This window comes from Loxodonta africana, chromosome 4 (genome assembly GCF_030014295.1).
Source record: "Loxodonta africana isolate mLoxAfr1 chromosome 4, mLoxAfr1.hap2, whole genome shotgun sequence".
Classification (NCBI taxonomy): Eukaryota; Metazoa; Chordata; class Mammalia; order Proboscidea; family Elephantidae; genus Loxodonta; species Loxodonta africana.
Window position 1 is genome coordinate 80,577,277 of NC_087345.1, and position 71,446 is coordinate 80,648,722.

Below are 71,446 nucleotides of genomic sequence, written 5' to 3' on the forward strand. Positions count from 1 at the left end.
GGAATGTGGGCCCAGGGAGGCCAAATCTTGTGATTTTATGTGAAATATTGTGATTTTTAAATGTCAGCAGCTAATTTAAAATATATATTTCTTAATATTCTGTAACCCAAGCAAAACAATTTTATTACTAGTTTGCAATTCCTGGGGTGGAGAAATACTTAGGAGGTTCAAATAACAGGACCTATTGAATTATAAAATGAAGGAGTAGGGAAAAGAAAGATGACTTGATTATCTAGAGAAAATGGAACTTAACAAGAGAAGATGACCAAAGGCGGACTTGGAGGAATGCCTATATTTTAAGTGCAAACAGAGGAATAAGAATCGGTTCTTAAGAACACCTTGAAAACTCTTCAAACATAAATTTGCGTTAGTAAATACTCCACTTGCAAGGTACAATAATAGCCTCAGATATATTGGGTTCGACCTGGAGCAAAGGAGAATGAAGAACACCAAAGACACAAGGTAATTACGAGCCCAAGAGACAGAAAGGGCCACATAAATCAGAGACTACATCAGCCTGAGATCAGAAGAACTAGATGGTGCCCCGCTACAACCAATGACTGCCCTGACAGGGAACACAACAGAGAACCCCTGATGGAGCAGGAGAGCAGTGGGATGCAGACCTCAAATTCTCATAAAAAGACCAGACTTAATGGTCTGACTGAGACTAGAAGGACCCCAGAGGTCATGGTCCCCAGACCTTGTGTTAACCCAAGACTGGAACCATTCCCAAAGCCAACTCTTCAGACAGGGATTGGGCTGGACTATAAAATAGAAAATGATTCTGGTGAGGAGTGAGCTTCTTGGATTAAATAGACACATGAAACTATGTGGGCAGCTCCTGTCTGGAGGAGAAATGAGAAGCCAGAGGGGGACAGAAGCTGGCTGAATAAACACGGAAATACAGGGTGGAGAGAAGGAGTGTGCTGTGTCATTAGGGGGAGAGCGACTAGGAGTATATAACAAGGTGTATATAAATTTTTATATGAGAGACTGACTTGATTTGTAAACTTTCACTTAAAGCATAATTTTATATATATATATATGGTTCATTTTTCAATGTAAATATTAAGCAAATGAAACATGATAAAGAATCATGACTATCCTTCAAATGACAAAACCAGTCTTTTAAGCCCTGCTTTTAACATACATGTGTGTATGTAAATACATATATATATACACATATACATCTATATATAGATATATGGAGCCCTGATGATGCAGTGGTTAAGAGTTTGGCTGCTAACCTAAAGGTCAGCAGTTCAAATCCACCAGCCACTCCTTGGAAATCCTATGGGGCAGTTCTGCCCTGTCCTATAGGGTTACTATGAGTCAGAATCAACTCAACAGCAATGGGTTGGGGGGGGGGTGTTTTTGTTGTTCTGTACTGTTGAGTTGATTCTGACTCACAGCAACCCTGTAAGACAGGGTCAAACTTCCCCATAGGGTTTCCAAGGCCGTAATAATTACAGAAGCAGACTGCCAGATCTTTCTCCTGTGGTGCGTCTGGTGGGGTTGAAACTACTAGTCTTTCGGATAGCAGCTGAATGCTTAACCACTGTACCGTCAGGACCCCTTACATATATATACACATAAAAAGACATACATAAAAACCTTAGCATCTTCACGCCTAAGTAAATGACAAGGAAAAAATACTTCTTCATACCTCTGTCCCCCACACGCTCCTTCACCCACTGGGTGGCTGCAGTAATGCTCTCTGTCTGGGTGACATCCAGGATCACCGTCTCCAGCCTGTCTGAGGTCTGGCTCCTCAGCTGCGTGGCCCCCTGCTCGGTCAGACACGCAGCCAGCACCCTCAAGCCTCGCAGGTCCAGCTGCCTGGCCAGCAGATTCCCGAAGCCTGAGTCACAGCCCGTGATAAAAACATATTTGTCTCGGAGGTGGCTTACCACCTGCCGCTCCCGGTACCAGCGCAGAAGGTAGTACAGGCTCACGAGGCCCACCAGGTAGAGCCACATGGTGAGGGTCCCTCCTTTCCCTTTGATAGAAAGAGAACAGTTTTCACTTTAACCCTTCCTTTTTTCTTCAACCAATATCTATTATTTACTATGTGCCAGGTATTGCATTAAATCCTGGAGACTCTGTATTGACCTAATACTTGCTCCTATCCTCACGAAGCCACAGTGTAGAAAGGAGAGTCAAGCAGGTAACCAAACAAATGCATTGCAGTGTGACAGGTGCCATAACAGAAGTACACACACAGACTAATGAGGCAGGCAGCAAAGAAGGATGACACACTGACTGGCAAAGTTAGGGACCGCTTCACAGAAACAGTGATTGTGGAACCACGTACCCCTTACTGGACAAGAAAAAAAAATTAAGCCAGTTGTCATTGGGTCGATTTCCAACTCATGGTGACCCCACATGTTTCAGAATAGAACTGTGCTCCATAGTGTTTTCAATGGCTGTGATCTTTCAGAAGTAGATCACCAAGTCTTTCATCCAAGGTGCCTCTGGGTGGATTTGAACCTCCAATCTTTTTGTTAGTAGCCAAGTACTTAACCATCTGCATTACCCAGGGACTACTTTCATATACTGCCATGCATTATATTTGATTGTGCACCTTTCTCATATCCCCTATTACTATTATTGCTACTACTAATAATAATAAACCAAAAACCAAACCCATTGCCATCAAGTGAAAAAAAAAAGCGGGACCATAATTTGAAGTGTTAATAAAATCCAGACAAGGCTTGTTTTTTGTTTTTATGTGGTAAATTGTATCTGGTGTTAGACTAAGTGAAGAAACCAATAGAAAAGGGGAGGTTAAAGCTGGGTGGTGGTAGCTTGCAGTGGCAATCAAGGAAATAAGGTCTTGGAGCAGACTTGGGCAGCTTGGATAGAAAGCAAGAGCTGGAGTAATTTAGGAAAGATTTGTATAGAAAGAGGAACATGCTAGGAGACAAAAATGCATCAGTGGATTCTAACTCATAGCGGCCCTATGTCACTACTACTACTAAAATAATAATAATAATAAAATAGCTACCATTTATTAAGTGCCCCCTGCTGGCACAGTAGTTAAGCATTCTGTTGCTAACCAAAAGGTCTGCAGTTCGAATCCACTAGCTGCTCCTTGGCAACCCTGTGGGGCGGTTCTACTCTATCCTATAGAGTCACTGTGAGTCGGAACTAACTCGACAGCAATGGGTATGTTGCTGTCATTTTACTTCATTCAATCTTTATAACAATCCTAAAAAGTTGAGACGGTATTATGAGTCATTTAGAGGTTAGGTAAATTCCCAAGGTCATTAAGCAACTAGATAGCAGAGCTGAGATTTGCAGTCCAGGGCTGTTTGTCTCCCAAGTCCATGCTGTCCCCGGTGTGCCAGGCTACTTCTGAGACTGGAAACTGCATGAGGGCAAACACTCCTGTCTGTGCTGACTATAGACATGGCCGTCCTTGAAATGCGTGACAAAAAAGGCACCAAGCAAAAACCCAGAAGCGATGGAAACCTATTCCTTCACCCCCTGAAATAATTCTCCTTCCCAGGCAAGAGTCTTAGAGCACTGCAGAAGCTATACCAAGTGGGTAAGAAGGCTCTGCTGACCTTCCACTTTCTGAGGGATGTCCATTCTGATGGGGAAATCTCCAAAAGCCACACTGACACACCCACCAACCCCGTGCCCTTCCCTCACACAGGCAGAATCTCTTCCACTGAATTAGACTTGAAGGTTTTATCCTAAGTCTTTAAGACAAATTGATAAAAGAAAAAGAGGAAATTTACTTCTGCATTTGCTATAAAACTTCCTAAGAACACTGTGTAGCTGTACAACGTCTAAGATCTCACACGATAAATCCTGTCAGGTACTTAGTACCAGGAAAGATTTTGTCTTTTCTAAGTAAATAGTATTTGCTGTTGTTGTTAGTTGCTGTCCAGTCAGTTTCCACTCATGGCAACCCCATGGGTTCACAGTAGAACTGCTTCATATTGGGTTTTCAACACTGCCTTTTGGAAGCAGATCGCCAGGCACTTCTGAGGCACCTCTGGGTGGGTTCGAACCACCAACCTTTTGGCTAGTAGTCAAGTGCTTAACCATTTGCGCCACCTAAGGACTCTTCATTATTTTTAAATTATCTACTTTTTCATATTGTCTTAGATGTTCAAGGCAAAATTTAACAATCAGTACTTCTATCAACCCTTACGAACAGCATTTTTTCTTCTCTCTTCCTTTTCATTGTTTTGATTTTCTATTTCTTTTTGTATTTCTATTTGCATTTTAAAAACCTTATTGTAATGTGTCTTTTACTTTAGATGGCCTCAAACTTTTTTTAAAGAAGCTACATGTGTCCATTTTTTCAAAATCTATCCTGAAGTACAACACTGTCAGTGATAAGATAATATTCATACACTTATAAGGAAGGCCAGTTAATATGACTATTGTTCAGATTTATGCACCAACCACTAAGGCTAAAGATGAAGAAATTGAAGATTTTTACCAACTTCTGCAGTCTGAAATTGATCAAACATGCAATCAAGAGGCATTGATAATTACTGGTGACTGGAATATGAAAGTTGGAAACAAAGAAGAAGGATCGGTAGTTGGAAAATATGGCCTTGGTGATAGAAACAATGCCAGAGATCACATGATAGATTTTTGCAAGACCACCAACTTCTCCATTGCAAATGCCTTTTTTCAACAACATAAGCGGCAACTATACACGTGGACCTCGCCAGGTGGAATACACAGGAATCAAAACAACTACATCTGTGGAAAGAGATGATGGAAAAGCTCAATATCATTAGTCAGAACAAGGCCAGGGGCTGACTGGGAACAGACCATCAATTGCTCATATGCAAGTTCAAGCTGAGGCTGAAGAAAATTAGAACAAGCCCACGAGAGCCAAAACACAACTTTGAGTATATACCACCTAAATTTAGAGACCACCTCAAGGATATATTTGATGTGTTGAGCATTAACAACTGAAGACAAGACGAGTTAAGGAATGACAAGAACATCATACATGAAGAAAGCAAGAGGTCGATAAAAAGACAGGAAAGAAAGAAAAGACCAAAACGGTTGTCCGAAGAGACTCTAAAACTTGCTCTTGAATACTGAGCAGCTAAAGCAAACAGAAGAAATGATGAAGTAAAAGAGATGAACAGAAGATTTCAAAGGACAGCTTGAGAAGACAAAGCGTCATAATGACATGTGTAAAGACTTGGAATTAGAAAACCAGAAGAGAAGAACATGCTCAGGATTTCTCAAGGTGAAAGAACTGAAAAAAAATTCAAGTCTTGAGTTGCAATACTGAAGGATCCTACAAGGAAAATATTAAACAGTGCAGGAAGCATCAAAAGAAGGCAAAAGGAATATACAGAATCACTATACCGAAAAGAACTGGTCGACATTCAACCATTTCAGGAGGTAACATATGCTCAGGAATCAATGGTACTGAAGGAAGAGATCCAAGCTGCACTGAAGGCATTGGTGAAAAACAAGGCACTGTAAGTGCCACTCATCTATGCCAAGACATTAGGAAGACAGCTACCTGGCCAACTGACTGGAAGAGATCTGTATTTATGCCTAACCCAAAGAAAAGTAATACAACCAAATGTGGAAACTATGAAACAATATCATTAATATCACACCCAAGTAAAATTTTGCTGCAGGTCATTCAAAAGTGTCTGCAGCAGTATATGGACGGGGAACTGCCAGAAATTCAGGCCGGATTCAGAAGAGGATGTGGAACCAGGGATATCATTGCTGATGTCAGATGGATCCTGAGAATAACAGAACGATGTTTACCTGTGTTTTGTTGACTATGCAAAGCCATTCGACTGTGTGGATCATAAAAAATTATGGATAACATTGTGAAGAATGTGAATTCCAGAACAATTAATTGTGCTCATGAGGAACCTGTACATAGATCAAGAGGCAGATAGTCAAACAGAGCAAGAGGATTCTGCATGGTTTGGAGTCAGGAAAGGTGTGCAGCAGGGTTGTATCCTTTCACCACACTTACACAATCTGTGTGTTAAGCAAATAATCCAAGAAGGTAGAAAATGATTGCGAGAATTGCACAGAAACAGGCAGTGTTTCCTTCTGTTGTACACAGGGTTGCTATGAGTCGGAACCAACTCGATGGCACCTAACAACAGCAACAACATGTGTCCATGAATAAAACTTGGTTGACAGATTCTCCAATCTCAGCCTTATTTCTAAAGCTGCCACCCTCTGCCAACTGGAAAAAAGTTAGCAAATACTAGGGCAGCTGATGCCTAGTGCTTGCATTGTTTTCAATCGCTGCTCATTTCAGGCCAGTATGTGAGACTCCACGAAAAGAAAGAAAAATATTACCTGACAAAGCCTTGTTTTGGAAAATGGTTTTCCTACGTTGGATTTCAAATTCCTCTGGAATTTTGCTTCCGTCCTCCACAGATCAGTAATGTAACAAGCGGGAAGGAATATATGGACCACTAAAATCCTTTTTATTGGACATGGGGTTAAAAAAAATAAAAAATTAACCAGTCCCACTGCAAAGAGCTGGCTCACAGTGAGAGACGGGAATGGGGCAATGACCCAGGCTAGACAACAGAGCTTCAGCAACACAATTCTCATGGCCTAATTAAAGAAGGTCCCTTTTGCACAACAACCCAGGGGCAAGGACTAGAAGGCAGGAGGGGGCAGGAAAGCTGGTACTAGGGAACCCAAGGTCGAGAAGAGAGAGCACTGACATGTCGTGGGATTGTTAGCCAATGTCATAAAACGATATGTGTACTCACTGTTTAATGAGAAACTAGTTTGTTCTGTAAACCTTCATCTAAAGTACAATTAAAAAAAAAAAAAAAAAAAAAAGGCCCCTTTTGCTTACACAAGCTATCAGTATTAACCTTGAAAGAGCTGGTCTTTCCCCTTGTCAGGAATTCACAATTTGACGAACATACCCACGGAGTTCTATTTCTAAGCGTAAAATCACACCCAATTTCTAACTAATAAAAAAAGCCATTGCAGTCGAGTCAATTCCAACTCATAACAACCCTAGAGAACAGAGTAGAACTGCCCCACAGGGTTTCCAAGGCTGTAATCTTTATGGAAGCAGACTGCCACATCTTTCTCCTGGTGGGTTCCAACTGTAGGACTTTCAGTTGGTTAGCAGCCAAGTGTTTAACCACCGTGCCACCAGTGCTCCTTTTCTAACCAATAGTTTTCCTAAACTCCAAGGGGGTGAAGATAATAGGCCAGAAAAAAAACACAGTGATGCAACAATGGTGACAAAATTTCTCTCAGACTTTTATTATAAACCAGGATCACTTGGCAAAGTTGAGGGATCTTTAAAAAAAATAAAAACTGTACTCAAGACCTCTCTCCAAACATACCTCACCTCTTCCCTCCAACACACACACACACACACACGCCTCATTTGCTCAGATAGGGTCCAGTCCTGGAGATGTGAGAGGACTTTGTGGCATCCCTACTGGGTAACTCCCTCTCTGCACTGCTTTTACAACACCCCCCTCTTGTGGCAAGAGTCCAGGCTGCCAGTTCTCACCAGTGTCCTTAGTATAAAATATTAATTTGCTCAGCCTGAAAATCAGGTCTATTGTTGCCAAACAGCAAAGCAGAAAGAAAAAAGCTGCCCTGGTCAGTCAGAGTTTCCTGGGCCCTTCAGCCCCATCCGCTGAATTTAAGTTGGGATACTAAAATCCAAAGCCCCTGGGGAAAGGGCAAGCTGATCTCAGCTGAGCCCACTTCTACGGCTGCCAAGGTGAGACACTGTTGTTGTGTCTGTCCAATTCCAGACTCATAGTGACCCTACAGAACAGAATAGAACTGCCCCATAGGGTTTCCCAGGCTAAATTTTCGCAGGGACGAATCATCAGGTCTTTTCTAAGTCGGAGTCACCGGCTCTTATACAAACTGCCTTGACCTTTTGGTTAGCAGCCGAGCCTTTTAACCATTGCACCACCAGGGCTCCTTCAAGATGAAATAGGCTGATGTAAACAGGGGCTCTCAGACCTGGTGCTATGGGCCTTCCTCCCAAAACAGCTGCAGTGGCTTCCTATCTTGGGGCCTGCAGTCGGGATGATTTTATAATACAGAAACCCAAACCAGTTGCCATGGAATCATTTCTGATTCGTGGAGATCTCATGTGCGTCAGAGTGGAGTTTTCGATGGCTGATTTGTCAGGAGTAGATCACCAGGCCCTTCTTCTGAGGCACATCTGGGTAGACTAGAACCCCTAAATTTTGGTTAGCAGCTGAGTACATTAATTCTTTCCACCTTACTGGAATATAATTCACATACCATAACATTCAACCCTTTATAGTGCGTAATTAGTGGTTTTTAGTATATTCACAGTTGTGCAATGATCACCACTATCTGGTTTCCGAACATTTTTATCAGCCCTTCCCCAATAAGCCCTGTATCTATTAGCAGTTACTCCCCATTCTCCCTCCTCTTAGCCCCTGGCAACCACTAATCTACTTTCTGTCTCTATGGATTCTGGACATTTCATATAAATGAAATCATATATGTGGCCTTTTGTGTCTGGCTTCTTATACTTAGCGTGCTTTTAAGGTTCATTCAGGTTGTAGCATGTATCAGCATTTCATTCCTTTTTATGGCTGAATGATATCCCATTGTATGGATACAACATTTTGTTTACTCATTCATCAGCTGGAGGACATGTGGGATATTCACACTTTCTGGTTATTATGAATAATGTTGCCATGAATATTTAGGTACAGTTTTTTGTGAACACCTATGTTTTCAATTCTCTTGGGTACATATCTAGGAATGCAGCTGCTGGGTCAATATGCTAACTCTAACATTTTGAGGAACTGCCAGGCAGTTTTCCAAAGTGGCTACACCACTTTACAATCCATTTGAAATCCGTTTTACAATCAATTTTACAATCTGAGTTCCAATTTCTCCACATCTTCGTCAACACTTATTACTGTCTTTTGTTTTAGCCATTCTAGTGGTGGTGAACTGATATCTCATTGTGGTTTTTTATTTGCATTTCCCTAATGACTAGTAAAAGAGTCCTGGTGCTGCAATGGATAAGCACATGGCTGCTGATGGAGAGGTTGGTGGTGGAACCCACCAAGCAGCTCTACAGGAGAAAGACCTGGTGATCTGCTTCTATAAAGATTATAGCCAAGAAAATTCTAGGAGGCAATTCTACTCTGTGACTTGGTATCGATACCAGTCAGAATCAACTTGATGACACCTGTAGGGTAAGGCTATTCAGCTATATGCATCCTCTCCTAATGGAATCAGCTTTGCTCTTCCCTGAAGCATGGTGGGGATGAATTTGGGATGGACCTGGATTTGGGCTAAGGTACAAGGCCAGGAGTGGTATGACTGGGCCAGCAGCCAAGGCCAACGAATGCCTTGGCAACAGGAAGGAAAACATCTGGGCCTGGACGTGAAATCCCCGGGGACACCAACTGCCCAAAGATGTGGGAGAAAAACAATGAGCCTTGGTCCCAGCTGGAATGGTATATAAGCTTGTGTCTCTTGCTAGATGGTTGCAGAGCACTAAACTGGTCCAGCCAACGCCCTGGGCCATGGTCCTATAAGTAAGCTTCCCGAATAAACCACACACGTGTCATGATAGCTGGTTCCAGAGTCCTTCTTCAGTCCCTTGGAGATGCCACTGACCTTGGGTTCAGGTGCCACTGGATTGTTACCCAACAATTGGCGAGCCATCCAGGAGACAGATGAAACCTCCAGGAGCACCGGACATATGGCGGGGAGAGGAACCTTGCCGGGGTGAATCCCGGGATGTCCCCTGTCCTCCATGGGTGGCGGGAGGGTCGCAGCTATCTTAGATAGCAAGAGCCCACCTTATGAGTACAGGGATGCCCCGAAAGCACCTAAGGGCATTGAAAATACGTTGTGTCAGCTGGAGGCCCCAAAGCGAAAGCCAGATTGCCATGCTGAGGCAGCTAGTGTGCGGTAGCTTCTACTGGCAACATTGACAGGAGCGTCCAATGTGGAGCCAGCCGCTAGGGCCCTAATCAGACAGCTGGAAGCAGAGCTGCAACTGGAGGATTTGCCTGCAGCATATTCGTCCTCCACTGAAACGTTAGTGTCCCGTTTGCAGAAGCAAGAGGCATCTTTGGGGGAAATCACAGGGTAGCCACCAACCTTTATGTGCGGAGGTCTGGCCCATACGCTTTTCTGTGGGAGAAATCCCAAGTTGGCCAGCGAAGCCCATCTAGCTCAATCAGTAGAGCATAGGACTGGAGCTAGCTGGAGTGGCTAAACAGGTCCTGGCACTGAGAACACCCTGTAACACCCACTGCAAAGCAAGAGTTAAAACATCAGGGAAAAAAAAAGGAGTAAAAACCCCTTCAAGATAGCTTGTGTTGAGCGACCTTGAAGAGACCTCAGAATTCTCTGATAGCTGCCCCGGCCAAGATAACTGAACAGCAACCTAGCTGCAGCTTCAATGGTAAGGGGAAAACCAAAAGAGGGGGACCCACCTCCAGGTTACCAGGCAACTGGGCTGGACGCATGCTTGTACTCAGTGTGGTGGAGGTGTGGCCCCACAAATGAGTGAGGGCTCTGCCAACTATTCCCAGATCTTTCAGAAATAATTAAGATTGAGGATTAAGTCTAATTTCTCTGTCACCAGCAAGGACCATAGGCCTTGTGTTACAATTAAAGTCCAGCAAGGTTTTAAGATATACTTTCAGTCTCAGGTCACTATCATTGAGACACTTGCCCCAGTCTGACTATGGATAAGACCCTTGGGCCCCTACAAATCCTTACTGTATGTACTGATGATGTTGATGTATTAATGCACGCCTTTGTAAACTTTTGCCTGCAAGTTAGGGCCGTTTTTAGAGGGGCAAACAGAAACTGTGGCATGGGCCATAGTTAACAGCCTGGCCATTCAATCTGGCCACTGACAACCCTCAGACTGACAGATAAGGCAATCCCCTATAGAAATGAGACATCTGGACAAAATAATAATAATAAAATCAGTTCTCTCCTGATAAGCTTTTGTTACTTGTGTGGATAGTCATCAGAAGAGTCCCTAGGCTGAGAGGGGAAAATAGCCAATGAGCAGGCCAGTCTTAACCAGCTGACTACACAGGCTGAAGCATTGTCTGCTCCAGAGCAAAGAGATGTGCAATCAACCACCTTGTGGATTTAAGAGAGGACTGTCCATGGAGATTCACACACCATCCTAGGTTGGGCCTACATGCATGGACTGCCACTGTCATCAGAAAATGCTGGATAGCACAGGAAAGCCGACCTGCCTACGAGACCCTGGCCAAGGCTAAAACCTGTGCAGCGACAGATTCCTGAGCCAACAGGACACGGTGTTCTCAGCAAGTAAACTGTATCGGGCCTTTTTATCCTATACAGAGGCTTCCACTGGATCTTGAATGAACTCTTCACACTCTTTATCACCCCAAGACATAGGTGCAATTGAGCGCTTCAATGGACAGGTTTAAATGGCTGATGGGAGGGGACAAGACAACCCCAGCCTGAACCATGCATCTCAGACAAGCAAGTCTGGGGTCTCAATGCAGCAGTTCCCTGCAAGGGCATTTCTTATTTGTGCCAGTTTGATCAAACTGTCTATTCTATAAATGTGTTTCTTTGGTGTACAAATTGTTCCTGACAAAAGATCTGGGTTCCACAAAGGCACTGACCAGAGACCATGAGAGGAGGCCAAGCCTAAGGCTCCCCCCGCTGAGGGGTGAGAGTCTCCCTCACCCCTCGACTAGAGGTGTGGCCAAGGTGCTCCACAGGTGCAGGAAGCCCTCCGCTGGGTGACAGGGGACTGGAGGCCACACATTGAAATGATCATACACTGGACCCCCACTAACAAACGTGTTTTGGCATTGGTGGACACCTGAACAGAATGCACCCTGATGTATGATAACCCAAATAGATTTAAAGGGCCACTAACAGCTATTGATGGTTATGAGAGTGGGGCCATCAGGGTGCGCCAAATCAAACTAGTGCTGCAGATTGGAAGACTACCCCCCAAAGGCCTACCAAGTAGACATAGCCCCGATTTTGGAATACATTCTGGGCAGAGATATCTTGTTGGGGCTGGACCTGCAGACCTCCAGTGAGTTCCACCTGCAAGTCAAAGCCATAGAAACTGTAGTACAAGGTAATGCTAAATGGTCCCCTGTGCAGTTGCACTTCCTAGCTCGGGTCATGGCCCTAATGCAGTACCGCCTCCCTGGCAGGCACCAAGAAATCACTGAGGCTGTGCAGGAGCTACACCCAGTAGAAATTCTGAGACCACCCAAGAGCCCCTTCAATAGTCCTGTCTGGCCAATGCACCAGCCAAACGGCTCCTGGAGAATGATGGTAGACTACTGGGAATTGAATAAGGTGACTCTCCTTTGTTTGCAGCTGTACCCAACATTGCACAGATGATGGGGCAAATGGGGGAGGCATTGGGCACTTACCACTTGGCTGATGCTTTCTTTAGCATCCCTCTACACTCAGCCAGCCAGAATCAGTTTGCCTTCAGTTGGGAGGTGAGGAAGTAGACTTTCACCGTGCTCTCACAAGGGTACCTGCGTAGCCCCACCATATGCCATGGCATGGTTGCCACTGACCTCAAGCAGTGGATTCCCCCTGCTGAGGTGGCCGTATTCCACTATATTGATGATGTCATGCTGACCTCTGACTTCTTTGCTTCTTTGCAGACTGCAGCTGGTGAGGCAGTCACACACCTCCAGTCACGGGGATAGGCGGTGAATGAGGGAAAAACACTGGGGCCTGGTTTGTCGATCAAGTACTTGGGTGTTACCTGGCCGGGTAAAACTCAAGTGATGCCTGAAGCGGTGATAAAGTCCAAGCCTACCCATGCCCAGAAGCTGTGAATCAACTACAGGCAATTGTTGGGCTCCTGGGGTACTAACACCCCTTCATACCCCATGTAGCCCAAACCCTATGGGCCCTATATAGGTTAGTGAAAAAAGAAGTGAGACTGAGGGGAGAGAAACAAAAAGATTGGATGAGAAAGTGATACAGGGGGCTAGAGAGGAAGAGAATGAGCGAGAAAGAGAGAGACAGGTGTAACTGTGGAGTGTTCTAGAAAGTGAGGGTGTGAGAAGACGACTGAGCCCGTAAGAGACAAGAGACAGAGACACAGAGAATGTGAAGAAAGGAGCAGTTTGTGATTGAGAGACAAAGGAAGAGGAGGCCTTCCAGCAGGCTAAGGTCACTCACTGTAAAACAAATACAGGCTTTAGGAGTGTTAATACAAGGTCAGCCATGAGAATTGGACCGTAGCCTGTTACCCCAACAGGTACGGGTAGGGCCTGTGGCAACAGCAAAGCAACAAGAAAGTGCCACCAGGATTTTGGTCCCAGTTGTGGTGAGAAGCGCAAGAGAGGTACAGCATGTTGGAGAAAAACAGTCATGTGCAGTGGGAGCAAGTTCTTATAAAGGACCAAGTTCCCCTTTACTGGGAGCATTGGAATGGGACTAATAACTCTCACCCCCTCAGGGTGATGAGCTGGACACCTGACAACAGCGTGCTAGAACCCTGCTAGTTGCCAATAGTTGGTTAGGGAAGCAAAAGCAAAGCCTATGGGCAGGGGCATACCCATTGCCCAAGGGGTGGCTTTGGACACATGGCTTGCATGGGTGGCTGTAACTGCCCTACAACTGGGTGGGGCCCTGAACCTGGGGGCGGCTGTACACAGCTGCTCATATTTACACCACCCTCCCCAGTGTTCCCAGCAATTGGGAAACTGTAACAGCCCGGCGCAGATACCAGCACACATCATGGTGGTTTTGCCCCTTGCCCCTGTTCTCGCCCCAGGCCACCACTATAGATGTGGAGTGGCAGGTAAAGGGGCTAGCCAGACACACCACAGCTGCACTTAACACCACCAGGTGGGCTAACACCATTCTGAATGTGGGGACTCGACAAATACAGAAAGCCATCTAGAGTAGGATGGCCCTTGACATCCTGACTGGCACCCAGGGTGGCACCTGTGCCATAGTAAAAACTGAAAGTTGCATATTTAGCCCTGATGCCTCTAAAAACGTGTTTTTGGCTCTGCAGGACTGGCAGCAACACCACACTTCTATCAAACATGACACCGCTCATCCTGTCTTCAGCTGGCTGCAATCCCTCCCGTCCGCCTGGTGGACAGGCTTCTGGGTGACATTGGGACTCTTATTACTATGTCTTTTCCTGTGTTGCTGGTTATACTGAGTATATGGTCTGGTTTTGCAGTGCTCCTCTGCATAACAAGTCCGAGGGTTATCGCTGAAGAGGGGGCGGTAAGATTGTAAGGACATTAGGAGGGCATGCAGGGGTGGATTACAGGGTAATGGTATTCAGCTATATGCATTCCCTCCTAATGGAATCAGCTTTGCTCTTCCCTGAAGCATGCTGGGGATGAATTCGGGATGGACTCAGGCTAAGGTACAAGGCTGGAAGTGGCATGACTGGGCCAGTGGCCAAGGCCGAAGAATGCCTTAGCAACAGGAAGGAAAACATCTGGGCCTGGATGTGAAGTCCCTGGGGACAGACCGCCCAAAGATATGGGAGAAAAACAATGAGCCTTGGTCCCAGCTGGAATGGTATATAGGCTTGTGTCCCTTGCTAGGTGGCTGCAGAGCACTAAACTGGTCCAGCTGCCACCCTGGGCCACAGTCCTGTAAGTAAGCCTCCCGAATAAACCACACACGTGTCATAATCGCTGGTTCCGGAGTCTTTCTTCGATCTCTTGGAGATGCCACTGACGGGTTCAGGTGCCGCTGGGTTGTTACCCACAACAATGACTAATTAGGAACGTAAGTCTCTAGGAGTTGGAATCGACTTAATGGCAATGGTTTTGGGTTTTTTTTTTCTTTTCTCCCTTCTCCTTTTATCAATCATAATACCTATGCTATGCAAAACATTTATGGAAAAAACAAAGAAAAAATAAAAGGAAAAATCATCCTCAATTCCACCATTAGAGACAGATGCTGCTAACATTTTGATGTATAGGCGTATAATCTTAGAGTTTTTCCTATTTCTATAAACACATGTATTGTTTTGTAAAAAATGGAATCATATGATATATGCCAATTGTTATCCTGCTTTTTTCATTTTTAAACGTATTGTAGAGACCATTCCATGTCAGTGCATTTATATATACATCATTATTTTAATGGCCTCATAGTATTTGGTTTTGGATTTGGATGGCACAAATGGTCAAGCACTTCACTACTTATCCAAAGGTGGCAGTTTGAATGCACATGGAGGCACCTTGAAAGAAAGGCCTGGCGATCTGCTTCCAAAAGGTCACAGCCTTGAAAACCCAATGGGGCACAGTTCTAATCTGCAACACGTGCAGTCACCATGAGTCAGAATTGATTTGAAGGCAACTGGTTTGGGTTTTTGTGTTGTTGCTGTTTAGTGACTAATTATGTTAATCATCTTTTCATGTGCTTATTGCCCATTTGTGTTCTTTGGAGAAATATTCAAGTTCTTTGCCCATTTTCTTTTTGTTGAGGTGAAATTCGCATAACATAAAAATAACAATTTTAAAGTGAATAACTCAGTAGTACTTAATACACAGGTAGGTCCTGACTCGTGATGGGGTTCCAACGACTCCGTCTTAAGTCAGTTTTGACATGTTAAACACCTCATTTTTTTTGGTTTTCATTATTATTGCCTTTTATTATCAGTATCTTTATAAATCATAACATTGAACATCTGCGACTGAGCATCCGAGAATAGCATCAGCCAATTAAGTGCTGCAACACTGTACGTAGTACACATCACTAATGATAAGATGTACAAAAAAAGTCTAAGTGAAACTTGCAGTAACCCAAATGCATTTTAAGTTGGGGACTACCTGTATTCACAAGGTTGTGCAAACACTATCTCTATGTAGTTGCAAAACATTTTCATTATCTCAAAAGAAAATTCCCTACCCATTAACCAGTTACTCCCCATTCTGCCCTCCCTCCAGCCTCCACCCCCCTTTGCCCATTTTTTAATTGGGTTATTTGTGTTTTTACTGCTGAGTTACAAGAGTTCTTTATGTATTCTGACTACAAGTCCCTTATCAGATATATGATTTAGCCAGGGTTATATTGGATGTAGTAGTCTCTGGGTCGTATTAACCGGTCTTCCTTCTAGGCTATCATTGAAAGCATTGTACTTCAGGGTAGATCTTGAAATGTTCTTGCAGCGGGTTAATTACTTTTGTGTGTGGTCTTTCTAGCCACAGTATTGTAACTCCCACCCAGGTGATTGTGTGATAGGGTAATTGTGGCCTACCAAGGGGATTGGTCAGTTTAGTCTTAAAAAAAAAAAATCCCAGAGCAGAGAGGACAAGCCCACTGGCACCACCAAGGAAGGAGACGCCCAGCAGCAGGAGACAGCGCAGTGGGCTTCCCAGCTCACAGAGAGAGAAAGCTGAATGCCTTGGGCAGAGACTGAGGGGCAGGGAGAGGTGTGCCTGTGAGCACAGGTGAGGAGAGGCTATCCTGCTAGAAGAACTGTACCCTGAGTGTTTTTGAGCCTGAATTGTAACTGTTACTCCCCGAATAAACCCTGTAGTTGTGAGTATGGTTTGTGAGTTATAGGTGGCCATTGCAATGAATTATAGAACCCAACAGAGAGTGCTGTGGGAAAGAAGGTTGGTGTCAGAATTAGTAAAGATGGCAGAGAGAGGAGGCTTGTCTGGCCTCCACCTCATGGGAGTCAGCCTTGCACTATTGATCTTGGTTTGCCTTCCCCCTTGTGGGGTTGGAGGAGGTCAGGCACCTCCCCCAAGCCCTTTTTACAGTTCTTTCTGATGATGAACACAATGCCATTCCTCTTCAATTTGTTATTCCAGGCATAGCAGGCCATATGATTATCAGATTCAAAATGGCTAGTACCAGTTCATTTCAGCTAAATGCCTAGCATATCGATGTTTATGCATTCCATTTCATTTCTGATGATTTCCAGTTTTCCTAGATTCATACTTTGTACGTTCCACATTTCAATTATTAATAAATCTTCACAGCTGTTTCTTCTGATTTTGAGTCTTGCCACATCAGCAAATGAAGATCCCAAAAGCTTTACTTCATCCATGTCATTAAGATCAACTCTACTTTGAGGAAGCAGCTCTCTCCAATTATATTCTGAGTACCTTCCAACCAGAGGGGCTCATTTTCTAGCACTAGGTCAGGCAATGTTCCACTGCTAGTTATAAAGTTTTCACTGGCTAATTTTTTCAGAAATAGACTCCCAGATCCTTCTTCCTAGTCTGTCTTAGTCTGGAAGCTCAGCTGAAACCTGTCCACCATAGGTGACCCTGCTGGTATTTGAAATACCTGTGGCATGGCTTCCACCATCACAGCAACATGTAAGCCACCACAGTACAACATACTGACAGATGCAACAAACTGAAGACCAGTTAATACAACTATTATTCAAATTTATGCACCAATCGCTAATGCCAAAGATGAAGAAATTGAAGATTTTTACCAACTTCTGCAGTCTGAAATTGATCTAACATGCAATCAAGATGCATTGATAACTACTGGTGATTGGAATGCCAAAGTTGGAAACGAAGAAGGATCAGTAGTTGGAAACTATGGCCTTGGTGAAAGAAATGATGCTGGAGATCACGTGATAGATTTTTCCAAGACCAATGACTTCTTCATTGCAAATATCTTTTTTCAACAACATAAACAGCCAGATGGAATACACAAGATCAAATCGACTACATTTGTGGAAAGAGACAATGGAGAAGCTCAATATCATTAGTAAGAACAAGACCAGGGGCCAACCATGGAACAGTCCATCAGTTGCTCATATGCAAGTTCAAGTGGAAGCTGAAGAAAATTAGAACAAGTCCACAAGAGCCAAAGTACAATCCTGAGTATATCTCACCTGAATTCAGAGACCATCTCAAGATGAGCATTGAACACCAATGACCAAAGGCGAGGTAAGTTCTGGGATGACATCAAGGGCATAATACATGAAGAAAGCAAATGGTTATTAAAAAGAAAGAGAAGGCCAAAATGAATGTCAGAAGAGACTCTAAAACTTGCTCTTGAACGCAGAGTAGTGTCTTACCCATCTAGTGCTGCTACAACAGAAATACCACAAGTGGATGGTTTTAACAAACAGAAATCTATTTCTTCACAGTAAAGTAGCTAAAAGTCTGAATTCAGGGTGCCAGCTCCAGGGGAAGACCTTCTCTCTCTGTTGGCTCTGGAAGAAGGTCTTTGTCATCCACCTTCCCTTGGTCCGGGAGCATCTCAGCACAGGAACTTCAGGTCCAAAGGATGTGCTCTACGGCTGGTGCTGCTTCCTTGGTGGTATGAAGTCCCCAACTCTCTGCTTGTTTCCCTGTCCTTTTATCTCTTGAGAGATAAAAGGTGGTGCAGGCCACACCCCAGGAAAACTCTCTTTACATTGGATCAGGGAGGTGACCTGAGTAAGGGTAGTATTACAATCCCACCCTAATCCTCTCAACATAAAATTACAATTACAAAATGGAGGAGAACCACAGAATACTGGGAATCATGGACTAACCAGGTTAATACACACATTTTTGGGGGGACATAATTCAATCCATGACAAGTAGCCAAAGCAAAAGGTAGAAATAATGAAGTAAAAGAGCTGAACAGAAGATTTCAAAGGATAGCTCGAAAATACAAAGTTTTGTCCTGAAACATGCAAAGACCTGGAGTTAGAAAACCAAAAGGGAAGAACACGCTCAGCGCTTCTCAAGCTGAAAGAACTGAAGAAAAATTTTAAGCCTCAAGTCACTGTATTGAAGGATTCTACAGGTAAAATATTAAACGAGGCAGGAAGCATCAAAAGAAGATGAAAGGAATACACAGAGGCACTGTACCAAAAAGAACTGGTGCCCATTCAACCATTTCAGGAGATAGCATATGATCAAGAGCCAATGATACTGAAGGAAGAAGTCCAAGCTGCTCTGAAGGCACTAGTAAAAAACAAGGCTCCAGGAATTGATGGAATACCAACTGAGATGTTTCAACCTATGGATGTAGCACTGGAGGTGCTCATTCGTCTGTGCCAAGAAATATGGAAAACAGCTACCTGGCCAATCGACTGGAAGAGATTCATATCTGTGCTGATTCCAAAGACCAGTGATCCAACAGAATGAGGAAATTACTGAACGATACCATTAATATCACACGTAAGTAAAATTTTCCTGAAGATCATTCAAAAATGGTTACAGCAGTACATGAACAAGGAACTGCCAGAAATTCAAGCCAGATTCAGAAGATGATGTGGAACCAGGGACATCGTTGCTGAAGTCAGATGGATCTTGGCTGAAAGCAGAGAATACCAGAAAGATGTTTACCTGTGTTTTACTGACTACACAAAGGCATTCAACTGTGTGAATCATAACAAACTATGGATAACATTGCAAAGAATGGAAATTCCAGAACACTTCATTGTGCTCACAAGGAACCTGTACATGGATCAAGAGGCAGTTGTTCGAACAGAACAAGGGGACACCACATGGTTTGGAGTCAGAAAAGGTGTGTGTCAGGCTTGTATCTTTTCACCATACTTACTCAATCTCTATGCTGAGCAAACAATCCGAGAAGCTGGACTATATGAAGAAGAATCTAGCGTCAGGATTGGGGGAAGATTCATTAACAACGGGCAATATGCAGATGACACCTTGCTTGCTGAAGTGATGAGGACTTGAAGCACTTACTGATGAAGATCAAAGGCTACAGCCTTCAGTATGGATTATACCTCAACATAAAGAAAACAAAATCCTTACAACTGGACCAATAAGCAACATCATGATAAATGGAGAAAAGACTGAAGTTGTCAAGGATTTCATTTTACTTGGATCCACATTCAACACCTATGGAAGCAGCAGTCAAGAAATCAATGCATCGCATTGGGCAAATGTGCTGCAAAAGACCTCTTTAAAGTGTTAAAAACCAAAGACGTTGCCTTGAAGACTAAGGTTCTCCTGACTCAACCCATGGTGTTCTCAATCACCTCATACGCATGTGAAAGCTGGATGACCGAAAAAGAACTGATGCCTTTGAATTAAGGTTTTCACAAATAATATCAAATATACTATCGACTGCCAGAAGAACCAACAAAGCTGTCTCGGAAGAAGCACAGCCAGAATGTTCATTAGAAGCAAGGATGGCAAGACTTCATGTTACATACTTTGGACGTGTTATTTGGAGGGATCAATCCCTGGAGGACATCATGTTTGGTCAGCAAAAAAGAGGAACACCTTCAGTGAGATGGGTAGACACAGCGGCTACAACCGGCTCAGTCAAAACAACGATTGTGAAGATGGCACAGGACCAGGCAGCGCTTCATTCTGTTGTACACAGGGTTGCTGTGAGTCAGAATCAAACTGACGGCACCTAACAACAACAACAGTCCCTGGGTAGCTGCTAACTGAAAGACTGGAGGTTCTAGTCCACCCAGAGGCACTGTAGAAGAAAGGTCTGGTGATCTACTTCCAAAAAAATCAGCCACACGTATCAATTCTACTCTGACACAAGGGGTCATCGCGACGAGTTGGAATCAACTTGATAGCAACTGGAACTGGATATTGGATGAGGGGAATCACAGTAAGACCCTGTAGGAAAGAAAAACTATCAACCTGTATTACAAAGCATGAGAAAGGTGTTCATGCCGTGAGAGATTATTCAAACTACACAAAACCAGATTTAGAGAGGAAGCGCCGCTAGACACCAGCCATTCCTTCCAGTAACAGCTGGGCTCCTGGCCCTGCAGCTTAGAAAATATTTGCAAGGAAAATTATTGGATTTTTTTTTTCTCATTTCAAAAATAATTGTTGTAGAAACTTGGAAAATATAGAAAAGGTCACAGAATATAAAAAAGTACCCATATTTTTTTATATAGGCACACCCATGTTTATTGCAGCACTGTTTACAATAGTAAAAACATGGAAGCAACCAAGGTGCCCATCAATGGATGAATGGATAAATAAATTATGGTTTATTCACACAATGGAACACTACTCATCAATAAAGAACAGTGAGGAATCTGTGAAACATTTCATAACATGGAGGAACCTGGAAGGCATTATGCTGAGTGAAACTAGTCAGTTGCAAAAGGACAAGTATTGTATAAGACCACTATGATAAGAACTTGAGAAATAGTTTAAACTGAGAATAAAACATTCTTTTATGGTTACGAGACGGGGGAGGGAGGGAGGGTGGGAGAGGGGCATTCACTAATTAGATAGTAAATAAGAACTACTTTAGGTGAAGGGAAAGACAGCACACAATACAGGGGAGGTCAGCACAACTGGACTAAACCAAAAGCAGTTTCCTGAATAAATTGAATGCTTTGAAGGCCAGCGTAGCAGGGGCAGGGGTCTGGGGACCATGGTTTCAGGGGACATCTAAGTCAATTGGCATAATAAAATCTATTAAGAAAACATTCTGCATCCCACTTTGAAGAGAGGGGTCTGGGGTCTTAAACGCTAGCAAGCAGCCATCTAAGATGCATCAATTGGTCTCAACCCACCTGGATCAAAGGAGAATGAAGAACACCAAGGACACAAGGTGATTACGAGCCCAAGAGACATAAAGGGCCGCATGAACCAGCGACTACATCAGCCTGAGACCAGAAGAACTAGATGGTGCCCGGCTACAACTGATGACTGCCCTGACAGGGAATACAACAGAGAACCCCTGAGGGAGCAGGAGAGCAGTGGGATGCAGACCTCAAATTCTCCTAAGACCAGACTTAACGGTCTGACTGAGACTGGAAGGACTCCGGTGGTCATGGCCCCCAGACCTTCTGTTGTCCCAGGACAGGAATCATTCCCAAAGCCAACTCTTCAGACATGGATTGGACTGGACAATGGGTTAGAGAGGGATGCTGGTGAGGAGTGACCTTCTTGGATCAGGTGGACACTTGAAACTAGGTTGGCATCCCCTGCCTGGAGGGGAGATGAGAGGGTGGAGGGGGTTAGAAGCTGGCGAAAAGGACATGAAAAGAGAGAGTGGAGGGAGAGAGCAGGCTGTCTCATTAGGGGGAGAGTAATTGGGAGTGTGTAGCAAGGTGTATATGGGTTTTTGTGTGAGAGACTGACTTGATTTGTAAACTTTCACTTAAAGCACAATAAAAATTACTTAAAAAAAAAAAGGTACCCATAATCTCATCTGTTTGTTACCATTCTGAATACCTACTATGTGTGAGGAAGTATGCTAAAGCTAATACAAAGAAAATAAAAAACCCTGTCCTAAGGAAACTAACACAATAAAATGTACTAAGTCCTGATGGAGCAGGAGAGCAGTGGGATGCAGACCTCAAGTTCTCATTAAAAAAAACAGACTTAATGGTCTGACTGAGACTAGAAGGACCCCAGAGGTCATGGTCCCCAGACCTTCTGTTCGCCCAAGACAGGAACCATTCCCAAAGCCAACTCTTCAGACAGGGATTGGACTGGACTATGGGATTAAAAAAAAAAAAAATTTTTTTTTTTTATGGGATAGAAAATGATACTGGTAAAGAGTGAGCTTCTTGGATCAAGTAGACACATGAGGCTATGTGGGCAGATCCTGTCTGGAGGGGAGATGAGAGGGCAGAGGGGGACAGAAGCTGGCTGAATGGACACGAAAATAGAGAGTGCAGGGAAGGAGTGTGCTGTCTCATTAGAGGGAGAGTAATTAGGAATACATAGCAAGGTGTATATAAATTTTTGTATGAGAGGCTGGCTAGATTTGTAAACTTTCACTTACAGCAGAATAAAATTTTTTTTTAATGTACTAAGTCCTATAAACAAGTCCTATTAAAAAAAAAAAGTGCTATAATGTAAAAGTAGCAAGTAATTGATACAGTACGATTCCATTTATATACATTTTTAAAGCATGCAAAATAGGCCATACATTATTTACGAATAAGGAAGACCGAAAAAGAATTGATGCCTTTGAATTATGTTGTTGGCAAAGAATACTGAATATACCATGAACTGCTGGAAGAATGAACAGGTCTGTCTTAGAGGAAATATAGCCAGAATGCTCCTTAGAAGTGAGGACAGTGAGACTTCGTCTCTCATACTCTGGACATGTTATCAGGAGGGATCAGTCCCTGGACAACGACATCATGCTTGGTAAAGTAGAGGGTCAGCGAAAGACAAGAAGACCCTCAAGGAAATGGGCTGACACAGTGCCTGCAACAATGGGCTCAAACATAGCAACAACTGTGAGAATGGCACAGGGCCGGACAATGTTTCATTCTATGGTACATACGGTTGCTGTAAATCAGAACCCACTCAAGGGCACCTAACAACACCAACAACATTGTTTACAGAGACACATATGTATAAAAGTAAACAAACATGGCTGTGAATCATAAATGCTAAATTCAGGAAAGTGATTACTTTTAGAAAGAGAGGGAAGGATTTCTAAGGGCTTTTAATTTAATTGTATCTGAAAAAAAATGTAAAGATGTGTCAAATCTAGGCAATGAGTACAAGGATATTATTTTATTCTCTGTATTTTTCAGTATATTTGAAATAGTTCATAATAAAGAAAAGGAGATATAGGAAGACTTAACTTTGTCTGGGATAGGAAGCCTTCACAAAAGAGGGAGATGAATCAGAAGGCACTCTCTAGCATAAAATGGTATTCCAGCCATCGTAGTCAGCATATACAAAGACATGGAGACATGGAAGAACATCAGGCATTCAAAGACTATTTTTTTTTTTTTAACTTTTATTGAGCTTCAAGTGAACGTTTACAAATCAAGTCAGACTGTCACATATAAGTTTACATACACCTTACTCCGTACTTCCACTTGCTCTCCCCCTAATGAGTCAGCCCTTCCAGTCTCTCCTTTCGTGACAATTCAAAGACTATTTTCATATAACTAAAGGACAATCTGCAAGTAAGAGAACAGAAGATGAAGTTAAAAAGTGGCAGGGACTCCTTGAAATGAGTTTGGGGAGTCACTGATAAATCCTAAGCAATATCTTAGAGATTTCCCTGAAACAGTGAAAAAGGTGGAGCAAGACTGGAAGTGGGGAGACCAACTAGGAGTCTACTGCAGCAATCTAAGTCAGAGATAATAAGAATCTGAATTCAGACAATGGTAATGGGGACAGAGAGAAGAGGACATATTCCAGACATTTAGAACTAGAATGGACAGGGCTGCCTGGTGCTTAGATGTGGAAGTGAGGCAAAGGAAAGAGTCTCAGACTGACTCCCAGGTTCCTCCCTTCGATAATTGAGTTGATGGTGGTGATGCCTGTAAAACAAGATCAGAAAAAGAGGAAGAACCTATTGATTCCCCAGACCACTGCAATTTGCTTTCTGTCTTGACTGTTTCATAAAACGATCATCCATGACTTCTAGCTGCCAGATCTGAGCACTCTCTTCAGTCTTCATCTTAAATGACTATGCTCACCCTTTCACAGCTTTCTCCTCCCTTGGCTCCTTTGAAATCATTCTCTCCTAGCTCTCCTGCTTCTATTACTATTCTTTCTCATTGTCCTTTGCTGGGTTCTCTTCAACATATAAAGTTAATCCCCTTAAGTATTCTACCCCAGTCCTTCTCTTCTTGCCATACACATCCTCCTTATTTGGTGATCCCAGTCATCATCCTGGCTTCAAACCTGACCTGAGGAGTAATGACTTGTAAATCCCTAACTTCAGTCCAGATCTCTCTCCTAAGATCTAGCCCCTCTCAGGGAGGAAATTTTGTTTGGGAAAATAACTATTTCTCTTTAGAGTAGAAGGTGAGACCTCAAGGGCACAAAAGAGATCCAAGCTGTTCCATAACAGAAATCAATAGGAATCTAGGGGTAGGAGGCTAGTTGGCGGTGGGGAAGGGATGAGAGAGGTTAAGATAACAAAGCAGGACTTTGAAGAACAGGATTGCCTCATACTCAATGTTAGATTATTCATGTAAATGCTTCTCCAAATTTCCCAAACCTTCAATTTAATATGGTTCACTCACAATGGTTCTGGGTTATTTTTGGTTTTTGGTGTGGAAATCATGGGAACAGGTGCACTCAATATCTGGGTCCGTTTATTCCAGTAAAAGGATAACCTGTGCAGGATGACAAGTGATTTCTTAACTGAAATAACTCTGTTCTGGCAGGAGCTCTGAGCCAGAGGTGGCCATGAGAAAGTAAGCTTACCAGTTTGCAGAAATCGAGGAGATGACACCGGACATGTTCCAAATTGTGGACTGGGAGTCTGGGCCAATCTTATCCAAGGCATAAGGAACATGTTGATGCCAACAGACATTTGGGTTACAAATGCATCCATAACACTTCACTGCACTTTTTGATTTGTGTCTATTGCTCTGACTAGACTATAACGTTCTTGGGAGCAGAAAGCATCTCATCATTAAATTTTTCTCCCAAGAGCCTGGCAAAGTGCCCACATATGTTTATAAACTATTTGTGCAGTAAATAGATGACTTAAAGAGTGGCTCAATGAGCCATACTTTTATTGAAGAGATCATCCTTCTAGATGCTAAAAACACCCAGAATAACAGGTGGAGCTGAACTGGAAGGGAAGTCCATTAGGTAGGTGTCCAAATCTGCAAAGAACTTGGAGAGAGAGACCTGGGACTGATAGATATTCCAAAAACGCTAAAGAGGATGGTAAAGCCAGATAGTACAAGGCTTGAAGGAGAAAGGACTTTTGCACCTAGGTGGCCTAGAAATCCCAATGGGAAACAAACTGAATGCCAATACTGCCTCCTGGTGGCATCTGGGATAAACGCCTCTATGCCGGAACACAAGGAACCTTGGTAAGCACTCAGCTGCTAACTGAAAGATCAGCAGTTCAAACCCACCAGCTGCTCCATGGGAGAAAGATGTGGCAGTCTGCTTGCATAAATATTACTACCTGGGAAGCCCTATGGGGCAGTTCTACTCTGTCCTACAGGGCCGCTATGAGTCAAAATCAACACAACAGCAAAAAATCATGACAGAACACCTTTAAGGAATAAATAGCCTTCTCACATTGAGTGGCTCTGAGTCATGGACTGTGCCAGACACTCCTTTAACTCTCATAACAACCCCATGCAGACTCAGCATGTAGCTTAGGGGTTAAACGCACAGGCTCTGGAGCCAGGCTGTCTGGCTCCCCACTTACTAGCCGTGACCTTGGACAAATTAAGTTTTCTATGCTTATTTCCTCATCTGTAAAATAGAAATAATACTAACACCTACCACATAGATTCTTATAAGGAATAAATTCTTAAAATGGTACCTGATGGCATAGTAAGTGCTATATAAATATTAAATATATATATAAATATTAGCTATTATTATTCCCTTTTTCCTGATGAGAAAACTAATGTTAAACAAACCAAGCATATAGCAGGAACTCAATAAATATAACTTCCTTTCCCTTCTCCCCTTATGTCTTAGCTCCTTACTTAAGATATTGTCCTCCTTAGCAACCCTGGAATTTAAATAGGGGACTCCTGAAGAGCCTAAAGAAGTCAGTTCCTAAAGGTAGCAACAAGGAAGATGAGAAATTTCCATTTGATGGGAAGCTGAGAAATCTCCATTTAAAAGTCCAGTGCGCATCGCAGCACTGTTCACAATTGTCAAAAGATGGAAATAACCTAAATATCCATCAAGAGATGAATGGATAAACAAAATGTGATCCACACATACAATGGAATATTATTCTGCCACAAAGAGAAATGAAGTCCTTATACATGCTACAACATGGATGAACCCTAAGAACATTATGCTGAATTAAATAAGTCCATGACAAAAGGACAAATATTGTTTGAGTCCACTTACATGACACAGGCAAACGCACAGAGACTGCAGCGCAATGGATCACTTTCATATGGCCTTTCTCACCATGGTCTTGTATCTCCCACCCAAGTAACTGGGTGAGAGTATACAAATAAGGTAATTGTGGCCCACCAAGAGGATTGGATAGCTTGCTAATAACGCAAATAAAGTTCATGGCACCCCTGTGCAGGTGGGACCATGCAAATGAGGTCTATGGAAAACTAACAAAAGGACTGGTCAGTTTTGCCATCCCACTAGCCTTAAGATGAGCCATCCCAGAGGCAGGAGGAGAGGATCTCACCACTGCTAAGAAGAGCCAGGAGTGGAGCACATCCTGTGGAACTGGGATCCCTATGCTAAGAAGCTCCTGGAATCAGACCAAGAAAAAGAGAAAGAGAAAGCTGTAACATGAAGATGGCGAGAAGTGGCAGCAGAGAAACAGCGGCAACAAAGGCAGGAGTTGGCACAGTAGGCTTTCCAGGCCTACGGAGCAAGAAAGCTTAGTGCCTTTGAGCAGGAGTCTTGCTGGCAAAGTTGGGTGCTTCCTTTGTGACCCACGGAGCTAGAGGTGAGCCTTCCAGCAGGGGCTTACTGGCAGAGTGGAGTGCCTCGGGGCACTTATCAGCAGAGCTAAAAGTTTTGTAACACTTGCCCAAGCAGGGTAGAGCCTAAGGGGCCAAAAGAACTTTATAATGCTTGCCCAAGCAGGGCAGTGGGCAAGGGGCCAGAGAGAGGCAGGCATGGCTGGGAAGAGGCTGTCCTGATGGAAGAACTGTATCCTAAGCATTCCTGAACCTGAATTGTAACCTGTCACTTCCCTAATAAACCCATAATCCTGAGCATTGTCAATGAATTATAGAACTCAGCAAAGAAGTAGGGAGTGCCATGGGAGGGACAGTTGGTGTGAGAATTGATGAAGAGGGTGGAGGGTGGAGGCATGTGTGACCTCCACCTCATAGGAATCAGCCCTGGGCTGTTGATCATGATTCTCCTTCCTCCTTGTGAAATCAGAGGTTAGACGCCACCCCCATGCCATTTTTAGAGAGATTGAAACCCTGGTGGCATAGTGATTAAGAGTTCAGCTGCTAACCAAAAGGTCGGCAGTTCAAATCCACTAGGCAGGTGCTCCTTGGAAACCCAATGGGGCAGTTCTACTCTGTCCTATAGGGTCGCTGTGAGTTGGAATCTGACTTGACGGCAACAGGTTTTTTTTGGTGGTTACCAAGGGTAGGAGGCAGGAGAGAGGGGAAGTCTTGGCTTATGGGGCACTGAGTTTCTGTTAATCGTGGTGGAATAATCTGGAAATGGATCATGGTGCTGGTTGCACATGATAGAATGTAATCAGTATCACCAAACTGTACATGTAAAAAATTTTGAATTGATAAATGTTCTGTTATACAGTAAAATCTACGAAAGCCAGAACTTGTATAAGGTGAAAACCTGTCAGCAAAGGAAAACTCAAATACTTTCCACTAAAATGAGAGAGAGAAAAGTGGTAAGACTGCACCCTGTCAGAGACGGAAAAGTTGCAAGACCCGGAAAAACAAGGCAATCCCATTGAGTTCGGGTTCTCACAGGTTTCACAATTAAAGAATAAAAACAGTCCAAGGCGGATGTGGTTCCAGAAAGATCACTCTGCAAAGCATTCCTATTACTACTGGAAAAGTGAAGACCCTAAAGGCTCTGAAATTGACCCTACCCAAAACAGGATGCATAGGGGCTGTGAAAATTAACAATCAAGATTTGTGCAGGAAGCCAGATTTCTGGCAACATTAAAAAATATGATCTGCCCAGAGCCCACTGCAGACTAACTTGCCCACAGAAGCTGGGGGGTGATGATCATTTTCAAGATTAGGCTAATAAATCCATTTACGAAAGACTCTATTCTCTCCTGACTTTCCTACTATTACTGTGAAAATAATATTAATAATAATGGTTTTCAAGTGACAAGATACTCAACTAGATTATCAGGCTGCCCACCGCAACCCACATTTGCAATGAGATGTATCTTTTATTCAGTAGGGCTGATTGGCGTAACTGCCACATCAGTAGCAAACCGACTCTTTTCATACCCGTAAAGCTCACCATGATTCTGCAGGCTTCTCTAATTCATATTTTAGCGTTCCTGGGTGTTCTACTGAATTCAGCAATTCTTTGAAATATTAAAAGAACTAACTTCCAAACTCTCTTTAAAAAATGTCTGCATCGTTCGTTTTTTCTGAAACATTCATAAAGTTAGAACGGAATATCTTTATTACTCCACTTTAATAACCTAAGTCGATAAACCAAAAGTCTCACGTTTCAGAGACGTTCTTCCGGGAACGGACACTGTTTCCGCCCACGTGAACGGTGCTGTAGTGTCTGCGCGCCTGCGCCGAGCCCCTCGACTGGCCCATTCCCGAAGTAGAAACTACAAATTCCGGCGGTCCAGTCAGACAGCAGGGCCCAGCGCGCCTGCGCAGTGACGGAAGCTTCGGCTGTACTTTTTTTTACAGTTCCCGCCAATTCTTGGGGTAGTCCTGCTCTGGCATAATTCCGTGCTCCATGGAGGTGTTTGACCCTGCCGATCTGCCCGAACTGCTTAAGATTTATTACCGGAGGCTCTTTCCCTATGCCCAATACTACCGCTGGCTCAACTATGGCGGAGGTGATGCTGCGGCGAGCGGGTGGGTAGTGGGTTGGGAGGGCAGTGTAAGAAGGTTCTTGGCGGGATGTTCTCGGAATGACAATATGAAGTACCTCCTGCGAGCTAGGCATTGTGCCGGGCGCCTTGGTGCATTATCTTGAGCCCTCCTCACCTCCTCTGAGGCGGAAGGGGGCCGAGAGAGGCTACACTGACCAGCCTACGGACACACAGTGAAAGGCATAGCCGCTGCTCCTCCTCCTACGCGGTCAGGCTCACTTTAGGTGTCCAGTTGACCTGCCGCGGTGCCTAAGCAAGGGGGTTACTGGGTTGTAGCATGAAGGTACAGAGTCGTGATCTGTATCAGAGACAGAAGAGCGTCTCTGGGAGGAGGAGAGGTACTATCCTCTTGGCAGCTGATTTAATTTATTAATGCCTACCGGGGCGTTAGATTTTTAACATTTCTGCATTTTTTCTGCTCACTTTACTTTTCCCTAACAGTTGCGGAAGGATACATCCCTTCAAATGAGGTACTCTCTTGTCCCTTTTTTTTTTTTCCCCTTTCTTTTTTACATCTAGTATAGTGTTGGGCACAGGGCTCACTAACTGTATTCTCATTTCTCAAATGCCATAATGCCCTGAACTGAGTCAGGTACCAAATTAGCTTTAAAATGTAAATTTCTCTTGCAGTGATAAAGAATTACTTTCAACACCGTGAATTTTCATTCACATTGAAAGATGATATTTACATTCGCTACCAATCCTTCAACAACCAGAGTGAGCTGGAAAAAGAGATGCAGAAAATGAATCCATACAAGATTGATATAGGTGCAGTATATTCCCACAGAGTAAGAAATCATTTTTATGTATTGTTTTATTTTCAAACCAAGGATGGGTTGGTGCCCCAGCCTTTGATATAAATTTTTAGAGTTTATTCAAGTTGAGGACCCATAATGTTTACTTAACTGCTTTTGCAGGTAGACTGGTAATCTTCTTTGTTTTTTGACATTCTACATTACTGACTGGAAATCGTTTGGGAGCGAATTGGTTACATTCCCACTAGGACAAAAAAAATTTAGTATCTGGCTAAAAGACTAAATGAGGACGTCAACGTGGTTTAAGGGAGAGAGTAAAAAGTATTATATTCTCTTCCAGCATTGGTGTTATTCTTGACTCCTCTCTTTCTCTCACACTCCCACATTCTTTGCCTTAGGAAATCCCTTTGGCCCTACCATAATATATATCTATAACCCAACTACTGCTACCATCATTCTGTCTCACCTGTATTACTATAAAACCTAACAGTTTGCCTCTCCAGACCCTAAAATCTACTCTCAACACAGCAGCCAGAGTGATCCTCTTAAAACAAGTCAGATTCTGTGATCCTTCTGCTCAAAACCATTCTCCAGTGGCTCCCTATTTCACTGAGTGAAAAGCCGTTCTCTCCCTCTTACTCCACTACAGCTACACTGGCTCTTGCTCAAGCTGTCTCCACTGCCCAGAACACATTTCTCTAGATATCTGCTTGGCTCATTTCCTCACCTTCAAGTCTTTGCTCAAAGAGCACATTTTCAATGAGATCTGCTGCAACCTGCCACTCCTCCCACCCCCTGCCACTGACCTATCCTAGAATTGCCTAGAATAGTGGGTACCCCATAAATATTTGTCGAATACATGAATAAATCAGAATTGCTCTTCCCTTCTTTAAAAATACACACATGGGACGATAACTTTTGTATGGAGCTTTTTCGTATGCTGCTTAACTTGTTCCTCATATCAATCTTAATCTTTTTGCAGAGGAGAAAATGGGCCCAGGGAACTTAGTTTGCCCAAGGTCCCACAGTTTCTAAAAGATAGAGCTGGGACTTGAAGCCTAATTTTCTGACTCTAAATCCCAGGTTTGTCTCCCACCTGCAGAGTAAGGGGAAAAGAAGAGATAAGGAAAGGCAGGCAGCAAAAATGCTTCAGAACAGTTTACTGAAGAATAAAACTGAAGTCTCAAAAGAAGGGCCAGGATGCCATTCTGCTTCCTTGTCCCACTGAAGGAGGAAAAAAAAGTATCATTTTCTTATTGTGCCGAGAGAGGCATTTATAGACCTTTGTGTATGTGTTTTGTAAGGAGCCCTTGTGGCACTGTGGTTACGTGCTCAGCTGCTAACCAAAAGGTCAGCGGTTCAAACACACCAGCCATTCCACAAGATGTGACAGTCTGCTTCAGTGAAGATTTACAGCCTTGGCAACCCTATGGGGAAGTTCTACTTTGTCCTACAGAGTTGCTAATAGTCGGAATTGACTTGATGGCAATGGGTTTGGTTTGGTCTTTGGTATGTGTTTTGTGATTTTTATCAGTTATATATGCCAATAGTTTATAGAATCAAGTAGTTCTATAGGCATTTTGAAAAAGTCTCCCACCTTTACCATCAGCTTCTGCTCCCCAGAGGCAACCACTTTATTTTAGCTGATTCTTATTTGCCTCATGTCTCTAAATAACATTGCTTATATTTCTTTCATTTTTCCATTTTAAGCATTATATATTGACTGTCCATCCTGGCAGATGAGGATTTAGCTTTCTTTCACCTCACCCTCTACCCTCACCACACACAAAACCTTCCCATGCCTAATTTATTATGCTCCTAATGTAAATTTTATTACTTTAAAATTTAGATTATAAATTCAACCCCAGACTCTTTGCCAGTTGTCTTCATCTCCCAATATATTCAGATCCATCAGGTAGTCTTTCAGTTTCATCTTGAAAACATTTCTCCTGGAGATTTCTGACCTCTCCAGTCTGGACTGATTACTGTTTAGGCCTGATGAATAAATATGGTCTTATAATCTCCTTTCGTCATCACTTTGGATTCCTTTCATCTCTCTCCTGTGTTGGATCTCCTGTTGCACAGATGCTATGTCCTCTCCTTTCTTGGCTCTCTTTTGATGGAGCACATCTTCCAGGAGCTTCCTGAGAAAAGGTGCATGGAAGACAAAATTTTTGACACCTTATATGTCTGAAAAATGTCTTCATTCTACCTTTATATTGATTGATGGTTGAGTTTGGAAACCATTCTCCCTAAGAATTTTGAAGGCACTTCTCCATTCTCTTCTACTTTCCAATATTGTTCTTAAGAAGACTGATGCTATTCTGATTCTTGTTCCCGTGTGTTGGACCTGGACACTCTTAAGATTTTCTCTTTATCCCCAATGTTCTAAAATTTCACGATGTATCTCGATGTGCATCTTTTGATACTTATTGTGCTAGATATTTGGTGAGCCCTTTTGATCATGAGGTTGTGTCCTTCAATTCTGGGAAATTTTCCTTTTTTGATATAATTTTTCCTGTTTTCTCTGCTCTCTCTAAAAATCCTAAAGTCAGATGTTAGACCCCTTGGACTGGTCCTCTGTGTCTATTTTCTTTTCTTCTTATTTTCCTTTTCTTTAATCTCCAAGAGCTCTTTTTTTTAGAGCATCCTGTACTTTTTTCATTGATACATCATCAGTATTCTATGAGGATACTGATGGTAGTTCTTGAGTTTTCTTCTAATGCAGAGCTTGTTTTCTCTAAGTTGCTTTTTCTGGAGCTTTTCATATTAGAGGCTTTCCTCGTATGTCTGGTAATTTTTTATTTGTTACTTATATTTAAGAATAGAGTACTAAACTTACTGGAAGTTCTGTACACACTGCTGAGATTTCTTTACTGCAGAGTAATCTGGCTGGGCCATTTTATTGGGGAATCTCTGAGGTCAGTTTCTCTAGATCTTTGCTAGAATGAAAATCCCACTTGCCTAGGGATCTTTGTTTAGTCACTGATCTGTTCCTAGAGCCTAGAACATCTGGTCAGATGCTCCAGACAGGAATCTTCAGTCTCCTGCCTGGGGTGGCCATGGAAGAGCATAGAAATGGGGAAGGGTGGCTGGATCTTGGTATTCCGTACATCAGTGCTCCATTAATACCCTCTTTTGCACCTGTGCCTGTTACCAGAGACTCTTACTCTGCCCAGATAATAATTCAGGTTTCTTCTGCCAGGAAAAAGGAAGAGCAGTCACCTAGCTGTACAGAGTAAGTGCAGGAATCTGGAGCTAACTGCTTCTTAAAGAGACTTTGAACCAATCCTCCTGTTTTTAATTTCAGCCTCACCACCACCCCACCCCTAAACACACACACACATACTCCAGAGATACCTGGTGTCACCTATTCCTAAGCCTTTGGGGAGATGATGTTCTGAGGTGTAAATTGAGTTGCTTTTTAGCTTTTCTTACTGACACCTTAAGATTCAGCTTTCAAGGGTCTCACTCAGTTACCTCTCCCCACTGATTTCCAGGAAAGTTGTGGTGTTGTCTCCTCTCTGGTTCTTTTTTATACCTTTTTCAAAAACCTTTATCGTTTTTGTGGGGTTTGGAGGGAACAAAAGTAACCATCTGTATTCAGTTCACCTTCTTCACCTGTTAGACCATAACCTCTTTATAATAAAGGCTCAGCTCAAGCTAATGGGGGGAATCCTTTTGAATTACTGCACATTTTAAAATAAATGAATTTTTATTACTTGTATATACAGTAACAAGGTCTCTAAAACACTTTGCGGTAGGGTATTGATTATTTGTATGTACTTTTCCTTATGAGAGACCCAAAAACAGTTTTATTATAATTTCTATCAATCAACAAATATTTATGGTGGCTATGTATTTATCAGACTCTGTTCTAAGCATATAAAAGTTAAACTGTCATCAGTTCTGGGTATATGGGATCTAAATTAACGAACTTTGACACAGACTTTACATTATATGGTTTCTTTGCTTCTCTTGGAAACCCTGGTGGCATAGTGGTTAAGTGCTACAGCTGCTAAGCAAGAGGTCAGCAGTTCAAATCCGCCAGGCGCTCCTTGGAAACTCTGACAGGCAGTTCTACTCTGTCCTGTAGGGTCACTATGAGTCGGAACCAACTCGACGGCAGTGGGTTTTTTTTTGGTTTGCTTCTCTTTGGCCACATTTTCTGTATAGGTAGAAAATAAGCAGATTTAACAGTATGGCAGCTATTCTGGAAACATAAATATTTTGTATTTGTAGCCCAGTCAACACAGTACAGTGAAGCTGGGCGCTTTCCAGGCTCAGGAAAAAGAGCTGGTGTTTGACATTGATATGACAGACTATGACGATGTGAGGAGATGTTGTAGGTAAGTACAATGTACCATGCTGTTGGGGTGGCTGATATTGATGCCAGTGAGTAATGATAACTCTGCTCCAGTTCTGCAGACATATGTTCTAAATGTTGGACCCTTATGACAATGGCCATGCGCATCATCGACAGAGCATTGAAGGGCAAGTATCAGCGGTATCTGAGTGGGGTTAGGTACAAGAATCTGTTTTCCTCTGTACCAGTTTACTACCTAATCTCATAAATTTCTAATATGTTTCCTTGAAACATTTTACATGAAACACGATAGGGAGATAAAAGATAAAGTTGTTGAACAAACAAGTGTTTTTTCTAATTCAATCATTTATTGAGCTAAGTACTCAATATTGCTAGGTACTGTTCTAGAAGAGGGAAATCACACAGTCTAAGGAGGAGACAGATTTAAAAAATTGAGGGTTAGAGTTGTGTTAAGTAGTATGCATAGGGTGTTATGCGGATATAAAGCGGCAGGAGTGCACACAGGAATGGGAAGAGATCAGGTCAGAAAAGGCTTCCCTGAAGAGGTGGTGGTGGTGGTGGTGGTGGTGATGGTGATGATGATGATAGCTAACTCATATAGGGGTTTACCATGTGCCAGGCACTATTCTAAACATTTTAAATATATTAGCTCTTTTAATATCCCTAGACTAAGTCTTTAAAGATACACGGCAATTGGTCAGGGGGAGAAATGGAAGTAGCAAGCATGAAGAAATTCTTGGCAGAAAGACCAGGATGGGTAAAGACAGAAAGACAGGCATGTGAGGGGCACAGGAAACTACAGATAATTTAGTGTGGTTAAAGGAAAAATACATGTTGAAAAGAGGTAAAAAAAAAAAAATTAATCTAAGGAAGTAAGCAAGAACCAGAAATTTGTAGATTGGTTTTAAAACCTATTATTTCTCTCCTCCTCAGAGGACTTTGGATTTAAGCATCGTCTCTGGGTATATTCCGGAAGGAGAGGCGTTCACTGTTGGGTCTGTGATGAATCAGTTAGAAAACTGTCCTCTGCAGTGCGTTCTGGAATAGTTGAGTATTTGAGTCTCGTAAAGGTAAGCGCCTCTTAATGATAGTTTACATTTCTTTGTTTGCCAGGTGTTATTAAACCTGGAACGTTTACTAACAAAGAAAATTAAATTTTTATAGCATCCACATTTCAGAGTAGGTAATCTTATTAATAGATCAATTAATATTGTAGTAGCTACATTTTTAGATATTTCATATTTTGTTATAAGTATACTCCTTTGTGGCAAAAGAAAGATTAATTTACTTTTCTGGATCAATTATGTCAAGTAAACACAGACAGAAAGCTACAGGTATTGAGACTGTATAAAATAACATCCAAGCTTCTATACTTTGACAGAATTTAATCAATATCTTTGCATTTATATAATTTTAAATGTAAAAGAATACTTTAAAGTTATTTGTTATGTGATACACACAAATTTTTTGTTTGTTTGTCTGTTTGATGGTTTATTTTTCAGGGTGGTCCAGACATTAAAAAGAAAGTTCACCTCAGCGAAAAAATCCACCCTTTCGTCAGGTCTGTTGGAAAAGAGCCAATTTAAGTTGTGTCTGATTTACCAGCATGTGCTTTTAGAATTCTCTTGCTATTAATTTTCACTGCTGGGCTAGAATTTTACAGTAATAGTAGCTGCAGTTAATTGACTGCCTATATTGTGCTGTATTATCTATGATAGGCGCTATACAAATGTTCTCATTGGTCTTCACAGCAGCCTTATAGGGAACATGACAATATCTCCATTTACAGATGAGGGAAGTGAGGTTTCAGAGAGATTGTATAACTTGCTTGGCATCACACAACAAGTAAGTTGTTAAATTCAGGATTCAGTCCTGGTCTGCCTGAATCCAAATGCTATTCCCATTGAATTCATTACTTCTCTAGGATATTAGAAAGAGCCTTGGATTAGGAGTAAGAACCTCCGTTCTGTCACTTATTATGACCTTCATAAAGTTCTAGAGCCTCCATTCCCTTCTCTGTATGATGGGGAGAATAGCTTCTCTGTCTGTCTCATGAGTTGTGGCAAAGATTAAATGAAACAATAGATGTGAAGAATACTTGCAAAATGCTTTATAATTGTTAAGGTGTTAAAGCAACAATTCAGACTAGAAACTTTAGAACTGTATCCCACATTGTACTACTGATGTATTGTGTTATCTTGGCTTGGTTGCTTTCTGCCCTGGTTACATATTTATGATCATGATTAACCTGAGTTGTGGAGTTCAATTAAGAAGTTAACATTTCTTGAGTATTCTGAGCCAGGTACTATGCTAGGTTCTGTTCCCGTAGAGCATCTCATTTAACTCTCATAACGCTATAAAGGGGTAGCACTCCCATTTTACCCAGTTAAGTCCTTGAAATTCAGTAAAAACTGGAATAACCCCTAGCTTCCCAGCAAATGGCCACAATATTTACCTGGTGTCTATGTTGCTAATAGTGTTGGGGCTTTGTTGTTCTTGTTGTTCCTACAGAAGATCTATAAATATAATAATAAGATACTTTGAAGAATATGCCTTGGTTGGTCAAGATATTCTTGAAAATAAAGAAAGCTGGGATAAGATTTTAGCCCTTGTTCCTGAAAATATCCTTTCCCAAGACCGTTTATATGTGAGCTAGTTGCATCAATCTGTGCTATTATAAATGTGTCCTGCCTGCATATCCTTATATACTACTTTCTAAACACAATCTTTTTTACACATGACACCTCCTATATTTCTGCGTTTTTCTATCTCTAGTATAGAATAAAATAAAAAATGAAGCCATTTCACAAATCAGTTTCCTCTTTTTGGAAGTTGATCCTCTTGAATTAATGGCTGCTTAAGGAATGCTGAATCAATTTAGTCAAAATATATGCAGACTGAGGAAAGATTATACACTAAACTTTATAGTTATTTTTGTATTCTTTCTGTCATATCACCACTGTATTTTTACAAGAAAATTTTTTATGGATATAAGCGTTTAACATTTGTGTTTCAAAAAACATTAATAATTACTTTCCAAATATTTATAAGCTTTAGATATCCTTGTGGTAATACATACTGAAAACTGAGTTGTTCACTGATGTGCTCTAAATGAGCGTGTTCCTTAATGACCCATCACCAATGCATGATGACCTTCAACAAGGCTTCCAGAAGTATCACAGTTCGCTTCAGCGTTGGGAATATTTCAAGAAAGTAGCTGGTAGATATCAGGTATACTCCTGAAATTTGTATTAAAATATAACAATGCAATTATTAATTGAATTGATTTTTTTGCTTAGTAAGTTAAAGATGCTTTAAGATCATTTTTAACCTTTTTAAAAGAAATCCTCAAAAGTTCCTACTGATCCTCATGCTGGACTTACGCCTGTTTTTAGAGTAACGTCAAAAATGACAGATATGGACCCTGGTTAGAATGGGAGATCATGCTCCAGTACTGTTTTCCACGGCTGGATATCAATGTTAGCAAAGGAATCAATCATTTGCTGAAGAGCCCTTTTAGTGTTCATCCTAAAACAGGTACTATGTAAAGAAAGTAAGGAAAACAGAAAATGAAAGTTATTTTTTGTTTTAGCAAGCATGTCACTGGGTGTAAATACATATAATCTCTGAGATATTCAGATATCTCTGAAGAATTGCTCTATCAGCTAATACCTAAATTATGTTTTACATGGTCAGTTAAATAGCTACCACATCAGTTGTCACTATTAAATATTTTCCAGCTGAGTTCCTAAGGCTATGTGATGAATGAGAGTTGGAGAGAGCCTTAGAAATCAGTATAACAGCTCTCAGTGTACAGATGAGAAAACAGTGGACAAAGGACTTAAAATGACTTGTCCAGAGTCATAAAACAAATTATGTGAGAGCTAGGAACAGAGTTCTCATAACTCAAAGTCCTGTGCTTTTTTCCACTATATTATCTCTCTCAGTTCTTTTGCAAGAGTTTTAGCTTTACCCTTTTACATTTCTCTTAGATTTGGTGGACTGAAATTGACTAAAATAAGTATGAACGTGGCTATTATTGTCATAAAACATAACTCCATCCAGTCAGGGGACATAATAGAGAAGTGTATCGTTGTCCTCTTCAGTGTAAACAATCCAACTTTGTGGCTTGCTCACTGTGGTACCTTAGGCAAATTATTTAAGCTCTCTGTGCCTCAGTTTTGTCATCTGTAAAATGAAGGTCATAATAATACCAACCTCAACAGATTACTCTGAAGATCAAATGTAAAAGCTTAGAAAAGTAGCTGGCACACATTCGATTCTCTGAAACTGCATAGTTTCGTTTAATAAACTATTACGACCCTGCAGTGTCTATGTTTATGTAGCCCCTCTTGAAACCTGTCAACTATGTGTTTTTAGCTTCTTTGGTAATAAGCTTAATATTTCTTGCTTAATTATAAGGCTTCATTGGGCAGCCCCTCATTCTCAGACAAGGTGTAGGTAAATAATTGTCACTCATAGTATATATACTTTGATTATATACCTGTCCCTTCATATTAAGTAACGTAGTCTTTTTTTCTCTGACTTTAAACAGCAACTCCCGATTCCCTTAATTATTTTACTTGTTACCTGGCAGTCTTTTAGAATCATATCATTTTTAAGACATGATGAATTTTATGTAGTGGACCAGGTGAGGATATTGTAAAAGGGCAGGATAATGTCTGTTTTATTTCCAAAATGCTTCCTCAAGATGCCCAACGTGAAGAGTGTGTTTTGATCTCAGCAAATAAACCAAGCTAATGTAATGAACTATTCCCATCTATTTTGTTCCATGTTCAGGACTCACTAAATTTGAAATCATCCTGAACTTAAATATGGGAGAATATTAGGAAGAGAAAAACAGAAATGAAAGAGTCACTGGGGAATGGTTCAACAGTCTTTCACACCTGTTTTTTGTTGTTGTTTGTTTTGTTTTGCTTTTTGTAAGAAAAAGGCACAGCTAATGTGGAAGTACTTTAATTTATATTTCTAAATACTGCTCTTAATATTTAGAAATATAAATATGAACCCTTTTCTAAGCCTTAGATAAAAGTCTTAACTAAAAATAACTTGTAGAGACAGACTATACTGATTTGTATTCCATGGTTATCAGTTTATAACTTTTGGTTTTTACAGGTCGCATTTCTGTCCCTATTGATTTACAAAAAGTGGATCAGTTTGATCCATTTGCCGTTCCAACTATAAGGTATGTTTCAAATCAATTATCACACCCTATGTGAGTTTGTTTGTAATTGTTGTTCTCATTTTGAAGTAGATTGGATTAGATTCCTTCCAGAGAGGTAGCTGTATGGAAACAATATATTTGATTACCACCTTGCTCTGAGGTTACTTGATAAGGACCCTAGTAAAATAACTTTTCCTTGTGAGTTCCACAAAACACTTTTTTCAGCTGTTCTAAGGAGCCCTGGTGGCACAGTGGTTAAAAGCTCGGCTAGCAGTTCGAATTCACCAGCTGCTCCTTGGAAACCCTATGGGGCAGTTCTCCTCTGTCCTATAGGGTCGGTATGCATCGGAATCAACTCAACAACAACGGATTTGGTTTGGTTTTTTTAAGCAAGAAAAAGGCTTTCAGGTCAAATAAGTTTAGGAACTGCTGACTCAAAAGGTTCACTACTGCAAGATTTCTCCATCTTCAATATGCTAATATGCATGAAAAACTCTAAGGAGAGATTACAGTTTTTAGAATATCCCAAATTTATTTGACCATAATTTTTCTGCAGAAAATCTTGTGGTATTCATGTGCTCTCATACACTAAGTAATGTCGATAAAGAGCTAACTTTAAATTTCTCTTATTCTGTTACAGCTCCATCTGCCATGAATTGGATATCATTTCCACGAATGAAGAGGAAAATGAAGCTGAATCTGATGTCAAACGTAGAACCAGAGGTAGGTTAATACATTGAAGTCCATTTTTTATATGACATCCTTCTGTCACTCTAATAATTAAATCCCCTCGGACTCAGCCAAAATGGTTCAATGACTATCCTGAAACTAGCTTAGTAACAATGTTATAGCAGTGTTTCTGTCCTTTATTACTTGCCCAAGTGATGCTACAAATACCTACTGAGCAATTTCTAAATGCTGGGATCTATAATTGTAAGATAAAATTGTCAATTGGTGATGTTGTTTGAATTTCACAGTCTTTTAAATAAACAACTGTTTATTTAATAATTAATATGTTTGCACTGGTTTTTTTTTTTGTTTGCAGTGCTTTTATTCTTTACTTTGTTTTTGATGTATACAGATAGGTTTTATGGTACATAGGTTTAACCTGTGATTGAATTCTATGTTCTAGAATTTGAAGGAGCTACAAATTTTAAAAATCTTCCTGCTAGTACAAGTCAAATCTTCTTATACTAACACCTAAGAGATACTCTACAGCAATAGAGTCCAAAGGACTTTCTTCGATGATGGAAATACTATACATCTATACTGTCCAGTATGGTACTCAATAGCCACATGAGGCTTTGAGCACTTGAAATGTGCCTAGCATGACTCAGAAACTGCACTTTTAATGTCATTTCATTTTAATTTAAATAGCCACATCTGGCTAGTGGCTTCTGTATTGGACAGTATAGACTTGTGGTCTCTGATTGATCTTTTATGGTCAAATATTACTGTCCTTTCAGAATCTAAGGTTAAATCTTTATCTATGCCAGCTCTAACAATACCTAAATGTAGTACATTTCACTATTAATGTTTGTGAAATGACTATTGTTTTAGAAATCTGAAAAAATTCTCCAGCATCAAAGACAGATTAGAATAAAATAGAAAAAGGAACGCAGAGAAAAACAGATAATGCAAGGAACAAAGCCCTTTTTAAAAAAATACTATAATATCCTCAGAGAATGATAAGATATTAAAACTGAAATTTTTATTTTATTTAATTTTAATTAAATTCAATTACTGGAAATTTTTTAAGTATGTTTGGAACAACTTAGGTACGTGAACCTACTTTTTCAACTGTACATTTTATAATTTAAATCTTAATGTAGATCAAATGTTTCTAATAATTTAGCACCTGAATTGAGAGAAGCTTTAAGTACCAAATGCACAGGGAGTCCAAAGACTTGTATGAAAAATAACGTAAAATACCTTTTTTTTTTAACATGTTGAAATCGTAATATTTTAGATAGTCTGGGTCAAATAAAATATATTATTAAAGTTAATTTTACCTGCTTGTTTTTACTTTTTTTTAATATGCCTATTAAGAATATTTTAAATTGCATACATTTCTCACATTATATTTCTATTGGGCACACTGTTCTAGAGAATTCTTATAAGAAACTTAAAGTTATATTTGCATGTTATTCTTGCTGCCAAAATGTTAACTATAATGCATGTTCTTCATAATTTAGATTATAAGAAGACCGGTCTCGCTCCTTATGTGAAAGTTTTTGAGGAGTTTCTTGAAAAACTAGATGAATCCAGAAAAGGACAACTTCTCAAGAAGAGTGGTAAGACTCTGTGGCCTTTCCCTTTTATCTATTTGGATCTTCGCATGGGTAGTTTAAAGGATCCAGCAAGGGAGCAATTTTGGAGCTCTAGTCTTTGTTTCCCCGCCCCCCAAAATTTACTGATTTGTGTCATTATCCTCATTGTTAGGTGCTCTCGAGTCAGTTCTAACGCATAGCTACCCTGTGTACAACAGAACAGAATACTTGCTGGTCCTGCACTGTCCTTAAAATCACTGTTATGTTTGAGCACATTGTTGCAGTCATTATGTCAATCCATCTCATTGAGGGTCTTCCTCTTTCACTGACCCTCTATTTACGAAACATGATGTCCTTCTCCAGGGACTGGACATCCATAATGTTTTTGAAAACTGAGGTCTCTTAACTCAGTTCAACACATATTTATTAAATACCTTTTATGTATCAGGTAATATAAGGGAAAGAAACAAAAATGAATTATAAAAGGATTAATTCCACACTATGCTTAAGAAGTTAATAATCTTACTAACTTGGTACAAAACAAAGAAGTGCAAAATGCTAAGAAAGACATGGCATCTGATAGAGGGAATCTGAAAGACTTCATATGAAACGAGTGATATTTGAACTTCTTTCAGTGAACAGCTGTAACAACTCTACTTCCCCATGCCAAATACCATGCCTTGAGGTATGAGTAGGATTTCTACAAGCAGAAATTTAATGGAATAAAGGTTCAAGGATGGAAAAAGGGAGATTGTTCATTCTAGAAGGAACAGCAGGAACAAAGGCATAGAGGCAGAAAAGTATCGGGTCGCTCTGGAGGCCGTCAAATAGTACAGCTAGACTGGAAAAATATGGGTCAGGAGGTGACGGGATATAAATCTGAAGAAGCAAGCTGAAGCCAGAGTGTAGGTGGCCTTGAATACCAGACTGAGGAGCTTGTACTTAATTCAGTAGGAACAGAGAAACCATTAAGAGTTTTTGAGGAAAGGAGTACCATGAGTGTAACTTTACTCTATTAGAAAGATAAATCTGGCATTAGTAGATCTGGGTAGGGGCTAGAAAAGAGCCCCTTGGCCCGTTGGGCTGTTAACATTAGGATAGTAGCACTGGAGATCTCCAAAAGGTACAAATGCTGGAACTATCCTGAGAGTTGGTAATGATTTGTAAGTGAAGTGATGAAAAAAGGGAGGGAAAGTGTCACAGAAGCCAGGGAAAGGAGGGTTTCAAAGAGATTATCAAGTGTCAAATGCAGTAGTGAACTGATAAAATCCTGTTGTATACAGTAACTAGGAGAAGGAGCAAGGAGGATAGTAGGGTCGAAGGAAGAGTTCTTTGAATATGAGAGACCTGAGCATATGTGTAAGCCAAAAAGGAAAAAATTCAAGAGGTTGATGGATGCCATAGGAAACTATGGCAATGTTATAGAAATACAAATACCCTCTCTATTTCATTTTTTAATTAAATGTGTGATGGTTTAAGGAGTAGTGCCTAAGGTAATACTTTGCTTGTATTAACACTCAAATATGCGTTTATTGAGTGTGTCCCTGAGTGGCACAAACAGTTAAGTGCTCAGCTCCGAACTGAAAGGTTATCAGTTCATATCCACCAAGAGGCATCTCGGGAGAAAGGCCTAGCAATCTGCTTCCGAAAGGTCAGAGCCATAAAAACCCTATGGAGCACAATTCTACTCTGCAACACATGGGGTTGCCATGAGTCAGAGTCAACTCAGTGGCAACTGGTATGTGCTTACTGAATGAATAGTGATGACTCTGAACTTAGAAAGCCTCTTTGAAGCTATCATTCCAACCCATGGTATTAAGTCTTTTGTATTCTCATTGTTCTGTACTAGCTCAGCCTATGAAGTGTGCTTCAGTAAATGTGAAAGCAATTCTTTATGCATGACATGAATTTAATGAAAGTATTAAGCAAATCAGAATGTGAAAATTTTTCCTTTACTGTCCTTTGATAAAAATCTACTCTATTTTAGATTTACAGAAAGATTTCTGAAGGTAACAACTCCCCTCAAACCAATACAGATATCTTCTTTCTTCAACCAAGGATCAAATACTTCAACAGTCAACAAATATGGCAGAACCATGTATGCATCTTAATGCTCAAAGTAAAATTTCCTTTTTTTGAGAAATAATTGTATTGAAAAGAGTGTCAGAGTTCCTGGAAGAAGCAATGAAAGGAAGAATAAGTGCTGGTTGGATTTCAGATGAGATTTGTAAACTTTAATATTACGTAATACAAAGATAATTCTAAGATTTCTGATATAAATACTCAGTTCTGCCAGTTGCCATGTAGAGCAGTAAGCGAGCAATAACATGCCCAAGACTTTAATCTCAGCTCACTAGATACAGCCTCCAGATTTCTGGGCAAGTGAGGGCTCTGTCCTTAAGTCCCAGACACTTGAGTAAATTATACCTGGCATGCATTTCCTAATTTTGAGTAAATTATACCTGGCAGTCATTTCCTAATTTTGCTAACTGATATTTTTATCAGTCAGGCCATACCCCCTGGTCCATCTCTTAAAAATCATTTTCAACAGGGCATCTAAGCCTACCAAAACTTCAATTCAAAAGATATCGGTTACTAGATTAACAATATTAGGGCCCAGTATGTTATTTTTTTTTACAACTCTTGCAATTGTAGTTCCTAACTTCTTCCCTCACAAAGCAGCTGGACTGGTCTACTGTAAAGAAGCAGCTTAGAAAAAATAACCAACTTCACCAATGTAGAACCAGTTGTATTTGTCAATATCTAAATAGAATGCTTAAATTTTTAAAATTGAATTTCTTCCATGTCTGGTTTTATGTGATGAGAGTCTAAAGTGTCAGGTTTCTCTTGCCTGGTTTTACAACCAACCTAAATAAAGCAGTCATTCTGATTTATATTCTACCTTCGAAGAAAGAAAAGCAAGCCATCAGCCAGTGCTTTCCTCTGACTTGTGAAAATGTTCTTTCCTCTGCATTTCCTTTAAGCTTGTTTTCTCTATAGTCAGTCTTTTTTTTTTTTCTTTTATCTTTTGCCTTATATAAAGCAGGCTCCATTAAACAGACTGTATTAAACAGTCAATACACTGAAATGGCTTGCACTTTTGTCTCATAATTTTTTAAGAAAAAAATATTAAAGGCTATTGTGCAAAATTCCTCAGTATTTGAGATGCTATTTACTCTGTATTGTTCAGGCTTCAGGTTCTAAAAACAGGGAGTCAATTAAAACTCCTGAATGCACGTAATTACTAAAGACTTCTTAGTCCACCTTAAGAACTCAGAATGGGCTGGAAAGACTGGTGTTATGCTTTCAACAAAAGACGCTGTAAGCTTCCATTACTGTTTTGTAACTATGTCTATCATGAAAGTATTTTAATGCTTTAATATTAAAACCCTTGGTTAAGAGCTGGTGTACTAGCCCATAAAATTTACACAACATAACTGCGCTCATGGAAGAGTAAATGTTTGTTCCTGAGGAGAGCAGAAACATGCTCAAAGACTCCTGACTTCCTTTTTGATTTGCCAATTCACCAATACAGTACAAATGTAGAAACAAAAGGGCACAGAAATGGTTTCCATCTCCAAATTTGCCCAATAAAAAAACTCTAAGAAAAAGTAAATACATCCTTCCTTCGTTAGACATTACAATAGAGTTAGAAAAAGTCAATGAGCTTCACAGGGAAGAAAAGGGAATGGTAAAATATAGTTTTATTTGTCTAAGGGGATGACTGGCTATTTCTGGCCCTTCTTCTGAATGTAAATGGACTGTTGGAAATCTTCCAAATCACTTATTTACCTGTTTAGAAATTAATTCTATCTACGATTTTAATGAATGGGAATTCCGGAACGCTAATTGTGCTCGTGTGGAACCTGTACATAGAACAAGAGGCAGTTGTTCGAACAGAACAAGGGGATACTGCGTGGTTTAAAATCAGGAAAGGTATGCATCAGAATTGCATCCTTTCACTATACTCATTCAATCTGTATGCTGAGCAGATAATCCAAGAAGCTGGACTATATGAAGAACACAGCGTCAGGACTGGAGGAAGACTCGTTAACAGCCTGCGTGAGATATGCAGATGACACAGCCTTGCTTGCTGAAAGCTAAGAGGACTTGAAGCACTTAATGGTGAAGATCAAAGACTACAGTCTTCAGTATGGATTGCACCTCAACATAAAGAAAACAGAAATCCTCACAATTGGGCCGACAACGAACATCATGATAAACAGAAAAGATTGAAGTTGTCAAGGATTTAATTTTACTTGGATCCACCGTCAGGGTCTATGGATACAGCAGTCCAAAAATCAAATGACATATTGCACTGGGCAAATCTGCTGCAAAAGACCTCTTTAAAGTGTTGAAAAGCAAAGATGTCATTTTGAGGACACAAGCCATGGTATTTCAATGGCCTCATATGCATGCGAAAGCTGGACAATGAATAAGGAAGACCAAAGAAGAATCGATGCCTCTGAATCATGATGTTGGTGAAGAATATTGAAAATGCCATAGACTGCCAGAAGAATGAACAAACCTTGAAGAAGCATAGCCAGAATACTCCTTAGAAGCGAGGATGAACCTCGCGTACTTTGGCCATGTTATCCGGAGAGACCAGTCCCTGGAGAAGGACATCATGCTTAGTAAAGTGAAAAAGAGGAAGACCCTCAATGAGATGGATGGACACGGTGGCTGCAACAATTGGGCTCAAACAGCAACAATTGTGAGGATGGTACAGGACTTGGCAGTGTTTCATTCTGTTGCACATAGGGTTGCTATGACTTGGAACCAACTTGACGGCACCTAACAACAATAGTTTTAATAGTAACAATAAGCACTTTTCAGTTGTTGTACTCATGGTGCCTATTTAATCTTCCTAAAAAATTCTACTACATAGCTACTATTATCCCCACTTTACAGATGAGGTAACAGTCATAAATGGGCTAATTAAATTGCCTAAAGACACTGTTAAGTGACAGCTGAGATTCAGATAGGGATCTGGCTTCAGAGCCCATGTTCTTAATCACCCCACAATATTGCCTCTCCTGTCTACAGAAAAAGGAGCTCTGGTGGCAAAAGCGGTTAAGCACCCAGGGGCTCCACAGGCGAAAGACCTGGTGATCTGCTTCCATAAAGATTAGAGCCAAGAAAACCCTCTGGGGCAGTTCTACTCAATCACATGGGGTCACTATGAGTTGAAATCAACTCGAAAACACCTAACATCTGAAGAAAATGTTAGAATTTCCCATTTCTGGTAAACTCCATTATCTCACTTGATCCTAATTCATTAATTGTAATCCTCACTACACTATGGTAAAATCCTTAGAAATTTTAAAGTAGCTTTCAGAGCATTTCAAATTTTCACTGCTTCCATTAAAAGGCAGCCACCATGTCTGTGCCCCTGTTCTTTTTTCTGGGGGAGGGAAATCTTATTTTTTTTATCAGTTGAAGAATTACTGGTTAGAGATGCCTGTATAAACCTCAGTGTACCAAACTGTAGAAGGTGACAAACTGTGAATAGGCCGGTTTCACTCTGGGCTTCAAACCAGTTCCTGGTTCAATCATGGCCAAGGAAGCAACATTGGAACAGACCTGAATTTTTTTAATTTGGGTGAATAAGCACCATAACTGGAACAAAAAAGTCACAGGTCGAAGCCTGGCTAGAAACTTAATCTCCCTCTTAGAAATCAAGGGCAGCGTATGTGTTAAATAGCAACCAAATCTCTTGCCATTCCGATTTCGGGCAGAGTCTAAAAAGGTACGCCACTCAAATATAGTGACCAACCGGGGGCTTTGATTCTCGCTCTCCTCAGTCCTGGCAATACGCCAGTCTCACGCATCACGCAGCAAAAAGGGCTCACTACACCTCTTTTTTCACACCTCTTTTAAGTCTCCCATTCCAGGGCTCCCGCGGTAATTTGAGACCTCCAAGCGAATGCGTAATGTTAATATTAGCCTAAACCGTGTATTTCAAAAATATAATTGGGGGTTAACTTTGTCCACCAGAGGGCGGAGTTTGGATCTCATTAGGTTTACCTCCAGCTCTTAGAAATTCCCCGACGGGGGGGTGCGGCGGGAGGGACTGCGCGGCCACCGCATCTGGTTCAGTGAATTCTTACCCATATTTAGACCTCGTCACCACGCCCGCTCCGGGAACAAGCCGGACGGGTCACTCGTTAAAGGAAGTCGCTGCCGGCAGCTCCTGACCCGGAATCGGATCCTGGTCCCGCCTCCTCCGCGCCAGGCTTCCTTCTGCAACAGGCGTGGGTCACGCTCCCGCTCGCTCTCTTTCTGCCGCCATCTTGGTTCCGCGTTCCCCACACAGTAAGTGCTGTCTGCGCCGCTATTCTCTATCCACAGCCATCCGCCTTTTTTGCAGGCTAAGGCGCTACGGGGACTGAGTTAAGGAGACTTGGAAGCGTTATGGGGCTGCAGGATCCCTACTCGGCCGTAGGAAGTGTGGCCTTGAGGCCTCCGGACAAAATGGGGGCTGCAGTTGGTGTCCTGGCAAAAGCAGAGCAGAAGGGCGAACCGGGCCCGGAGTCCAGGGTTGGGAAGGTGGGAACCGTTGCGATGTTGGAGGCGGAAGTGTAGTGCTTCTGCTGTTGGGAACGGCTTCACAAGAATCCAGAGGAGGTTAAGGGAACGTGGCATTGGAACTCCCACCCCGTTCTTATTGTGACAAACGAGTGTTGGGACTAAAGACACCCTTTTTCCCTTTCTCGCCCGCGAAAGTTGGTAAACGGGAGTCCTGGAGGTCCCAGCCCAGGCAGCGTCAATGGAAGGAGGGGACGGTGTTCGAGGTAGCGTCTGAAGTCTCCTATGGTTGGGACCAGACCGAGGTTCTCACTCTCGTGTTGAGAACGCAGTGATGATTGCTGGCCTTGTGGGATTTAGAGAGTGGAATAAAACCATCCACGGGCACTGGGAAGAGGCGCGGTGAGAAGGTGATTCGTTTGATCAGAGAACTGAGGGTCACGTCATTTCCCACCCATTCCCTACTGTTTGGGGGGAAGATTGTCCCCAAGCACACCCTCGTGATGTTTTTCTTAACAGTCCTCTTTAGGGTTTTTAAGAATTCTTGACTGTAAATTGGGCAGGCGAATGGATACCAGTCAATTCAGGCCTTCTTTTTATTCCCTTCCTTCAGAAATGCCCGGCGAAGCCACAGAAACCGTCCCTGCTACAGAGCAGGAGTTGCCACAACCTCAGGCTGAGACAGGTAGGTTTCCCTAGCCCTCTTACGTATTGACCTTAAGACTGTTTGATGGGTAAAGTGACAAAGAAGGAATATAGTTCTCTCTTCGGAAAGTTAACGATGGGGTTTGTAGCTTTACCAGGAAGGGGAGACCATGAAATTAACTGCTATCCTGGAGGAATGAACTGAAAATAGTATCTTTTGGGTTTGAGGGTATTAAAAGCGACCCAGCCTGCTCTGTGGTTTATACCAACTGTCTCAAAAGGAGCTGTGCTGTGAGACACCCACCCCCGCCACACACATACACCTCACATAGAAAAACTGAGCAGGGAAGGGTCTCAGTGATTCTTACCAACTGGAACTAGATGACAAACAGGCCAAGGAGACCTGAGCTTTTGTGAAGTTCCAGCCAGCAAGTTGCATCAAGGTTTTAGATAGCAGAGCTTGGCATTGTGCCTTCATCAGATGCCTGGCTGAGTTGAGTACTATTGGTAAATGTGTTCTACTGGGCCTCTTAGGTCAGTTAACTTATTCTATGGGTTGGTACTGAGAGATTTCTAGTGTGTTGGAATAGTGCTTGCCCCAACAGCTTGTCTGGAACCCAGGATCGAAGTAAAGCCTTCCTTTGGCTGCTTTGGAAATGCTGGCGGCATAGTGGTTATAAGTGCTATGGCTGCTAACCAAAGGGTCGGCAGTTCGAATCCACCAGGTGTTCCTTGGAAACTATGGGGCAGTTCTGCTCTGTTCTGTAGGGTCGCTATGAGTCGGAATCGACTCAACCGGGACTGGGTTTGGTTTTTTGGTTTGGTTTGGCTGCTTTTCAACCTTGAAATTAATGGGTGTACTGTATAAGTGTGAAGGCAAGTGTTGAATTCTGGTGAAAACATCTTTATAGAAAACTTCAGAGCAGGTAGTGAAAAAAAATTTAAGGGATGGTCTCCTTGCTGAGCTAGTTGTGCAGAGGTAAACTAAGGGAATCTAACCACCTAACCTCTATTCTCTTATCTTTTCAATGATAAGTTTGGTTTTTTGTTTGTTTGTTTTTTAACCTTTCACATTCTGTCCCTTTTTTGGAGCTAAAATAGAGTTGTTTGTAGTTGAAAGCATTAAGGTCCTCCCTCCCCACCTGTCTGATTTTAGCAGCTGAAAGGATTAATGCAGCTGTTAAAAAGAAGGAGGCCCTAAGCTGGGGACTGAACTATATGTAGTCCCTGAATGACAAGGGACTAAAGGGATAAAATAAGGACTGATCTCTAAATATCCCATAATTTCAATGCTAAACAAAACCTTAGAGATCTGTGTCATTGAACAATTTAATTTTTTAAAGAGGGAGGATGGAATTTAGAATAACTCGGTTCCAAGCTTCAAGACAAATGCTATTTATTCCTGCAGCAATTCTTAGTGTTGTTAAACTTACTCCTGAATAAGTGGGTTTATAACATTAAAGGGAGCAGTGGTAGTAAACTAGTCAGGATTTTGTCTATAAATACAATTAGTCTATCAGAATGAATGAGAAAACTAGCTCAGGGAATTGTTTATGATGTCAAAGCAAGCAGTTTGAGTTTTATCCCAACTCGAGGTCCAATCAGAAGAAAATACATTCTGTGTCTTCAATTCTGATTAACCTGTATAAAAGGTTTTCACTGTAATCATAAGACATTGACCGTACAAACTCTCCAGGAAAAACTGGTTGAGCCACATATCTTTTTTATAGTAGGATACTGTAAGAACTTCAGGGTTACTGGCTGAGTAAGTTATGGATTTGGATGCTATAAGGGTTTTTGGATTTTGTTTGTTTTTGTTTTTTTGTGATTTGACACTGTCCTAGGGATTGGTCTAATCCTGTGTTATCTCCTGAATGACAGGCAGGCTGTTTTTTCCATCTTTCAGAAAACCTTTTATTTAACTTTACTGTAGTATTAGGTATTAGTCTATTTTGGCATAATGAAATATTTATGCATATTAAGGGGTGAGGATCTCACTGATTCACTTCCAAAATAGAACCATAGTCCAGTTTGACAAGTTGGGTTGCAGTTTCACAGTACAGTCCTTACCTTTGTGACTAAGCTCTCTCTCTGGAGGTCTAATTCATATTGGGTTGATGTGCCAAGAGCTAACATTACCGAGAAAGGTCCGTAGGAATTATGGAGTCTAACCCATTTGTGGGTTTTGGTGAGCAAACTGAGGCATAGGGAGGCTGAGTGACTAAAATATTTAATGCTTGGTACTAAATTCTAAAGAGTTTCAACTTCCGGAAAAACTGACCTAGTGGAAGCCTAAGAGTATAAAGACCTGTTTTTTTCTCATTCAGCTCTGATTTCCCATCATTATCACCACTCACTACCCTTTTTGTTTCCGTTTTCAGTATCTGTTTCAGTTAGTTCATGATCTTTGGGTGGACAGGATAGCACAGCTGTTCTTTTAGTGGTAATTTTATTGCCTGTGAGAAAGATTTAATGAATGAGGTTTATTGAGGAGCAAAGGAGAAGGCAGAGCTGAGAAAGGGTAGAAACACGTTATTCCCACCCCACTCCTGGGCCTGCGCTTTCATTTAGAGGCTAACGGGCTCCTTTTAGACTATTCTCCCCACCCTGAAATAGTTGGCTTATTTTGGTAGAACTTGGGAAGTGAGGGAGATGAGGAGAGGGATATACCCTCGCTTGACCCTTGAAGTAGTCTGGGGAAGATTGTCTAATCCTGTGTGGTTACTTTCATACTTAGATTTAAAACTTTAGTGTCTCCTGTGAGGCATGTTGTACCGTATTGGGGCTGCATAACTCACCTTTGTTTTTTCATTCCCTTTCCTTCTTTATCCCTTTTTGCTTTTCTCCTCCAGCTGTGCATCCTGTGTCTTCATCCTTGAGTGTCACTGCTGCCTTGGAGCAGCCTAGACCTACCCTTCCCCCTCCTGACTCTCTGGCCCCCCACCAGTTCCCTCTAGCAACCACTAACCAGCCTTCCCTGTTCCCTTCTCCCTCTAATGTTGCCTCAACCCCTATTGAAGCTCCTTTTCCTCAGTCATCCTCTGGGATAGCTGTGCCTTTGGGAGCTTCCCCTTTCCCCTCTGGTACCCCAGCTTTCCTACCAGACTTAATAGGGCCTCCCATATCCCCAGCTGCCTTAGCTCTGGCCTCTCCAATGATAGCTCCAGCTCTGAAAGGTGCCCATTCCTCCTCAGCTCCCTTGGCTCTTGTGGCCTTGGCTCCCCCTGCAGTTCAGAAGAGCTCTCCTCTCCCACCTAACCCTCTGATTTCACCCCCAGTTGCTGTAGTTGAGTCAGTGTCAGTGACATCTCTATCAACTCCCATTGCTCCCTCAAGCCCAAAGACTGCTTCTGTTCGTGTTCCCTCCCAGGTAGTCCCTAACCCAAAAAGTACCTCCAGCCCTCCAGGTATAGTCAATGCCAGTTCATCGCACCTTGTAAGTCCCGTGGCCTCTCATCAATCTGGATTAGCTTCCTGTCCTGAGATGCCACCCATCACTCCCCTAGCCATCACTTCCCCTCCGGTCAAAGGCATCCCTATTCCCTCAGCTCTGACTTCTCCACAAAACTTGGTAACCCTAAAGGAGTCCATTGGTCCTCCTGCTGCCTTATCTCTTTCAACCCAGTCTGTTCCTGTGGCAACTTCTCAGAAGGCTGTGGCTCCCAGTGACCCAGTTTTCCTCACTTCTCTGGGCTCTCCTCTTGCACCTTTACATCAGAGTTCTTTTGGTTCTTCTGTCCAACTTTCAGGTCAAACAGACCAAAATACTCTGTCAAATCCTACTATTCTGGATAGCATTCCTGTAGGTTGCTCTTCTATGGGGGTGTCTTATCCTTCTGAAAGATCTGTAATGCCTCCCCTTCATTCCATGAATGAGGTGGTTCCTGCTGCTGGGACTCCAACTTCCCCTCTGCCTCTGAGTGTTGACAAAGGCCTTTCTGGCTCCCTATTATCTCCTACAGCCTCTCGCATTCTCCAAGGTTCTCCCGATGCTGCTTATCATCAGCCTTTGGTGGCCCAGTTTCCTGTTGCTTCTCCAGGGAGTCCAGGCTTAAAAGAGGCTCCTGTTTCTTCTGTTGGTGTCACCCCACTTGTGATGACTAACCCTTCTACAATTTCTGTAGTATCTACTGCTTTTGAGGTAACTACTTGTATGTCTCCTCCAATTTCGTCAGGTTCCATGAGCAGTAAGGACCCAGTTTCCTATACTGCATCGGTTATGGGACCCGTAACTCCCGAAGAGCTTCCTACTTCTCAAGTAAAAACCGCTCTGGGGATACCAGTTTCTCATTCTTTTCCTCTGCCAGCCCCTGAAGACCCCAAAAATCTCCCTCCTTCAGCATTGGAAAAGCTTCCAACCCAAAAAGATTTCCAAACTGTACTTACCTCGCCTATAGAAGCTCCAATTTCTCCAGCCCACGCAGGAGTTCCTACCAAGAAAGATTCTACTCCATTGGCATTGTCAGTCTCTACAGATTCTCCTCCCCAAAGTACATCATCTTCTCTGGAGATGTCTCTTTCTTCTGAAGCCACCTTAGCAAAGAAAAGCCTTGTAGAGCCTCTTCCTGTAGTTAAGCCAGACAGTGCTGCTGCCTCTCCTCTGGGTGTTCTTCACTCCCCAACCTCTGTAATCAAGACAAATCCCTGTGGAAGCCCAGACCCTACTAGTCTGCTCCTCAAAAGTTCTCCCACTGTCCCAACAGTAGCTCCCACAGGCATCTCAAACAAAAAGAATCCTGCGACCCCTGCTGGTGTGGCTCTTGTAACTGTCAAAGGTACCTCTATTCCTACAACTACAGCTTGCCCTTTTCTAGAAGGAGCTGTCTCTGTAGTTCCTAAAGGCCACCTGGCTAAGAATGGTACTTCTACTGTTACTACTTTACCTTTGGTTCCTTCAGCCTCTGAAAGTTGCCCTGTGACTCCAGCTCTGACTTCATCCCCTCAGAATGTTTCTGCTTTTCCAGCTACCTTGGCACTGGCCCCTGATGTTACCAAGTCTGTGCCTTTTCCCTCTCTTCCCCCAGCTGGGACTCCTCCAGATGCAAAGGAAGTTGATGGTATTTCTCATACCCCAGCATTGGCACCAGCAGTTTTCTCTCCTGAAGTGTCCCCAAATGAGAAAGATTCTGGTGTTTCTGTTACTACATCTTCAAAGGGAACCCTGACTTACTTAACTGATTCACCATCTCTTTTAAGCACGAGTGTGTCTCCTCAGACTAAAAGACCTCCATCCAAGAAGGGTTCAGCTACTTCCCCTGCTACCTTGACTCTTGCTCCTTCTGTTCCTAAAAATGAAATTGTTATTCCTGGTTCTCCAGTTGGAAATCTTTCATCCCCTGGTTCTCCACTTGAAGCTTCCCTTCCTCCAGATGCCAGTCTTTCTTTTCAAGGCCCTAATGGCTCACCACCCAGGAAGCATTCTCCTACTCCATCCACTAAAGGGACTTCCACTTCCCCACCTGTCACTCCTCCTTCCTCCAGAGAGGCTCCTGCTATCCCTTCCCCCAAAGATGCCCACAATTCCCCAGGTATGACTCCTCCCTCTGCCAAAGGGTCCCCAGGAACCCCATCCCCCAAAAAGAGCCCCACTTTCTCACCTGTGACTCCTCCCTCTCCCAAAGAGGCCCCCATCCCCCCACCTGTGACTCTTCCCTCTTCCAAAAGGGCCCCAGTAGCACCATCCTCCAAAGGGGACCCTGCTACCTTATCTATAATGACTCCTTCCAAAGGAGCTCCGGCAGCACCATCTACCATAGGTGCCCCAATTCCCCCACCTGTGACGACGACTCCTTCCAAAGGGGGCCCAGCAACCCCGTCCCCCAAGGATGCCCTCACCCCCCTACCTGTGACTCATCCTTCCAAAGAGGCCCCCAATCCCTCACCTGTGACTCCTCCCTCTTCCAAAGGGGTCCCAGCAGCACCATCCACCAAAGGGACGCCCACTCCCTTGCCTGTGACTCCTCCCTCTTCCAGAGGGGTCCCAGCAGCACCATCCGCCAAGGGAGTCCCCACTCCCTCACCTGTGATTCCTTCCAAAGGGGCCAACCCTCCCCCACCTATGACTACTCCTCGCAAAGGGCCCCCAGCAGCAGCACCATCCATCAATGGGGCTCCAACAACACCATCCACCAAGGGAGTCCCTGCTCCCCCACCTGTGATTCCTCCCTCTTCCAAAGAGGCCCCAGCAGGACCGTCCACCAAAGGGACCCCCACTGCCCTACCTGTGACTCCTCCTCCTTCCAGAGGGGCCCCAGAAACACAGTCCACCAAAGATATCCCCACTTCCCCAGCTATGACTCCTCCTTCCAAAGAAACCCCAGCAACGGCATCCCCCAAAAGTTCCCCTACTTCCCCAGCTTTAGTCATCTGTCCCTCAGAGGCCACTACCCCTCAGGCATCTAAAGGACTCCCAACAAAGAAAGGCCCTACAGTTCTCAAAGAAGTACATGTTGCCCCATCTCCGGAGAGTGCATCAGTTATCATGGCTCCCACTCAGAAAGGTCCATCAGCCAAGAAGGCTTCTGCTCCTTCACCTTTGGTATGCCCGGATCCCTCAGCTAAACATGGTACTGAAGGACCGCTTCATACAGTGGCTCCAGCCCCACTACTGACAGTTTCCACTCAGAAAGGCTCTTCTCCAAAGATTTCCAAAACCCTCCCTATTTCTCCAGCGAAGGGCAAAGATTCTGTTCATGCCTCAAAGATTCCCTTGGCCCCTCCTCCTGAGTCTAAGACATCTGCCACTCTAGGAACAGCTGCCTCTGAGAAGGTCCTTCCTAAAACTGGACCAGCATCTCTCTCTACAGCACCCACCCCATCAGTCTCTCTGCCTGTTGCTCCCTCCCCAGTTCCGCCTCTACTTCCTAAACAGCAATTTCTGCCGTCCTCACCTGGGCTGGTGCTGGAGTCACCCTGTAAGCCCCCAGCCCCTGCTGATGAGGATGAGCTGCCGCCTCTGATTCCCCCGGAACCAATCTCGGGGGGAGTGCCTTTCCAGCCGGTCCTCGTCAACATGCCCATCCCCAAATCTGCCGGGATCTCTGCCCCAACCCCCTCTGCCAAGCAGCCCATTCTGAAGAACAACAAGGGTATTGGCCTTGGTTTGCTGTGTGCATGGTGTGTTGCCCACACCCCTCTCAGGGGCTACCCACCAATACTAACCCTAGGGTGCGCTGCTTTCTCCAGTGTATATACATAGAACATAGAATGATAGTTTTAAATGCGAAAGCTTTAGGAATATGAAACAAAATCTTGGTTTTCATAACCTCAGATAGTCTGTTGTGTATCATTGTCACCAGACAAAATCCTGAGCCTGCACCTTTTTTACCTAAATAATCTCTGGTTTTGAAAACCAAGACCCACTAGACTTTTAATTTACTCTAATTTCTACCACATCACTAACCTTGTCCCTGGGCCTGGGATTTGCTAAATTATTGGGGAATCTGAACCTGCTTGAATTTCTTTCATTTCTAGACTTAGTAATGAACAGTTGCCCAGGGACTCCCTTTTCTTAAAAACGTACAGACGTGTTTTTCCTAGCCTGAGAATGGTGCAGGAGTATGCTTCCCCGACCCCCGCCCCTCCCCAGTAGTCTTTGTTGATGTTTGGTCTTTCAATTGAGGGAAACTTAAAATATCTGAATTTTGTCTGGGAGAAATGGGGGAGGTTACAGGACAATATCTAGCGGATATGGGTGACAATTAGAGCTGTAGATTGACATCATTAAGAATCTCCAGGCTGTATTGATTAGATCAGATTGCCAGGGTGAATGAAAATAAGGCTGAATGTGTGTACACAACTGTTTCTGACTTGCCTCCACAGTGTATTTTTCTCACAGATGTATCTTGGAAATACCTTACTTATCAGAGTTCTTCTGGGATGGTTGGGCTATTGGGTAAAATCTGGAGTTACGTGGATCATTGTTGTTCGCTTGTGTCAAGAAGTGAAGACCCTGAGGGAAAGGAAGCAGTTGTCATATATAAACTGCTTAGTTGTATCTAGTGATTACCACTCATTTCGGGGCTGGGTCTTTAATGGATGTGTACACACTCCTTTCCAACTCGGTTGGCTAAGTTGGTGGCTCTTGAACTGGCTTCACACAAGTGAGTTGGTTTACATTAAATTTTGTGAGGTCTAGAATAAGTCAGTGACCTCTAGTCCAGGCATAGTAAGGTGCCTCCCCCTGCAGTTTCTACTATTAAATGGTGAAAGATGTTTGTCGTCTTAGGGTCTGGAACAGAATCTGATAGTGATGAATCAGTACCAGAGCTCGAGGAACAGGATTCCACACAGGCAACCACACAGCAAGCCCAGGTGGGTGTTCTCTTACTAATTGGTTAAGCACTGCAGTCGAGGAATCATTGAAGAACCAGCGTTGATCAGAGAAGCCAAGTTGTGTATTTGGAACTGTGAACCTTAATAAAGAGAAAACCACATGGGGATTGTGGTATCCAGGTCTTAGTTTCCTGTTACTCACAGCTGCTTTATCTCCTCAGCTGGCAGCAGCAGCTGAAATCGATGAAGAACCAGTCAGTAAAGCAAAACAGAGTCGGAGTGAAAAGAAGGCACGGAAGGTAAGATTTTAAGTTCTAAAGAAGGATTAAAGGCTTTGGAGAAGCAATTTTTAAGAGAGTGAAACACCTGCAGTGGAATTCCCGGTACTGGTAGAGTTGTGATTACAGTAACAGAAGTTACTATCGTGGAGATCCCAAGGGTCCTGGAAAACCAGTTCTCTATTCTTATATAAACTGTTCTTAGCCCAGGAAAAGACGCTGCTTTGGATTTGGTGGTACTATGTTCGTTGCTTCCTGAAGCTGCTACTAAAGAAGTTGAAAACCTGCTATTTTCTCTCTTCAGGCTATGTCCAAACTGGGTCTCCGACAAGTCACAGGGGTTACTAGAGTCACTATCCGGAAATCTAAGAATATCCTCTTTGTCATCACAAAGCCAGACGTCTATAAGAGCCCAGCATCAGATACCTACATAGTTTTTGGGGAAGCCAAGGTAAGTAAGGTTTTCTTGGGAGTTCTTCTAGACCAAAGTTTCTCAACTTTGGCACTACTGACATTCTGCGCCAATAGTTTTTCACCCCAGTAGAGAATTGCTGCAGACCTAAGTTACTTACCTTTCTACGTGATGTATAATGAGTGGGGACAAGCATTTCTAACTGTACAGTAGGTTCCTTGAAGTGAGTTGAGAGTGAGACTTTGGAAAAGATGTATATGGTTTGTTTTCATTTACCACAGACTTGTTTCATGTGAATCTGTATTCTGTGTCCCGTAGATTGAAGACTTGTCTCAACAAGCACAGCTAGCAGCTGCAGAGAAATTCAAAGTTCAAGGTGAAGCTGTCTCAAACATTCAAGAAAACACACAAACTCCAACTGTACAAGAGGAGAGTGAAGAGGAAGAGGTATATCAGGAAATGTTTTATACTTTTAATTCTTTCCATATAGCAACATGGAAGGATTCATGTATTGTTTTAGGTTCTCAAACCCCACTGATTTAAGTGGTTTTGAGTTATAGTGAGAACAAGATTCAAGAGGCTCCTGACGCCAAAGAACTACTGAGGTTATTCTTGCCACTTAGTTTGCTGAGGTTTTTTTCCCCCCCCCCCCCTCCTTTCTTAGGTTGATGAAACAGGTGTGGAAGTTAAGGATATAGAATTGGTCATGTCACAAGCAAATGTGTCAAGAGCAAAGGCAGTCCGAGCCCTGAAGAACAACAGTAATGATATTGTAAATGCTATTATGGTAAGCATCTAGGCTTTTAGTCCTTGATTCCCTCTGCCCTGACCAATTCTCAGTGGCTTTTAAGACTCTGATACATTGTTGAATTGAATCCTGATTAGCCCTTATGGTAGCATCTTAAACATGAGTAATGTCTTTGAGATAAAAGGATACTAGACCCTTTATTTTTTCTGCTTAGCATCAGCCAATTACAAAGTCTCGTTCTAAAGCCTGTGGTATAGTGGTTAAGAACTTGGCTACTACCCAAAAGGGTCAGCAGTCTGAATCCACCAGTCACTCCTTGGAACCCTGTGGGGGCAGTTCTGCTCTGTCCTGTAGGGTAGCAACGAGTCAGAATTGACTCGATGGCAGCAACAGGTTTATTCTGAAACCTATTCTAAGTTGCCTCAGGTTTTGATGACCTGAAATCTCTCAATTTGCCTCTGATTATCTTTTTTCTCTTACAGGAATTAACAATGTAACCATCTGAAAACAAGGATTTTTTTTGGTGTTTCAAAAGAGTAACTGCAGTTTGGTTTGAAATTTGTACTGTTTCTATCATTAATAAAGTTATGGCTTCTTGTTGGATGAACTCAGTGGGTGCTTGGTCTCTTCCCCCCAAAGAACATGAAGGCTCTAGAGATGAGAACACACATTTGTTACCCTTAAGACCTCAGCTTCCATCGAAAAGCTTTATTGCCCAGATCCTCCTTAAAACCTCAGCCTTTTCATCTCTTTTAAGAAGTTATTGTTCTAAGCAGTCTGTTAGGGAATTGTCTTCAGAGACTACAACTTTACTGTAAAGTTACTGATTTACACTTTCTGCCCCAAATGTTAACCCTTAGCAAAACCTGATTCCTTTTTATCTAATAATCAGCCCCTCTACATCCTTTCTGGATTCATATTGGGGCTCATCTGTTGTCTGAGAAGCAGTTCACATTGATCGCATCTTGACACATGAGGACTTGGTACAGTGTTGTCGGCTATAGAGTGGATGTGTAGGCAAAGACTGCACTTTATAGGAGATGAAGAGCTACTTTCGGAAGGAGAGAATTTTAACTCCAGTATGCAGTGCAGATGCCCTGCTCTTGACCATGCACTGTGCAGACACTGCAGAGTATGAAACCATCGGGAAATGATCCTAGTCAGGAAAAACTTGTTGAATGATGACTATCTGGCAAGCATAGTAAAGACTGTGAAATAAATGATCCTTGCCCTCAACACGTTTGTTTTGCTTTTTAATCTACAAGAAGAGTAAAGTTTCAGAATTTGAGTTGTCAAAGAGTGTTTTTCAAGAAAGAAAGGATGTAAAAGGGGTAAAATGGCATAATGTGGAAGGCTTGAGAACTAAGCTGAGTTCAGAGTTTTATCATTGAATTCCCAGTCCTATGATAGAGTAGTCATTATTTTAGAAGGCATAAGTGGAACTGAGGACCTAAGAAGTTAAACGACTTTCCCAAGGAAGACCCCAAAAATCAGGGCCTTTTTTTTTTCCTATTCTTTCCACACCTAGGAACTGGTGGGGTGATGGGAGAAACAAATGCTCAGCCTTAAGATTTCAATATGACTTCGCATCTCACTTACGGCCAATACTAGTCCACTTCAGCTCACTAGTGCCTAGGATATCAATGTTTATGCATTCTATTTCATTTGTGACGATTTCTAATTTTCTTAGATTCGTGCTGGTATTGGTATTGGTCACTTTGAATCGGACAATCATGTGGTCTATGCCAGGAATGACAGCTTGAAGAGGAGTGGTGTATTCATCACCAAAAAGAACATTTCAAGATCTATCCTGTAGTACAACGATGTCAGTGATAGGATAATATCCATATGCCTACAAGGAAGACCAGTTAATATGACTACTGTTCGAATTTACACACCAACCACTAAGACCAAAGATGAAGAAATCGAAGATTTTTACCAGCTTCTACAGTCTGATGGAAACCCTGGTGGAGTAGTGGTTAAGTGCTATGGCTGCTAATGAGGAGGTCAGCAGTTCAAATCCACCAGGCACACCTTGGAAACTTGGGCAGATTCTACTCTGTCCTGTAGGGTTGCTATGAGTCAGAATCGACTCAACGGCAACAGGTTTGGTTTGGTTTTTGGTTCTACAGTCTGAAACTGATTGAACATACAATCAGGATGCGTGGACAGTTACTGGTGATTGAAACCCAAAAGTTGGAAATGAAGAAGGATCGGTAGTTGGAAAATATGGCCTTGGTGATAGAAACAATGCCGGAGACCACATGATAGAATTTGTAAGATCAGTGACTTTTCCATTGCAAATACCTTTTTTCACCAACGTATACTGATTATACACAAGGATCTTGCCAGATAGAATACACAGGAATTAAATTGTGGAAAGAGGCAATGGAAAAGCTCAATATCATCAGTCAGAACAAGGCCAGGAGCTGGCTGTGGAACAGGCTGTCAATTGCTCATTTGCAAGTCCAAGTTGAAACTGAAGTAAATTAGAATAAGTCCACAAGAGCCAAAGTATAACCTTGAGTATATCCCACCTGAATTTAGAGACCATCTCAGGAACGGATTTGACACATTGAACACTAATGACTGAAGACCAGATGAGATGTGGAATGACATCAAGGACATCATACATGAAGAAACCAAGAGGTCATTAAAAAGACAGGAAGGAAAGAAAAGACCAAGATGAATGTTAGAAGAGACTCAAACTTCTTGAATGTCGAGCAGCTAAAGCAAAAGGAGGAAGTGAAGTAAAACTGAACAGAATATCTCAAAGGGTGGCCTGAGGAGACAAAGAAAAATACTATAATGACATGTGCAAAGAGCTGGAGATAGAAAACCAAAAGGGAAGAACGTGCTCTGCATTTCTCAAGCTGAAAGAACTAAAGAAAAAATTCAATCCTCGAGCTGCAATAGTGAGGATTCTATGGAGAAAATATTAGACGACACAGGAAGCATCAAAAGAAAATGGAAGGAACACAGAGTCATCATAGCAAAAAGAATTGGTCAATGTTCAACCATTTCAAGAGGTAGCATGTGATCAGGAACCAGTGATACTAAAGGAAGAAGTCCAAGTTGCACTGAATGCATTGGTCAGAAACAAGGCTCCAGGGGATGACAGAATAGCAATTGAGATGCTTGAACAAACATGCAGTGCTAGAAGTGCTCACTCATCTATGCCGAGAAATTTGGAAGACAGCTACCTGGCCAACTGACAGATCCATATTTATGCCTATTCCCAAGAAAGGTTATCCAACTGAATGAAGAAATTATTGAACAATATCATTAATATCACACACAAGCAAAATTTTGCTGAAGATCATTCTAAAGCAGCTGCAGCAGTATATCGACAGGGAACTGCCAGAAATTCAACCCAGGTTTAGAAGAGGACATGAAACCAGGGATATTGTTGCTGGTCAGGAAACGTGTGTGTCAGGGTTGTATGCTGTCACCATGCCTATTCAGTCTGTATGCTGAGCAAATAATCTGAGAAGCTGGACTATATGAAGAAGAATGGGGCATCAGGATTGGAGGAAAACTCATTAGCAACCGTCTTTATGCAGGTGACACAACCTTGCTTGCTGAAAGTGAAGAGAACTTGAAGCACTTGCTGATGAAGATTTTACAAAACAAAAATCCTCACAACTGGACCAATAAGCGACATCATGATAAACAGAAAAGATTGAAGTTGTCAAGGATTTCATTTCACTTGGATCCACAATCAACACCCATGGAAGCGACAGTCAAGAAATCAAAAGACTCATTGCATTGGGCAAATCTGCTGCAAAAAACCTCTTTAAAGTGTTGAAAAGCAAAGACATCACCTTGAAGACTAAGGTGTGCCTGACCCAAGCCATGGTATTTTCAGTCACGTCATATGCATGCAAAAGCTGGACAATGAATAAGGAAGACAGAATTGATGCCTTTGAATTGTGGTGTTGGCGAAGAATATTGAATATATCATGGACTGCCAAAAGAACAAATAAATCTGCCTTAGAAGAAGTATAACCAGAATCCTTAGAAGCCAGGATGCCGAGACTACGTCTTACATACTTTGGACATGTTGTCAGGAGGGATCAGTCCCTGGAGAAGGGCAACATGCATGGTAAAGTGCAGGGTCAACAGAAAAGAGGAAAATGAGATGGATTGAGTGGTTAAGAGCTACAGCTTCTAACCAGAAGGTCAGCAATTTGAATCCACCAGCTGCTTCTTGGAAGCTCTATGGGGCCGTTCTACCCTGCCGCATAGGGTAGAACTATGAGCTAACCTATAGGATCACTATGAGCTGAAATTGACTCAACATCAACAATAGTGTTACCATTGTGTATCTTTTTTTCCAACCATTTACTTTTTTTTAAACTTTTTATTCTGAACAAACTCACATAAAATTGCAAAAATAGTACAGAGAAGTCACATATACACTTTAGCTTTCCTCAATGGTAACATCTTACATTGCTGTGGTTAGGTGCTGGCGAGTTGGTTCCAACTCATAGTGACCCATATACAACAGAAAGAAACATTGCCCAGGCCTGTGCCATGGCTACAATTGTTATGCTTGAGCCCATTGTTACAACCACTGTATCAATCCATCTCATTGAGGGTCTCCCTCTCATTCATTGACCCTGTACTTTACCAAGCATGATGTCCTTCTCTGGGGACTGATCTCTCCTGACAACATGCCCAAAGTATGTAAGATGCAGTCTGGCCATCCTCACCTCTAAGGAGCATTCTGGCTGTACTTCTTCCAAGACAGATTTGTTCGTTCTTTTGGCAGCCTGTGGTATATTCAGTATTCTTCACCAACACCACGATTCAAAGGTGTCAGTTCTTCTGTCTTCCTTATTCATTGTCCAGCTTTCGCATGCATATGACACGATTGACAATACCATGGCTTGGGTCAGGTGCACCTGAGTCTTCAAGGTGACATCTTTGCTTTTCAACACTTTAAAGAGGTTTTTTGCAGCAGATTTGCCCAATGCAATGTGTCTTTTGATATCTTACATTGATCAAAAAAAAAAAAAAGGAACAATCTACATACTATTTAGGTTTTACCAGTTTTTACGTGCGTGCATTCAGTTGTGTATTGTGTGTGTGTGTGTGTGTAGTGTTCTATGCAACTTTATTACATGTATGGATTTACGTCCTTTTTTAAACAGTCTTATTGAGATATAATCCACGTTCCATACAAGCCACCCATTTAAGTATCACTCAATGGTTTTTAGTAAGAGTTGTGCAACCATTGCCACAATTAATTTTAGAATATTTTCATCAGCAGCCCAAAAAGAAACCCCATACTCACAGCAGTCACGTCCCATTTCTCCCCAACCTTAGGCAACCACTAATATACTCTCTGTCTATATAGATTTGCCTATGCTGGACATTTCATATAAATGTAGTCATAATTTGTGGTCTTTTGTGTCTGAATTTTTCACTTATAATGTTTTCAAGTTTCATCCATGTTGTAACATGTATCAGTACTTCATTCCTTTTTATGGCCAAATATTATTCCCTTATATGCATACATCACATATTGTTTATCCATTGATCATTCAGTGGACATTTGGGTTGTTTCCACTTTTTTGTCTACCATGAATAATATTATTATGAACATTTGTATACAGATTTTTATCATGAACATATATTTTCATTTCTCTTGGATATATACCTAGGAGTACAGCTGCTGGGTTATATGATAACTCTATGTTTAACATTTTCAGGAACTGGCAAAGTTTTCCAAAGCATCTGTTCCATTTTACAGTCCCACCATCAATGTATGAGGGTTCTCATTCCTCCACATCCTCCCCAACATTTGTTATTGTCTCCCTTTTTTACTTTAGCCATCCAACTGTGTGTGATATGGCATCTCATTGTGGTTTTGATTTGCATTTCCCTTAATGACTAATGATATTGAGTTGATATTTATTTTTGTGCTTAGTATATGAAATGGGTGCAATTTTATTTTATTCCAGATAAATAACTAGTATACCAACACTTCTTCTTAACTAATAAACATCTGTTCTCAGTTGAATTACCACTTTTGTCTTAAATTCTTATATATACTTAGATTTGTTTTCAAAATCTCTCTTCTGTTCCACTGACTAACTTGTCTATTCCTGAGTTAATTCTATACTGATTTAATTATAGAGATTTGATATTATCCTTTTATGTTTGTAAGCAAATTCATTGTTCTTTTTCATATTTTCTTTTCTATTCCATACAGTTTCAAGTAATTTTATCCAATTCTATTCCCTCAAGAAATACTGTTGGAATGTTAATCAGAATTTATTAAATTTATGCATGTATTCTTTAGAAGGAAAATTGACGTTTTTATGGTATTAAGTCTTCTCAGTGTGAGAACATGCTATGTTTCTCCATTTCTTCACAACTTATTTTATGTCCTTCAATAAGATTTCATAATTTTATTTGGTTTCTGTAAACTTTCCTGTTAACTTCCAAGTATTTTTTTATGTTTGGCACTATTGGGAATGTAATATTTTTATTTGGTTTTCTGGATGTTAAAATAGAGAAAAGCTATTGATTTTTGTATGTTTTCCTTTATAAAATGTTGTCTCTGAGAAAAGCTAATGGAGAGTAGGGAGGCTGGGGCATGCTATTTTTTCTTAACAAATTTTATAGAATTAGCTTACTCTTTAAATTATGTGCACGTGCAATTTTGATAAATAGTTTTTAATTAAATATAAAACAACGGTAATTGGGGCATCCCATATAGTTTCTGGAAACCCTGGTGGTGTAGTGGTTAAGTGCTACGGCTGCTAACCGAAGGGTTGGCAGTTTGAATCTGCCAGGCGCTCCTTGGAAACTCTATGGGGCAGTTCTACTCTGTCCTATAGTGTCGCTATGAGTTGGAATCAACTCTACGGCACTGGGTGTGGTTTGGTTTGGTATATAGTTTCTGATTTTTATTTAAATGCTTTAGTACTTTACTCTTTAGTAATATATTTGCTGTTTGTTTAGATATATAGCCTTCATTATATTTAAGTAGTTTCCTTAATTTCTTACTTAGTTGTTATTATAATTACGTATATTATGCATAGATGTTGACATCTATCAAAAGTTTTTCAGCATTTATTAATATCATAATCTATTACCATGATCATAATAAATTATAGTTATTGATTTCCCTAGTATTAAACTACCCTTGCATCCCAAAATAAACTTTACAAAATCATAGAATTTTATTATTTTAACGCATTGCTGGATTCTCTATTAATATTTTGTTTAGAAATTTTGCAGCTATAAGTGATTTTGGTCTATAATTTTCTTATAAAAGGGAATAAAAACTATAGCAGGCTGTAGTGGAGAGCCTGGAATAGTTGTGATATAATGAAAAGAACTTAAGTTTATAAGTCAGAAGATAGCATTTATTATTAAACAAATCCTTATTAGCCCTCCAGAATGAAACAATTTATTCCATAAGCACTATATTCTATGATCCTACCACATTTGCAGGAAGCTTCAGTAAGGATAGATGAAATAATGTTACAGAAACAGGCTGTTATTACCCATCGAGTTGGCATCAGGCAATCAGAAATCCTCCATTCCAATGGCAAGACACTGGATCTTTAAAGATTTCACGTCTCTAGTACCATCCCTAAGGATATAGGCTATAGCGAGATTCATAGACACAATTCATGTAAGTACAGGGAGCATGTCAAATATTTTAGCTAATCCATAACACCACTGTTCTCAACAATCAGAGCCCATTTCTAACATCCATTATTCCAGTTAACAATTCATGAATCCCTTTGTGATGTTTAAGGTTGTATGTCAACTTGGCCGGGCCATGATTCTCAGTGGTTTGATAGTCATCTGATGTTGTGATCACATCCATGATGAGATTTGATATTATATGATCACCTCCATGATGAGATCTGCTGTGAGTAGCCAAGAAGTTGGAAGGGAGGTTCATTGGGCATGTGGCCTGCATTGACTGTAAGCGCATATTCTTGCAAGGCTTGTGGGCTTTTGCTCATTCTGGATTCCACAGCTGGCTTCTGTTCATCTGACCTCCTAGCAGCTTACCTGCAGTTTTACCTGCCAATCTTGGGATTTGTTGATCTTCACAGCCTATAAGCAAGAGCACTACTCTCTGACCTGCCAGTCTTGGGTTCATCAGGCCCCGTGGCTACGTGAATCAGGAGAAGCCTCTATCCTGACTCACGGACTTGGACATTCTGGCCTCTACAACTGCATGAGCCATTTCATTGATATAAATCTCTCATGTAGATACATATATATTTATATGCTTTACTGGTTTTGCTTCTCTAGCAAACCCAGCCTAAGACATTTGGTACCGAGAGTGGTTCCAGAGAAGCAAAACTATAAGAATGAGTTTTCTAAGTCAGGTCAGCCTTAAAGATGTTGATGACTCTGCCTCCAGTAGTAAAGAGGACAATACTAATGCATGGCATGAGGTGACAATTCAAATACACAAAATATCACCCCAACAGACCAGGTATTGGTGAAAGGTGAGGATCTGGGTGATTGCATGTGTGATACCTTCCTGCAATTTTGTCAGAATGAGACGTATAAGGAAGCTGGTTTGTTGGTCCTACTTAAACGCTAGACAAACTGGTAAAAGAGATGTGCTCAGGGCTTCAGAGTCAAAGCTCAAGTGCTGTATAAATGACCTCAAAGTTTTCACTTGTGCCTTGAAAAAAAAACCCTATTTCATGTAGTAACAGAGCTGATATTGCTGAAAACCAAACCAAGAGTCTTATTGTAAAAATGTCTGAACTACAATGCCACCTCAACTGCCAACCTTGAGAGGCATTTGACGTTAAAGTGAGAGCACTGATTGGAAAGAAATGGGATCCTGAAACTTGGGATGGGGACATGTGAGTGGATAATCAGGAAGCTGGAGACACTAAGCCCCTAAATTCTGTTGAATCGCTCCTACCAACAAAATCAGCCCTCTCACTCCCATCTGAAGAGATTACTCCATGTTTGTCAGCTAAACTACCCAACCCAGTAAAACCATTACCCATCTATTCCCATCTAATGAGATTAACCCAGCTGCATCTAACCTTTGTCTGAGTCATTGCCTGGGGCATCGCCTGAGGCAGATGCTTTACAAAACAATGCTGAATGTTCTCAAAACATTTCCCCATCAATTTTGACTTCTAGACCTAGAACTAGACTTAAGTTCCAGTGAGCCCCAAAAGGTGAGATACAAAGCATGACCGAGGAGGTAGTGTGCTACAACTCCAAAAGAATTGCTTTACTTTTCTAATGTGTACAAATAGAAACCTGGGGAATATGTGTGGGAATGGCTATTAAGGGTGTGGGATAATGGTGCAAGGAACATAAAGATGGATCAGCCTGAGTTTATTGATATGGGCCCACTAAGCACAGATTCTTCATTCAGTGTTTCAGTTTGAGAAGTTAGGATCTAATAGTTTATTTGGTTGGGTTGCTAAAGCATGGATTCCATGGTGGCCTACACTGAATCAAGTTGAAGTACCAGACCTGCTTTGGTATAATGTAGAAGAAGGTACCTAAAGGCTTAAAGAAATGACCATACAAGAGTGGATTTATCAGGTTAGACCCGCAGACCCACAAGTGGATTGCCCAGAGGACACACGTTTTACCACAACAGTGAGGAACAAACTTGTGAGGGAATCCCTAACATCCTTGAAGACTGCTGTGATTGCTGTTTTATGTGGGTCAGATTTGACATAGTTAACTGAATTAAGACACCTAATTACAATAACTACAATGGGACTGATTGGATCCTGTGGCGGTAGAGGTCAAGTAGCAGCATTCAGTCAACAAAGACAGGGTGGCCATGGTTACCGCAATGGACAGCAGAATCAAAGCAGTAGTCAGAATAGTCTGACTCCTATGGACTTTTGACTACTTAGTCGTGGTGTCTGTAGGAGTGAATTAGATGTAAAACCTACTAAATATTTACTTGATCTATACAACTGGATGAATTCTAGGTCAAGTGAACAGCAGCCTAACTCGAATTGCCAGAATAGAGAGTCACCGCCCCTCAATCAATTCCCAGACTTGAGCGAGTTTAAAGACCCACAGATCCTTGATTGAAGGGGAGGCCAGGTCCCCTTGAGGAAGGACTCCAATACACTGCCAAAAACTTTTACTCTTTCTCCCAGCCTTTTCCGAAGAAATCTAAGGCCTTTTATGAGAGTGATTGCTCATTGGGGAAAAGGAAACAATCAGACATTTCAAGGATTACTAGAGATACTGGCTCTGAACTGACACCAATTCCAGGAGATCCCAAAATATCACTGTGGCCCACCGGTCAGAGTTGGGGCATGTGAAGGTCAGGTTATTCATGCAGTCTTAGCTCAGGTACATCTCACAGTAGGTTCAGTGGGTCCCTGAACCCATCCTGTAGTGATTTCCCCAGTCCAGGAATGCATAATTGGGATAGATACACTCGGCAACTGGGAGAACCCCTGCATTGGATCACTGACAAATGGAATAAGGGCTATTATGGTAGGAAAAGCCAAGTGGAAGCCATTAGAACTACTCTTACCTAGGAAAACAGTAAACCAAAAGCAATACCACATTCCTGGAGGGATTGCAGAGATTACTGCCACCATTAAGGACTTGAAGGACGCAGGATTCCCACCACATCCCCATTCAACTCGCCTATTTGGCCTGTGCAAAAAATAGATGAACCTTAGAGAATGACAGTGGATTATTGAAAACTTAACCAGGTGGTGACTCTAATTGCAGCTTTTGTTCCAGGTGTAGTTTCATTGCTTGAGCAAATTAATACATCTCCTGGTACCTGGTATGCAACTATTGCTCTGGCTAATGCCTTTTTCTCCATACCCGTTTTGAAGGACCATCAGAAGCAGTTTGCCTTCCACTGGCAAACCCAGCAATACATCTCAGTTGCCTCAGGGGTACATCAGCTCTCCAGCCCTATGTCATAATTTAGTCTACAGAAACTTGATTGACTTTCTCTTCCACAGGATGTCACACTGGTCCATTACATTGATGGCATTACACTGATTGGACCTAGTAAGGAAGAAGTGTCAATGCATCTGGACTTATTGGCAAATCATTTGCATGCTCCCCGCTAGAGGGTGGGAAATTAATCCCACAAAAGTTCAGGTGCCTTGCAGGTCAGTGAAATTTCTAGGGGTCCAGTGGTGTGGGGTTTGTCGAGATTTTCCTTCTAAAGTGAAGGATAAGTTATTGCATCTGACTGCTCCCACAAGTAAAAAGGAGGCACAAGGCCTAGTGAGCCTCTTTGGATTTTGGAAACAACATATTCCTCATTTGGGTGTGCTACTCTGGCTTATTTATCAAATGACTCGAAAAGCTGCTAGCTTTGACGGGGGCCCAGAACAAGAGAAGGCTCTGCAACAGGCTCAGATTGCTGTGCAAGCTGTTCTACCCCTTGGGCCGTATGATCCAGTGACTCAATGGTGCTTGAAGTGTTAATGGCAGATAGAGATGCTGTTTGGAGTCTTTGCCAGGCCCTATTAGTGAATCACAGTGCAGACTCAGGATTTTGGAGCAAAGACCTCCTATACTCTGCAGATGACTATTCTCCTTTTGAGAAACAGCTTTTAAATTGTCACTGGGCCTTAGTAGAGACTGAACACTTAACCATGAGACACCAAGTCACTATGTGGTCTGAGCTGCCTACCATGAACTGGATGTTGTCTGACCCACAGAGTCATAAATTTGGACATGAACAGCAGTACCCCATCATTAAATGGAAGTGGCATATACAAAATTGGGCCTGAGCAGGACCTGAAGGCACAATAAGTTACATGGCCCAAATGCCCATCCATGGTTTCTGCTCGTGTCACATTACCTTCCATCTCCCAGTGTGCACCTGTGGCCTTATGAGGAGTTCCTTATTATCAGTTGACTGAAGAAGAGAAAACTCATGCCTGGACTACAGATGGTTCTGTGCAATATGTAGGCACCACTTGAATGAGAACAGCAGCAGCACTACAGCCTCTTGTGGAACCTCCCTGAAGGACTGTGGTGAAAGGAAACCCTCTGAATGCGCTGAATTTAGCAGTGCACCTCGTTGTTCACTTTGCTTGGGACGATAAATGGCCAGGATGTGATTGTGTACTGACTCATGGATTGTGACCAATGGTTTGGCTGGATGGTCAGGGGCTTGGATGGAACATGATTGGAAAATTGGAGACAAGGAGGTATGGGGAAGAGGTATTATGTGGATAGACCTCTCTGAATGGGCCAAAGAAGCGAAGATATTTGTGTCTCATGTGAATGCTCACCAAAGAGTGACCTCAGCAAAGGAGGATTTTAACAAGTGGATAGGATGACACCTTCTGTGGAAGCCAGTCATTCTCTCTCCCCAGCTACTCCCATCATCACTCAATGGGCTCATGAACAAAGTGGCCATAGTGGCAGGGATGGAGGTTATGCATGGACTCAGCAACATGGACTTCCACTCATGAAGGCCAACTTGACTACAGCCACTGCCAAGTGCCCAATCTGCCAGCAGCAGAAACCAACACTGAGTCCCTGATATGGCACTATCCCCCAAGGTGACCAACCAGCAACCTGATGGAGAGTTGATTACATTGAACCACTTCCCTCATGGAAAGGGCAGAGTTTTGTTCTTACTGAAATAGATAC

The 71,446-nt window shown here is 41.9% G+C and overlaps 3 protein-coding genes and 1 long non-coding RNA gene across 6 annotated transcripts in view; 2 read left to right on the top strand and 2 right to left on the bottom strand.

Annotated features, from left to right (window-relative positions):
- Positions 1-1,979, bottom strand: part of LOC100657790 (17-beta-hydroxysteroid dehydrogenase type 6) — a 13,452-nt gene extending 11,473 nt beyond the window's left edge. The window contains exon 1 of the mRNA XM_003405562.3: positions 1,667-1,979. Coding sequence (XP_003405610.1) covers positions 1,667-1,979 — 313 coding nt within the window. The remainder of the gene's footprint in view (positions 1-1,666) is intronic.
- Positions 1,980-29,256: 27,277 nt separating this feature from the next.
- PRIM1 (DNA primase subunit 1) lies at positions 29,257-44,028 on the top strand. Its single transcript, XM_003405137.4, has 13 exons — positions 29,257-29,367; positions 30,034-30,191; positions 34,401-34,507; positions 34,579-34,652; positions 35,419-35,555; positions 35,988-36,046; positions 36,997-37,106; positions 37,625-37,716; positions 37,881-38,022; positions 39,622-39,691; positions 40,311-40,393; positions 41,866-41,964; positions 43,928-44,028. Exons 1-13 carry the CDS (start codon positions 29,265-29,267, stop codon positions 43,945-43,947), a joined length of 1,254 nt encoding a protein of 417 aa, XP_003405185.1. The 5' UTR covers positions 29,257-29,264; the 3' UTR covers positions 43,948-44,028.
- LOC111752761 (uncharacterized) lies at positions 30,165-48,165 on the bottom strand. Of its 2 annotated transcripts, none has more exons than XR_002787677.2 (3): positions 48,051-48,165; positions 37,565-37,724; positions 30,165-34,326 (listed from the first exon to the last, which is right to left on the bottom strand). It is a non-coding gene; the product is annotated as an uncharacterized LOC111752761 (long non-coding RNA). The 2 variants fall into 2 exon arrangements; XR_010321827.1 differs by having other exon boundaries at positions 47,968-48,165.
- Positions 48,146-59,432, top strand: NACA (nascent polypeptide associated complex subunit alpha). 2 transcript variants are annotated; one of them, XM_064284049.1, is made up of 12 exons: positions 48,146-48,255; positions 49,082-49,153; positions 51,966-53,717; positions 53,846-53,864; positions 55,704-55,726; positions 55,863-56,201; positions 57,341-57,426; positions 57,609-57,686; positions 57,970-58,116; positions 58,396-58,524; positions 58,742-58,864; positions 59,308-59,432. In XM_064284049.1, exons 2-12 carry the CDS (start codon positions 49,084-49,086, stop codon positions 59,320-59,322), a joined length of 2,781 nt encoding a protein of 926 aa, XP_064140119.1. In that variant the 5' UTR covers positions 48,146-48,255; positions 49,082-49,083; the 3' UTR covers positions 59,323-59,432. The 2 variants fall into 2 exon arrangements, with proteins under 2 accessions (XP_064140119.1, XP_003405184.1); XM_003405136.4 differs by lacking the exons at positions 51,966-53,717; positions 53,846-53,864; positions 55,704-55,726; positions 55,863-56,201 and having other exon boundaries at positions 48,163-48,255.
- The last annotated feature ends 12,014 nt before the right edge of the window (positions 59,433-71,446 follow it).

Coding starts and splice junctions, on each gene's coding strand:
- PRIM1 (XM_003405137.4), top strand. CDS start 29,265: ATGGAGGTGTTTGACCCTGCCGATCTGCCCGAACTGCTTAAGATTTAT. Junction 34,508..34,578: donor GATGTGAGGAGATGTTGTAG/GTAAGTACAATG, acceptor ACTCTGCTCCAG/TTCTGCAGACATATGTTCTA. Junction 37,717..37,880: donor AAGTAGCTGGTAGATATCAG/GTATACTCCTGA, acceptor GCCTGTTTTTAG/AGTAACGTCAAAAATGACAG.
- NACA (XM_064284049.1), top strand. CDS start 49,084: ATGCCCGGCGAAGCCACAGAAACCGTCCCTGCTACAGAGCAGGAGTTG. Junction 49,154..51,965: donor ACAACCTCAGGCTGAGACAG/GTAGGTTTCCCT, acceptor TTTCTCCTCCAG/CTGTGCATCCTGTGTCTTCA. Junction 55,727..55,862: donor CTCCAGCCCCACTACTGACA/GTTTCCACTCAG, acceptor CTGCCACTCTAG/GAACAGCTGCCTCTGAGAAG.